General features: G+C 40.6%; 3 protein-coding genes and 1 long non-coding RNA gene across 12 annotated transcripts; 2 read left to right on the top strand and 2 right to left on the bottom strand.

The window, feature by feature from the left end:
* The first annotated feature begins 7405 nt into the window (after positions 1-7405).
* On the top strand, positions 7406-14049 carry LOC142367814 (uncharacterized). Its single transcript, XM_075449832.1, has 2 exons — positions 7406-7488; positions 10216-14049. The coding sequence occupies exon 2, from the start codon at positions 10255-10257 to the stop codon at positions 11707-11709; it is 1455 nt and encodes a 484-aa protein (XP_075305947.1). The 5' UTR covers positions 7406-7488; positions 10216-10254; the 3' UTR covers positions 11710-14049.
* Positions 14050-15981: 1932 nt separating this feature from the next.
* On the top strand, positions 15982-28953 carry tmem79a (transmembrane protein 79a). 3 transcript variants are annotated; one of them, XM_075449639.1, is made up of 5 exons: positions 15982-16367; positions 17161-17816; positions 21395-21589; positions 21684-21906; positions 26190-28953. In XM_075449639.1, the coding sequence occupies exons 2-5, from the start codon at positions 17204-17206 to the stop codon at positions 26380-26382; spliced, it is 1224 nt and encodes a 407-aa protein (XP_075305754.1). In that variant the 5' UTR covers positions 15982-16367; positions 17161-17203; the 3' UTR covers positions 26383-28953. The 3 variants fall into 3 exon arrangements, with proteins under 3 accessions (XP_075305754.1, XP_075305752.1, XP_075305753.1); XM_075449637.1 differs by having other exon boundaries at positions 15984-16367; positions 17080-17816; XM_075449638.1 differs by lacking the exon at positions 15982-16367 and adding an exon at positions 16413-16982 and having other exon boundaries at positions 17080-17816.
* A 2667-nt stretch (positions 28954-31620) lies between these two features.
* LOC142368083 (myocyte-specific enhancer factor 2D homolog) lies at positions 31621-61973 on the bottom strand. 7 transcript variants are annotated; one of them, XM_075450136.1, is made up of 13 exons: positions 61773-61973; positions 53816-54178; positions 49730-49933; positions 49136-49273; positions 47162-47378; positions 44809-44865; positions 44051-44232; positions 42566-42628; positions 39990-40119; positions 39656-39842; positions 38623-38691; positions 37384-37434; positions 31621-36881 (listed from the first exon to the last, which is right to left on the bottom strand). In XM_075450136.1, the coding sequence occupies exons 2-13, from the start codon at positions 53867-53869 to the stop codon at positions 36464-36466; spliced, it is 1770 nt and encodes a 589-aa protein (XP_075306251.1). In that variant the 5' UTR covers positions 53870-54178; positions 61773-61973; the 3' UTR covers positions 31621-36463. The 7 variants fall into 7 exon arrangements, with proteins under 7 accessions (XP_075306251.1, XP_075306252.1, XP_075306253.1 ...); XM_075450137.1 differs by having other exon boundaries at positions 42566-42595; XM_075450138.1 differs by lacking the exon at positions 37384-37434.
* A 1914-nt stretch (positions 61974-63887) lies between these two features.
* On the bottom strand, positions 63888-65397 carry LOC142367960 (uncharacterized). The gene is made up of 4 exons (XR_012767217.1): positions 65027-65397; positions 64676-64828; positions 64426-64518; positions 63888-63980 (listed from the first exon to the last, which is right to left on the bottom strand). It is a non-coding gene; the product is annotated as an uncharacterized LOC142367960 (long non-coding RNA).
* Positions 65398-67477: the final 2080 nt, after the last annotated feature.

Below are 67477 nucleotides of genomic sequence, written 5' to 3'. Positions count from 1 at the left end.
CCCTGCTCCGGTGCTCTGCAGTGTGAGGTAGTTGGTTGTATGGTTTCGCATAATAAACAGCCTGGAGATAACTGTACAACCTTCTAGCTTTCCTTGCGGAGTCACCCAGTCTTCACATAAATCCCGTCAGCCTCCCAGCTTTGATGTGGTAAGTATGATCAGGGCAGAAAGTTACTAAATGAACTCCATTTTGGTTGGAAGTCCCTGTAAAATACCAGATGCTTGGATTGTAGTTCAATTATACACCAATATAGTTTGATTTCATTTCAACCTCATAGAGCATTTTCCCTTTTTTGCGTTTTGACTCGTACATGGATTTTTTTTCACTCCTTTTTTACTCTCTCATGGTGTCTCTTACTACAGATCAGGTGGATATCTGTTTCTCTGAAGGGCAAAAGAGATTATGGTGACAGTCTTTGCCACACACATTGCATCCATTACCAGATCTAAAATTATTTTCATGTCCTCTCCAGCAAATTCAATTTCAAGCCAGTATTCATAATGACACAAAACAAGTTACAAAACAGTTTCAACGCTTACTTTGAACTTCATACATCTGAATTAGATTTAATTAGGTTTTGCTTTTGAGGTCCAGCTAATCCGGACGTCAATATAACCACCTTGCTCTGCAGTGCTGTTTGATTTGTTATTTGGTGCAGTCCGACAGGGTATGGTGTCAGCCATCTGTGGGGGTTTCTTTTTGTGCTTTGTTTGCATGTTGTGCAGAGGAGCACAGAATATCTCCTCCGATTATGTTGTGTTGGAATTTCGACTGAATATTTTAAAACCATAAAACAAGGACCGAGTATCTGTGAAAAAAGAGCATGTGAGTTTTGTTAATGTTGCACACCGGGTTTGGTTCAGGTGGTTCAGGGTTTGATTTGAATAATTTAGAAATATTAAATCTGAAGTGAGTACAGCCTCATATTAAATGATGAAATACAACAAACACATGAAGAATTTTCTGTCACAGCGTTTCGATTTTCACCGGTGGCAGAGAGCCGTGTCTGGAATCCACGATGTTTTCAGCGCATATCGGTTCAGTTAACGTGAAAATCTCCAAAATAAACTGTTTGTGTGAGCCTGCTGCTCTCTGTAGTCATGGTAGATAATGAGAGTGCATCCAGACGTTAGTATCAGTGTGTCCTGAAGCATGAGGATATATGTGAACTTGCTTACTGCCTCCGCCTCCCCCTCTTCCCTGCATCCCAAACCCCCCACCCCCTCCTCCATCACCCCCACCCGCTTCTGTCCCCCAGTGTGTCTGGCTAGTGGCTCAGACACCCAGTATCCGCATTGCGTTGCAGGGCTCCAACAAGGAAGAGAAAAAAGAGCGCATATCAGCAATCTCTGCCGAGCGCTGCTCTTTTCTGTACACACACAAAGAAACAACTCCCCGGCATGTTTCTAATTTAAGGGGCAATTCAGCCGTCACAACGGAGACTTTTCCCACCTATTTTATAAGAAGTGACTGCATTTTACATTTAATACTGTCATTTTATGCACGACTTCTTTATTTCACAGCAACAAAGCTCTTGTTTTCTTGTTTCTTAAGAGTTTACGTTGAGGGATATTTCTTTTATATGTCGTTCCTTTATATTGAAATTTGTGCCACTGCAGATTTTTGAGCCGAATGCACTTTTGGGAGATTCTTTGTGAGAATGGCAGAGATCAGAGTTGTCATTGTTCATCGTGTGGTTGTAAAAATTTGAAATTTTGGCCAAAGTAATTGAATACACGAATCGCAGAGTGGGAGAAGAGCAGCAGCGTTGTGATCAGAACGACTGGGAGGTTTATCACCTTTGCGCTTGCGGTGACTTTGATCCTCATACTGTGTAAAATCCACAGCTTTTGAGCTCCCTCCACTGCCTCTTTCCCACTCTTTCCCTCCCTTCCTACACACAGTCGCTCACACAAAAACACTTTCACATAGACGCACGTTTAGACAGCAGTGCACGAGGATAAATGTGCGCAAACACCTCTCACACACACACACACACGCCCCTCCCTCCGAACACGTTTAATTTCTCTCCTCCAGATGCAAGAGCAGCACCAGTCTGAACACACACACACACACACACACACACACACACACACGCAGCACAGCACAGCGATACACACCCAAACGCAGAGACGCATGGCATCATGTGAACATAGACTTTTTATTTTTTCTTTCTTTTCAGGCTAGACGGGACGTCACGCCTGAAAAAAGTGTAAGGGGTTAGAGAGTGAGGGAGAGACAAGAAGGGGAAGATGAAAACGAGGGAAAGGGCTGAGACTGAGCAGGAGGAGGCGGGGACAGACTGATAGCGGGTGTTCAGGCAAGAGAACAGAAAGAGCAATAGCTAGAGATACTGCATGCTTGCATAAGTGTCTGTGACTGTGTGTGCGTGATTGTGTTTGTGTGTGATGTATGCAGGTGACACGGATTTATAAAAGGAGGGGGTCACAGCGCTGTTGATAGCTGTTGGGGGTTGGGGGAAGTCGGGGTGTTGGTAGAACACCAGATAATGGAATCAATGCAATTGTGTGTGTGTGTGTGTGTGTGTGTGTGTGTAGTGTACCTGCCTCATAGACGTAGCCTGTTCGGACTTTAATCGCCTGGAGAATTAGTGATGTGACTTGGCAGAGGGAGACAGGCACAGAACAGAGCCAGGGACAAGCGCCTGAGAGAGGGATAGAAGAAGAGGACACACAAAAAGAGGAGAGTGAGAGATGGAGGGGTAGCGGGAGGGGAAAAGCTTTTCTGTTCGCCACTTCGTACTGCGCTCAGAGAAAAAGGAAGCCTGTGAAGATGGGGTAGGATAGGTTTTGTCAAACGCCGGTTTCTTAACAAATGGAATAATTGCATTTTTTATTTTTGTCTCTCAGAGGAAAAACGGATCAATAACGCATCGTAAGAGCGTGTTGTATTATTTGTGTGTGTGCGCGCGTACCTGTTCTTTGTACATGCACTTGTTATATGTATTTTCACACGGACATGATTACAAATGTGTGTGTGCTTTCATGTAAGGAAGAGCAGGCATAAGCTAATGGTGAGTTCAGAATGACTAAAACGAGCCGCTTAACAAATTGAGACAAGCGGCTTGACTGACCACGTCCGCCCGCCATCTTCCTTCATTTGTGTCCACCTTCATGTTCATCCTGTTTGATATAGATTATCCTCTACGTGAGGATATTCCTCTCGTTCTCCCTCCAGCCTCTGGTTCACATCCTCCGCTCTTTGTCTCTTGTGCGTTTGAGAGCAACAGCGGAACTCGTAAAACTGGGGCAGAGGAAAATATCTCAAAGCACAGAGACAAAGAGGAAACCGAAAGGCAGTGTAAATTCACACAGACGGCAATCAGCTTCATGTTCTGTGTACCTCTGTGGAGTCGCATGTTTGTCTGCATGTGTGTGCACCTGGACAGAGACCGTTTTTGTGAGTTCGGGACATGCTCTGGGTCGTTGGCAGATGATACAGCTGTCATCCGGACAGACTGATGTGAATGGCACTTTTCACTTGTGTAACAGTCATTTGAAGCTTAGCTCGTTTCGTGTGGCATCTGCAGTGTCAGACTTGTGTGACATGTATTTTGTCTGGGGAAGAGTAAATCAGTGTCACGCCCTCAAGGCTGAACATCTTTGTCATGGGGGAGTGATTGCATAATCCTGTGAGATCACAAGGCCTGTAGGAAATATAAGACGACAGTGTTATCTGCGGCTCCAGGCGCAGCTGTCTGTGGACGTTACACGCATGTGCACTTCGCACAAGCAAAGAGTCAACTGCATGTGTCTGTAAGAAATGTATGATTGGAGCTTAGCATACATTTATTCCATCCTCCAAACTCAGACGTGAAATTTGAGGATTATTCCTCGTTCATGTGCGTCGGTCTCCAAATGCTCGTCTACCTGTCTGCCAGCAGGGGGCATTTTGTTTGAACGTCCTACTCCACAAATCTGCACTGAAAACCAGGTGCTGCCTATGTCGGGAAGACAGACAGACTGAAAAGCGCTTCAATAGCGCCCTTTTGAACAGGTATGTCCATGTTTAGGAAGGAACTCTTAACTAAATTTTGTCTCTTTCAGCAGGATGTGATCCAATCCGGATTGTGCAGATGTGACGAGACTAAAACATTTCATGTCGGAGTGCGTCGATAACAGTAACCACCCCATGTGACGTATAAACCGTCTCTCATTTTAGAACAAATTTGTCTCATACTGTAAGAAGTTATGCGTCTGTTATCATTTACAATTTTATAAGTGGGAAAGTTTAATGTCAAGACTTAATCTTACCGACGCAGTCATACAGAAATACCCACTACTCATCAATAAAGTATAATATTCGCAGCCTCCTGTAAATTTCAAGTCCGTTTTGTTGGCTGGACGAGACTGACTGAACAGGTGATCGTCAGACGCTCCCTTTGGCTTGCTTCGTTGTCCCTGAGACCCTTAACCTGTGATGGTATGAAAGGTCACAGGTGAGGTCCTTGGGAACAAAGTTTCACGCATTTGCTTCCAGAGTTCCAGACCTTTTTCGTGGATCACTAGTTTAAAAATCACGTCATCCACAAGGATCAGAATGAGGTGTCTGGTCTGCATCTACTGAGCGGGAGAGAAACTTTCCACACATCATAGAAAAGCCAAGAAGGAACCATGTGCCTCACTGGAGGGGACAGCATCTTTTGGCTGTCTTTGTGCACGGAGTGCGTCCATGTTTTAATAAAAAAGACAGCCAAGGGTTTTGACCCCGATAATATGACTCACAGGGATTTTTAAATCCGTTTCCAGAGGCTGAAAACTGCATCACTTTTGACTCTACAGACAGGAAACATTTTGACAACAGTAAAGAATCCATTGCAGACATTTTAAAGCTACTGGAAATATTTGTTTAAACCCAAATAATCGCTCTAAAAATGTAACATGTCAATAAAAATGTTATTTTCTGTTTTCAAAAGGATTACTCGGATGTGTTTTTATATCGGTTTGTTGGTTTTGTACTACAGTTCAAATTTTAACCTTATAAATAACCCAAATGATTTAATAGTTATAATACTGAGTGATCATTAAACAGTTTGTGATGGATTAATGATGTGATTTTTATTATTTGAAAATAGCTCAATAAAATGTAGTAAAGAGTGTTGTTTCTGTTCAGAAATGAGGACACATTTAAAAAGTGTTATCTGTGTGTGATCATCATTTTGTTTGTTTTTTAGCCTCTCTGGTTTCTTGTGGCACATAAGCAGTGTGGGATACATTTTTTTTTCTCATCCACTCAGGAATGTAATACAAGATAAACACATCGGTACAGTTAAGATCAACATGCCCTATCTGTTTCACACGGCGAACACAAGTAAACCTTCTCAGGTGAATTAAATGAAAATAACGCGGTCGTCTCTCAGGCTCTTGGCCTGACATCCAGCCTGCGTGGCTCAGTGTTCCCTGGCTCTCTGCCCTCTGTGTATTTGTGCATCCCAGGACAGTTGACATTGATTGTGCAGGAGACAGACTGAGACACATTAGTACCCAACTCGCTCCTGCTGCTGAAAAACACATTAACTGGCTGCATTGGGAGCCCTGTCTGGTAACCATGGCAAAGCACACAGGCAGGGGGGGAGAGAGGGCTGAGACGGGGCAGCGGGTTCAGCTCGCAGTCTCTCCGGGGTTGTCTTTCTCAAACGCTCCTTTCCTTTCCTCCGGCCACGTCTGTCATTGTCTTTCAGCCTCTTTCCCTCCTTTGAACTGACAGCTTTTCTGTCTGTCCGACTCTCCCGTCCACACATATAAACACATTTGCATATTTGTTTTTCTTCTCTTACATTCTTCTTATTGACTCTGACCTCACCACTGTGACCTTACCTCATACTCCACCCCCTTATCCAACTACTCTTTGCAACATAATCTGCCTCTTTCTAGTTTGTCTTCGTTTTTTTCGAGCCTTTTCTCCCCGACACTGTTCTTCTCTGTCAACACGACTGCTGTTTGTGGAGAGGCCCAGTATTGACAAGAGGGACTCTGTAGTGAAGATGTGGAATAAACTCAGCAAAAAGGGACAAACCATCTGAAAGAAGACATTTAATATGGATGTTTGTAGTGTCTCATCTGTTTGTGCATATTACATGATAATCTTATAGATCCCATTTATTTACACCAACCCGCTTATTTGTGCCTTACATTTGCTGTACTTGTACTTTCTTTACGTGGAATCCTGTAAATAAAATGCTCTTTGAACTGAAATAAACTCTCGTATTATGTCATGCACACACGTGCACGCAGCTCACACCGACACCATACACTACAAGTGATGAGGCTGAGATACAGTCTGACACACTACAGATTGTCCTCTCCTTCAGCACCATTCTCCTTTTTTGATATAAGAGAATGAATCATAAATAGCTGGCATTTTACTTTGTAGCCCTTAAAACGTTGCGTAATGAGCAACAGCATTTAACAATGACTTCTCTCTCTCTCAAACCCAGGTGGGTTCCCACAGCATTTGTTGACATAACTGAACACAGCTGTGCACACACAGATCTTTGACTTTTAACTAATTCCTCTTCTCGTTTTGATTAATTTTGCTCTTAACAGGTTTTTTTTTTAATTGATAGCAATAATGATTTTATCATTTATATATGTTTGCCATCAACGATACGTAATATTAGTTTTAATCATTTGTAATTAAGTTGTTGTGGGAGATATTTATTTGCATAGAGAGGCTATATCGGTGTATTTCTAGAGTTATCTTCACTTAACTTGTGAATAAAGTCTAAGAGTAATTGACTCTTATTGAAATGGTCTAAAAGGAGGCAGAGCGTAGATAGATTCACAGTGTTTGGCTGAGGAAGTAGTATATTTACTCATGATAAATACCATCATTCTGTCTTTAATCTAAATTAGATAAATAATACATGCCAACTTTACTATGTGGAGATAAGTTACCATTTACTCCATTACTGTGTTCGTTAAATGTGTATTTTTTTCTCTCGCAGCTGTAAGTACAGCCCTCTCAGGTTTCAAACCAGTTACCACTGTCCTCTGTTGTTGCACCAGAACATTAAAATGTATTTTTCTTGCATGATTGCTGCTAATATAGAAGCTCTGCACTTTGTAGCAGCCACAGGCTTTAGAGGGATGCTGACGCTCACAGCAATACCAATTAATGCAACATAAACCACGTACGTTATAAGGAAATAAATTTATGTTTTATTGAACTAAGATCAAATCGAGATGACAAAATACAATTTCCAAAGGGCGTTTGGGGGAACGAAACCGGGTGAGGAAGGCAGTAAATTATGTTAGAAGATGGCGTTTTATAATACCTGAAAGAAAATGCGACAGAAAATACAACAAGTTACACAATTCAGAGCGCAGAGTGTGTGTCGCTCAGGTGGAACTGAAAGTCTGCGCTGTAGGTTCCTTCAGAGCCTCCAAAACATCACGGACGACCGGAAGCGGTCGCAAATTTGAACAGCCATCTCAGCAACAATAAACGCGCACTTTCACTTTACGGTACGTCTACTGAATCAATATTTTATGAAAAATTAAACAAAAATCTTACAGGGGGTTACTTTCAGGTGAGATACGCACGCTTTCGGTAGCGGTTATTTTTTTAAATCATCTTCACCTTGCTACTTACTCTATCCATCGCTGTCGAGTTTGAAGCTGACTATTACCTGGAGGACAATCTGGTTCATAGTCACGGCAATTATTTTAGGCCCTTAATATAAATAAGTGCATTATGATTCAGTTTCAAACAACAACGCATGAAGTCTTAAGGTTTTTTTTCAGACAAGCTGCTATTTTTTTTTTAAATTGAAAAGATGCCTCCTAAAGATATAAAATGTCTGAATATCTGATTTGCATTCAACGATGTTAATTGTGCTTGGTATTGATGTGACTCCTCAGCACTTGAATGTTGGTGCACTTTCCCGCCGTTGCAAGATTGTAGTCCAGAAAATAGACATAGCCGCTCGGTACCCGTCGGTACCCGTCTGTAGACAACGACTGGGAACTTGTCTTGTTGAGATTTTACGGGCCACCTTAAAAGTGTCGTTATGCCTGCAGAGGGCGTCGTTCAATCGTTTTCAGCTGGCTCATAAATAATAATTCAATCAATTCAGTTAACCATAACGCTGACTGAAACGATATGCTGTAAGATGCATCATAAAATCCGAGAAGTCTGTTTGTGCCTGTGATTCTACTAATGTAATTACAGATGGTCTATAACATCAACAGTTCACGGTAGCAGTTATTTCTTAAGCTGACATTGGTTGTTGTGAAGCATTTAGGCATTTCTGTTAAATGGATTTGGCTCTGCCCACTCAACATTTGATCCGTTGTATTTTATTCTCAAAACATTGTAGGTTCACCCTCCTAACTGCTCTGCCGTGTGCCACTGCCATTTCCCAGCACAGATGGTACAAAATGATGCATTTCTCATTTTTTGGGACTAAGCAGAGCTTATTCGGTTTGCTGCAACTCCTGCCGCAAACATTTACTTGAACGCGGGGAGACTTTGAACTTTAATACCCAGTTTGAATTGAAAAAATACAGCCTGTAAGTGCTTCCGGTCATAAGCTATATAACGGACTGTTAGTGTGTGTTCTGGTGACCTTTCAGCTTAATAAGCTAATGTAAAGTTTGCCAAGCTGCTGGGAAGATGGAGGATACTTGCCAGTAAAGCTGCTCTACGTAGCAGTGTTTTATTTTATATAATAAATGGTATAATAACAGCATTTCCCACCCATTTTTAATGCGTAGGCGGGTGGTCAAAATATATCTGCCAAACCACCAAGATACTTGCATTGATTTGATTCGGCTCCTTCCTGATTAATGCCAACAAACTGCATCAAGACTCACGCTTGCTACTGCAGCCAGTTAGATTTAGGACCTTTAAGCACTTTTTTTTTTTTTTTTTTTTTGCAAAAATGCCTCCAACGATTGTGAATATTATCTGTTTGTCGTGCTGCTCGTCTGCGTTAAACGCATAGAGACCTCATAGCCCTGCATCACCAACAAGAAATGAAGACTTAGATGTTGACTACTTTGACCGCAGTTTGTTCAGTGAGTGGCAGAACGAACCAGAACCGCACAGCAGCTGACGGGTATTCTGTTACAACGCAAATAACGGTGAATGAAAAACATTGACAAGCGAACAAGACGTTCCAAGATGTGTGTAATGTAGCTGGTAAACGTTACCACATCACACATGCTAGAGCTTTAACACTTCTGTCACATTAGTGACAACAGGCTCAAGTCCAAAACGACACATTTTCTGACCCGGCTTGTAGTTTGTAAAGTTTATGTGAGAAAGCAAAGTTTGGTTCTAATAATTCACTCTTCTTAATGGCTCCAGAAATCAGTTATCTTACCTGGGGAACGTTGGCGCATCCAAACATCCAAAATCTTCTCATGGACATATTTATATATATATTTATTTGTTCATCCTTTCTATAATTAGAAGAATCTTTTCTGTTCCGTATCTTTTATCTTCTTGTTTATGTGGGTGTTATACTTTGTGCGTCAGAGTCTGTTCTGTGTATAAATGGTTTAATAAGGATAAATAATGCGATAATTGGAGGCGTTAGGCTATTCCCTCTTAGGTTACATGATTGTTGGGATCAAACTGTGCTACTTTAAGTGGACTGGACACGACAATACAGACCTACATCTGACTTGAAGAAACTTGACAGCTGAAGTTATTTTTGTGAGACTGAAAACAAATTCACTGCATGACTAAATATTTCAAGAGTTATTCACACCGGAGGGGGTATCAGCCTGTGATCATACATTATCTCCAGTGCTGTTTCTGAAATTGATTAGACTTTAGGGTGTTAAAACGTTCATTAATGTTTCATGAATTTACGACCTTCCTACCTGTTTGAATTATTAATTCATGGGTCAGCTTGTAAATAACCAAACATTGCCCTCTACAGGTAGAAAGCCTTTTTTAAGGTGGACTTCATCAATCCCAATAAGAGGCTGTGAATTAAAGTGTTCAGCTATTAATATAAGAGAACAATATGGTAAATGTGTAGATTGTTTTTTATTAGATATTTAGAAATACTCGCGGGGCATTTGCTGTAATATAATATTTAATCTACTGTAATGAATATTCAAGAGAAGCAGCTCCAGTTATATGACACTGGATCTTAAGGAATGACATGTCAGCACTAACTGGCACATCTCTCCTTATTGATTAAAGTATTTTTTCACTTTTCTTTGATCAATGAACAGGTGCGAACTCACAGAGGGCTTCAAGCTGAAGGCAGCAGTATGGAGGAGGAAACTACGATGGCAGAGACAGAACAAGGAGATGCTGTGAACAATGAAGGAGAGACCAGCGCAGGCGAATCCAAAAACAGTCCAGTTAAAAGGGGAAGGGGGAGGCCGCAGGGCTCTAAGAAGCTGAAGGTTTGTGTCACAGACATTAAGCTGACAAAGCTGGTTTCAGCTAATTCCAACGGTGAGTCTGCGCAGCCCCGGAGGGGAAGAGGACGTCCGAGACTCTCGGACGCAAAACGCACAGAGCAGCAAGGGTCAGGAGACGACCCTGCTGATGGGTCTGCGCAAACTCATAGAGGTAGAGGAAGGCCCAAAGGGTCCAAGAGTCAGAGCAGCAATGAAGACAGTTCAACAACAGAAAACTCTCCTCGGAAAAGAGGCAGGCCAAAAAAATCTGTCCTGGTTAGGAAGGCTGCTTCTGAGGATTTACTGAACGGAGGCACCGATGCGCCCAAAAGAGGTCGTCCAAAAGGATCGACGAAGCGTAAGTCAGGAAGTTTAACAAGTGGAGAGGACGAAGAGGGCAGCTCAGTAACTCCTCGGAAAAGAGGTCGACCGAAGGGTTCTCTCAATAAGAAACCCAGGATGGACAGAGGGGTGAGAAGCGAGGGGGAGGCAGAAGCTGTTGAAGGCCAAAACTCACAGAGACGAGAAAGAAGCCGGGAGACGACTCAGGATGCATCGAACGGCACTCGGAGAGGAAGGGGAAGGCCTAGGAAAAGTATTGAACAGAGGAGCGGCGAACAACAAAAACTGACTGCAGATGGCTCCCAGCCGGTAAAGAGGGGAAGAGGTCGTCCGAAAGGCTCTTTGAATAAGAAGCCCCCTGCATATAAGGGGCACGGTAAGGTAGGACGGCCTCGGAAAGTACAGAGTCTCCCTGCAAATGGAAGGAAGCGCGGTCGACCACGACAACAACCAGCCAAGAGGGGAAGACCAAGGAAATACCCTCTGCCATCACCTGAGGAGCTGAAGAAGCCAAAAGTGTGGAAGCCGCTGGGAAGGCCCAGGAAATACCCTCGCGTTGAACCTCCAGAGGGAGCTCCTCCGGCGCCTCGCAGAGGCCGCGGTCGGCCCCGCAAGTCAGAGTCTAAAAAAGGCGCCCACTTACGCAAGAGTTTGCCAACCGCTCCATCCACAACACAAAACCCCAATGAGGAACCTCGGAGAAAGAGAGGCCGTCCCCCGAGTACTGTAAAAAGTGAAGCTGGCGCGCAGAGGAAAAGAGGCCGCCCCAAAGGCTCGGTCAACAAAAGCAAAGCCAGCAGCCAATCGCAGCTCGACAGCACGCCGCCCAACCACTCAAAAGCAGAGAGCGATTTCTCTGCTGCTGGGGCGGAAAGGGAGGCCGAACTGGCCGGGTCCATACCCATCAAGCACGGAGACGATACGGAAGAGACAGTCTTCGTTCAGGACGTAAGCTTTGATATCAGCGACCAGGATTGATGAACGATCCGGTTTGACCAAAAGAAAAAAAAAAAAAAAAAAAAAAATCTGTTGTAGTTATTGCTGTTAACAGAAATGCATTCATGTGAATGAAATAACATGTTTTTAATATTTTGTCAGATGGCTAGATACTCGGCACCTCCTCCGTTCTTCTGACTAACTTGTTCATCTTGTTTATTTTTCTCTTTTTACGCTTTATTTCCGTCATCAGAGGTAAGCAGAAGGTCCTTACAATCTTTAAAGCTTTCAGATGTAGTGTTGTGAGTTTAGTTGTTCCAGTAAAATATCTGAAGGAGAAACGAAGAAGAAAAATCCAAACACACGTCTGTGAAACTAAACTAAGCTTCTGTAGGCGAGTGCCATATTTCTTTTAGCTTTTCTGTTTTGTGGCTTCTGTAAGAAAAAAAATGTGTTTCTTTGGCTTTAGTTTCTGTTTTACGACAAACTGCCGTATGATTGCAGAGCGATGTGGGGCTCAACCCCTCCCACTACACCGTTTTTTTTTTTGGGTGTGATTTCACGGCTGGATGCAGTTCGTTCCCCCAAATCTCAGCTGATTTTGGATGCATCTGCTTATGAGTTATTAGAAATATTGTAACATTGCACAGGAGGGAAAGGAATTTTATATCGAGATGCTGAAAAATATTTTTTTAGACCCTATACTTGGCGTATAGTAGAAGCTGTTTGCCAGATATAGTAAATTTAATCGTGTCTTTAAGTTTCCACAAGATTAGAAAGAGACGGCCCCGAATAAATGTTGCTTTTTCTAACTGTTCTGCCAACAGTTTCACACTTTTTATAAGCTTAAAATGTGATGATCCAGATGGGGTGACGCCCCCACCCCCCCAGTCAAAGTATGCGTTCGCTCTGTTATGCCATGATTAGCAAAGGTCAGATCAAATCAATACAAAGTGGCCCCGAGTGCCATGTTTATCCCAGTTGAAGCTTTTTCATCCCGTTGGGAGGATGTATGGTGTGGGTCAGTGAATGGTTTAATAAGGACTAAAATGCTGGTGAATCACATCTTTTCTGGCGGTTCACCAGCGCTTCTAAAGCACTGTTTACACGGGTCAAAACACCCACTAACGTTTGGCTTTCGAGTGCAATGGGAGCATTTATTCGGGAGTTGGACTGTAGCAGCTGTGAGTTTTATCGGCTCTGACTTCTGTCGATTTTTAACTTTCTACATGACGGCTGGCAGCAGCACCTTCAGTCTCGCTGCGATGGCTGACTGCTGCGGTCCAGTCGTAGGTAATGAAGGAGCCCAGATGTCTCAGAAAGTCCCGATCGTCGGAGATGGTCCACGACAGTCTGTAGGAAACGGCGCAGTGCCACCCTTTGGGCTTACTCCAGATGTAACTCCAGGTCTGTGGCGTCAGCACAATGAGGGTAAAGTCACTATTATTGGCAGCGGTAAAGTATTCAGTCAGCTTGCTTTAGCTGCTATGTCCGTGTTTTAAAAAGTCTTTTTAAACGTGTTACTTTTGGTGTAAAAGATAAAAATCACTTTGTTGGTTTTTCCTTAATTTTCTCACCTCCCTGTGAGTGTTTCTGCTGCCCTAAAGTGGCCAAAAATATCTCATAGTAGGTTTTAGCAACGACTGTCTGCACACGGGGAGAAAAAGGCAACATTTAGCATCACATTCAGTGTTATTTTTTACAACTTTTTCCCAGTGTTTATATGATTTTAATACCTTTTTAAGATTTTATTTAAACTTTATTTAACCTCTGTGAGATTTAGAGTCTGTGTCTCGGGTGTCCGGACAGATCAGCTGTAAAGATGATGTTTGAGGATGACGTCTACGTGTTGTTTTCTCAGTGACATTTCGCAGTTGATCGTGGATTCATATTTGATTTGCCTTATTGCCAAAGCTTTGAATGTACCGCCCATGTTCGTAAAATGCATTCTGAAGAGGGCGAAGCGCTCTGTGTCGTCGTCCTGTCGCTCAACAGGAACATTTGCTCTGTGTACCATTTAGTTTCTGCTGTTGAAGTCATTTTACTGTTTTTCTCTAACTAGCTGTGAGGCCTTCTCTCTTTTTTTTTTCTTTTTAATGTTTCAGGAAATGTCATGAAATGAAAATCGAGCAGTGAGATCATATCACGGTTTTCTTTGTTTCGAGTACCTTGTATCGTGTGACTTGTACACCAATATTACTGATTATTGACAGCTTTGTGAGTCAGAGGAGGAGGTTTCAAACAGAAGTGACATTTGACCTGGCTTTGTGAACTAAATCATTTTAAGTGGATGTTTGTATTTTTGTGTGTTTAAAACAAGAGGCTGATGATTTGTGAGAGTACGGTTGAATTTAAATAAAATGCCCATCGTTTTATTTCCCAGTGTTTTGTACTTGTCTTTTTATTTATTTGAATATTTTATTCCTTTCTAATGTTCACTTCCGGTATAACTTGCTGATGTAGGCTCATACAAAAGCAGTGATTGGCTGTGATATCAGCTCACCAGTCCTGTTTGTGAGTTCACAGCTGGACTATGAACCTGAGTCATTGCTGGAGCAAAGGTGGTTTATTTGGGAGGATGAGTCACTCCAAATCATAAAGCCAAAATGAGTTGCATTCTATGAGGTGAGCCATTTTCCTGGGGCAGTTAGCACATTCAGATCTGTATAAAACAATGGGTGCTACATATCTTCTCTTTCGATCGTGGTCTCTTTATACGGAGAATGAAGAAGATATAAATTTTAGACCCTTGAATGGTGAGTACTATGTCCAGGTTTTAATAATAATGGGACCTTTTGTTGGGTAGCTGTGTTTCAGTGCTGAATAGAGTATAAACAGCATACTATACTTCAGACTAAGTAGCTCGCAGGTAGCCTATAGTTGATTAGGAGCTGCCATGTTTGTAATGTTGGTGTTGAAGAGTAAGAATGTGATGATTGGCACAATAAGTGCACAGACCGCTTACAAAGCAGCAATGTGAAACTGGAGGGGGACCTTCACAGTGACAACAGGGGACTTGGTGAAAGACTAGTTAGAAGAGCTGAATGGCCACATTTCTCAGAAATTAGTTGCTCATTGAATTAAGCATCCCAGGAGGAGATGACTGCCATGTTAGTGTCACGCCACCCAATGATATCGCCAGGTGAGGCAAACGTGCGGACAAACAACACATTTATCACTAGATCATGGTTTTTAAAGGCTGGTATAAATAAAGCTGAGATGAGTCATTTGGATACAAACAGCCAATAGACAGAAAGATCAATATAAATGTAAAGCTAGTCCTATTAGGCCCTGCCACGCTCGTTACATGCTGTGATTGGTTGAATGCAATTATCCGAGCTCAACACAAGTCTAGCCATTAAAATAACTCCATCCACTTCAAAAAATAGCTGAAATCTCACACTCGCATCATTATTTCCACACCATCTCCCACCTCTCATGACCCTTCTCCTGCTGTACTCTGATTCTGACTTTTACTATTCCACGGTCTGTATTTTGATTGGCTTCTATTGATATTAAAGCCACATATTTCACATATAGCAATTTAAACTTAGTAAAACTAAGATTTAACAGAAGAATGTTGTATTATTGCATTAGTTTGAGCTCACTGAAGTAGCAGCTATTTATTAATCAATCAAGTAACCCCTCTCACATTTTACTGGGTAAGGTTGCCTGTTTTGTTTTTATTAAGAGCCAAGTTGCCTGTTTTGTGCTTTTTAATGTATATATATCATCTTTTTGCTTATTTTTTTATGGAGGTTTCCCTCTAAATGACCATGACTGCCATTATGTAAGGCAGTGTCTGCTTTGTTACAGATCTGGGAGCCAAGTTGCTGCAGCTGAACTGAGTGCAACATGGTTCAACAGTTCAGAGCTTTGGAAATAAAGCTGTATGACCTAATTCCTGTTGTGTTTAACTCAGTGAGTCATCTGCTGTCTTTGTTGTGTTGAAGGCGGAACAACCTGTTCCACGAAGAAACGGTGGACTTGCAGCAGATTGAGGTTTATTCAAATTTTATGGGAAAGTTGTGACAAACAGTCCATGCTTTAACTTACCTCTCATGGCAATCGATCTTTTCATGCCGTCTCACTCTTGTGTGAAAGCCAGTTTAATATTTTTCAGGTTCAAGTAACCAGATCACTTCATTAAATGCAGGGCACCTCGGCCTGTCAATATGTAGGGACAGATTTTCTAAAATGTAATGAAATGTTTATTTTCATTCATTTTTTTCAGGGGTTTTTGATGACTTTTTGAGACACTGTGACTGATTAATATGGTTGTAGGTATCTTTGACTTACAATGTTCACTTGTTTTTTTCTTTAGATGGTGGTTAGCTTAGGTAGATATATACCAACATATTCTGAAAACTTCCTGATAACCTTTCACTTGTTAAATACTCTTCTCTGGCTCTCAAACAGTGGTTTCGTGAAACTTTGCGAAACGCTTTAGCTGGAGAGGACTACAACGAGACAATGACGTCAAATTCAAAGACGGGCCGGCTGGCATTTTTAAGCATGCCAAAAAAGCAGCGGAGTGATACCTCTGAGCTATGATTTCCTCTTTGGTTAAAGAATTTATTCATCCGCCCGCGTTCACCTGCCAGGTAATTTCTAACTTTAACTTTAACTTTAACTTGGGAAACGACTTCACCGACAGCGTAAACACAAAGTTGTGCAGTGTTTCGGTGGAGCAAAACCAGGTATGTGAACGTTTAATATCTTTACTACTCCTACTTTCACGTATGACAACTCGTCGTTTGTTGCTGAACAAGTTTTAACTTCCCCCTGAAACTACATTTCGTCCTGTCTGGCCAGCAGGCCTCGGTGGCTGAACAGCAATGTGTTTTCAGCGTGTCAACACGCTTTGTGAACACTTGAATGTTTCAAGAAAAACAACAACAACCATATTTTGAACCTTTGTTTGGTTAAAGTAGAAAGTGTTTGGAGACATTTTCCTCCCATATTTTCTGGACACATTGACTAATCTAATCGTAAACTTGTGGTTTTCAACCTTATCCATACAAAACGAGTCATTTTGGCCTTGGAGACCCCCGGGGAGCAGTTACAGCAATATTTTTGATGCTCACTATAAATCGGATGTATTCCTAAAGTTTTCATTCTGCTATCTCTGGATTTATTTGACCGCTTGTTTCTTCAGCATTTGACAGTTTGATCAAGTTACAGATGCTGTGTCTTCCAGCAGTCTTTAAAACAGGTTTCCCCGGACTTTCAGTCATAGAAATAAAAGTTGCAGAAACTCAAACATGCTGTATGAGCTGCGTTGGCCTGTGTGGGGACAGGACGAGCCCTATAGGGTAACACACCCATGATAAACAGTGAACTTTGAAGTTTTTTGTTAAGCTGAAGGCAAGGCAGGATGTTTTACTTGTAATGTTCTTTGCTTCTTCACAGGGAAAGTAAACCAGCGTGTTCAGAAATGGCTTCCAGCAGCTTGCAGAAAAGGTGTTAACAGTTTGGCTTTTGATTGTGCAGCAGCTACAGACGGGGGACAAAGACAAGATTTACAGAGTTGAGAATGTCTGGCCAAGGTGACTCAGATGTACCTGCTGGTGCTGTCGCAGAGCCACAAATAAAAGGAAGTAAAAAGCCGCAGGGCCGCAACAGTGTAGAGGAGAGAATGGAGATCACAGATGAAGAAGAAGAGGAAATGGCAAGTTCTGCTCACCTGGAGCCGAGCACGCTTCCGTGGCCCGGAGACCAAGGAAAGAGACACCTGTTGGACCAGAAGGATGACACTGGGATCAGCGTAGGCAGTCAGGACCTGTCAGAGGACCAGAGCCAGACAGAGAGCGGCATGAAAAGCAAAGCCAAATGGAGGGAGAGCATGCCCGAGGGCGAGAGGTGGAGGGATGATGAGATTGAGGTGCAGCGGTCTGATAAAGGGGACGGCTCGCTCGCAGACGATGAGCGGGAGGACGACGACGAGGAAGAAAGAGACGGAGAGTCGGTCTCGGAGAAACCTGCTTTCACCCCACAGGTCACGATTGTGAATCCATTCGGCGAAGATCTGGCCGAGGAGACGAGGTACCTCACAGAGAAGGAGAAGGGGGTGGAGGAGCATCTGCAGATGGACGCCGTCTCAGCTGTGCAGTTTTACCCCGAGTGGGAAGATGAGGACGACAAGTACTGTGAGTATTCAACATAAAGTGGGCCCATGTTTGTTGAGGCCCAGTTTATCAAATTACACTGAGCGGGAGCGACCTTTGGGTTCAAGTTTCTTAAAGATTACAGTTTAAAAAAAGTGTTTTTAAAAAAAAAAAAAATTATTTGTGTTAAATTTGAAACTTCCCCACAAAGACTTGACAAGAAATGGACTATAAAGATTTATCAAATATTGAATAAGCCTATAAATAGAATGAATTTGGATAAGAATTCATTAGTAGAGAAATAACTTAAAGGAGACGCCCTACAAATGAAGTAATGAAGAAAAAAAAATTCCTTATTTGCAGCCTTCAAAGAGAGAAAGAAAATGATCAAAGGTGTGTTGTTTGGAGCTGGGAGAAATCATGAGCTTTAGCATTAGCAGCTTAGCATCCAGTAAGTGTAAACCTCTCGCAGTCGGTGGGATGCAGATTGTGATGTTTTTAGATCTTAATCGTTGTTGTTCCAAAGTCTTCGATTTAGCCGCAGAAAGCGCCAAATGTATGTTGGATGTTTCTTTTTATTTATCTAGTCCTTAGATGGATAAACGAGGCTTTGAAAACAACCAAAAATCAATAAAAGTTTGAAGGCTGTGAAAAATCTAAATAGATTAATAAATCTCAATGATTCTTTATTTGATTTGATAAGAAAGCCTAATTGTTGCATTTCAGGGTCATTTAGGGCTGGTAATGAGGTTAAAAAGAGACATGTTTTTTTTTTCAAAAGGATGACGTCCACAGATGGTTATGACCACGATTTGGCACAAAAGCAGCACCAATGAAAGTTTTAGTTGTTAATGGGTGAAAACGAGCAGATCTGTGGGAAAACATGTCTTAAAAACAGTGTTTCCCAAAGAAAGATTGGAAGGGTTTCGAATATTTGTCCCACTACATTGGAGGACATCGTTGGAGCATTTAAGGGAGCTGAAAGAACGTCGGTGTGTAAAGGCTCGTGTATACTTCGCAGCAGTGTGTCGCAGTGAGCTTGTCGCAGACACGACGCAGTTATTTTTGATTTATGCCTACTTTTGAAGCGCTGTCTGCGCTATGTTAATCCCACGCCACAACGCAAGAGGGACAATCACGAACAAGCTAGGATTGTGGGTGTTACGGAGGTCATTCAACAACAATGGCGACTGGACGAATGCGCACTTTGATTGAGATGCAGCTGATCGATCTAGAAATAGAAGAAATATTGCTACTACTGGAGCTGGCAGAGAGGGAAACAATCGTCACGGTTAGCACGGTTAGCGTCTCCATGGAGGCTTATTTATGCTTCAGACGCAAAGCCTCTGACGCTCGGACGCAGAGCCTCTGCGAGCGTCAAAATCTTGACCACTCCCCCACGCAGAGGCTCTGCGCGCGTTCTCGTGCACCTCAAAAAAATCCTGACTACGCGACAGACGCACGCAGACCACCAACGGAAGTGCGCAGACAAAAGCAGCTGTGATTGGTCCTCGGTGTGAATTTCCGGTTGTCTGTGTGGCTTCCTCCTTTGCATTTTCGCCAACTCCAATAAAAGAAGCTGTTCTTCTTCGATGTCGAGCAACTCCAGATCCATATCTTGCATACACTTTTTTTTTATTTTTTTTTGAAAAATAAACACTTCCGCCGGCGCCGCCGAAGTTCTCGTCACCGCCCACCGAAATTCTCGCGAGTTGCACAGCTGTGCGTCCCTAGAAATTCCAGACCAAGGTTGCAGAACCATAACATGAAAAGTGGTTCGCGACCAGAGCAAAGCAACACGTCAAGACGATAGACGCAGAACTATAATCTGCCCTTTAGCCGGTTAGCAAACCGGAAATACGCATAGTGTAGAGTGGATGTAGAGTTGACCAATCAGAGGCCTCCTTTCTCTCCCCCCTGCGACGATATCTGCGACACTGTCTTCGGTGAGTTACAATTTTGAGGAGGTGCACCAGAGTGTCTGCGTTAACTGCGACACACACGCAGACGACCTGGTTTCCGACCATAAATCAGGCTTAAAGGAGAAGGGTGCCAGCCGAAGCTGGACACACAGGATCTCTGCACCGCATCAAGAACACAAATTACCAAAACACACAAGTGCCTCTGAAATGTTAACCTTGTCCAGAGGCGGCGTTGACTTCTCTGGGCTCCGAGGTCACCTGAGACGGACCATCACACACTGGCAATGTGGTCAGACCAGTCAGATCTCTTTTTAGGACATGTGCTCGGTACCAAAGATAAAACGGACCACCGAGACTTCCTGGCACTATGATGGTTTGGAGTTTCAGTGCTGTTGGCAAAGCTCATTAACTATTACATTACATTACATTACATTACATTAAGGTCATTTTGCAGACGCTTTTATCCAAAGTGACTTACAATAAATGTGTTCAACATCGGTAGGCAAAAGAACTTCAGGTCACAAGAAATCATAACTGCATTTCCTTCTAAAACCAAACAGCTAAGAGCATAACTAGTGCTAGAGTAAGTGCAATAAGTTAGGTACCTAGACAAATGGGGAAAAAAGACAATTTAGAAAACAAACTATTCTAAGATCACATCTTTTCCAGGGACGCTCATGTTTCTTTCTGTGCCAACTCTTTCTGATTTGGGTATGAAACATTGGACCAACTGCACCTCACTGAGCAGATATCCAAATGCAAAAAAACAGTATTTTCATGTCATTTTGGTTTTAAACCAAATCTATTCAGTAATTTAACAACTGGCAAAAGCTGATTTATTTCTTTTTTTTTTCCTTTCAGCCGAAGAAGTTAAATCCACAAATCTAAAATGAGGCAAAACTGAATTTTTAAGTCCAATAATTGCTATGAAGAATATTTATCAGCTAAAATGTTATAGAAATGACATCCCTTCTACTCTGCAGTTCAAATAAAAGTATTTCCTGACCACACATTTTAATTCAGGGCTGTAAAATTCTGCAAGTAAAAGATACAGAAATGCTCACTTTGTCACAAGATGTTTGTTCATCTTTAAACTGTTAAAGATCATTTTCCTGCAACTATTCAGAATATAAATGGGTTTTAGGACTGGAAGTGAAATATGTTGGATTCACTTGGCGTGACCCTAGCTTCTTTAAAATCCCTGTGTCGTTTTGTCATTTTGTCTCACATAAAATATTTTTTTTTATGTGAAATTTCTGTGTCAGATTTAGTTTTCTGCTGCCTTGTCGGCCAGGACTCCCCAGAAGAAGAGCTCTTGTCTCAATGGGTCCTTCCCACCTAAACAAAGGAGATAAATTTAGATCAAAGACTCACTGCTATCCATAACGGTGGTTCTTGCACATTTCAACTAATTAGAACAAATCAATCACACTAACTGCTGCTACTTAGAATTTTTAAACGTGCATTAAAGATTTCTTTATTGATTAGCCATCGTTTCAAACAGCCACTGGGTCATTCTGGTTATCTAAATACATTACACACCATATAAGGATCTTTTGTTCTCTCCTTTATTACTTATAGATGTCTTGTGATTAATCATATTTTGACTTCATGGTCACGTCTCTGTCTATTAAAGAGTTCTAATTGTGGAATTTCCACACGTTATAAAAACACATGGCATGGCTTTCTCTTCCCCAGACATATGTGAGGATCTGTGCAGCGAGAAACTGAGGCTGGCTTTAGCCATGGTGGCTGCAGGGCTCCTCTTCCCTCTCCTCGTGTGGGGAGGTTACGCCCTGCTTCCTTTTGACTCGCCGCTGCTGGATAGCGCCCCCCTCAGGGTGATGTACACACTGCGCTGCTCGTTTTTCGCCATCGTCCCCATCATGCTCGGTGAGAACTCATGTGTTGCACAGAAAGAAAGCCTTGATATGAAACGAAAAAAGGCAAAGACGGGGTGATAATGAGCCTTTTTTTCTTCATTCAGGTGTGGTGGTACAGGGCGTGGCCCGGCTGCGTTACAGTGCCCTGAAGCCCCTCTTTCAGGGTGAACTGGTGAACAAGGAAGTGATGGTGCACTGGCACTTTGTCAACGAATCACTGGCTCTGTTCCTCTTCTACTTCCTGCAGTTAGCTGTCATGGCAACCTACATCAGCCAGGACCTGCTTAAGCTGGTGCCGCTGCTCACCATCATATTTGTTTTTGGCAGGTATGTTTCGCTCGTTGTAGGCACCTCGTTGCTCTCAATGTTATGCACCTTTCATGTCAAAGGTTTTTTGAGTTACTTTGAAACAGTAATCCAACTACTGACTACTGATTACTTCTTTAAAAAGTAACTTAGTTAAGTTACTGACTACTTGCTTTCAAAAGTAACTAAGTTAGATTACTTTTAGTTACTTTCAGCCGAGGCTGATCCCCCGCCCCTATAACATGAAAATGACTACCAGTTCTGCCAATACTCACTTTATTGACATGTATTTTAACCGGAACATCAAAAATGACACTGGCATTTGCAAACTTTTTCTTGAAATAGGCTTACATGTTTTTTAAATAAAAAAAAATAAGACAGTCTTTCTTGACTTTACTTAAAATATAAAAAAACCTCTTACGTAAAAAAGTAATACATATTGAACATCCCTTGAACCTGTAGTTGTCTAACATTAGAGCAGCAAGAAGTGGTTTTATGAAACAAAAACAGTATAAAAAAATCAAAATACTCTTTCTTCACTTCATTTAACTGAAATACTTATTACAAATTAAATGCTTTTTTGACTTCATTAAATCTAACTTAAATACTTCTTATAAAAAATAAAGTAGCGTTTCTTGACTCAATTTAACATAAACACTTCTTTTAAAAAAAAAAATACAATAGACATTCTTGACTCCATGCATTTAACTCTGATTGCATCTATCTATGAATTACGGTAACACTTAAGTTATATTGAACATGTAGTTGTCCCGCATTAGAGCAGCAAGGAGTGGTTTTACAAAACAAATCAGAACAAAACCCGTATCTGTATTTATGACTTGGCTTTTAGTTGCATTTATGCGAGAAACTGTGGAGTAACCAGTGATTCAGTGACCATCAGTCATTCACTCGCAGCGATGCAGACAAACGGACGGTCATAACACGTAACCTGCTGATAATTATTGGCCCAAGCCAGTATGACAGTCAAGTTTTTGACCGAAAAATGTCACGTTTATCCACTCGTTGACCAATAAAAGTTTAAACAAACCTGATTGATCGTCAGACCCGTCGCTTTGCAGAAATGTTTGTATGCTAGTCGCCCACAACTGCAGCTGTTACTGGATTACCCAAAGCTACACCTGACGAAGTATACATAGATAAACACCCGTACACTCATTCAGATATCATAGAGGATGTAATACAGTACAAAGACGTTAACAAGTCATCTTTGAGTCATCAATTGCGACCAGGTAAGATAAACAGCTAGCTAGCCCTCTCCATAGCACTGCCTGAAACGTAGGCTATATGTTATAAAGTTAGCACGAATAGCTAAACCTATCAACTGTCGTCTGTGACAGGCACTGATGAAAACTGTGGTTTAGATTGGTGTATTTATTTAAAATGATTAGGGAAAGTGAGTAAAATGTAACAAATGATATCGCTGGTGTTTAACATTTTAGTGGGACAGATCAGTTTTACTGGGTAGGTAGATGTAAAATAACGAGTGACTTCAGGCGAACCCCGCTCCCGTCGCGGACACTGATATAACTCATAAGAAAACGAAATTATCCCAAATTATTTCAATACAAATGTATGGTTGTAATAATCGTGAATATATGTTGACAAAAGCCAAATATATGTTCCCCTGAAATGCAGAAATAGTAACGCACGATGTTTTAGATAAGTAACTTCAATCTGACTACTATTTTTGAAATAGTAGTTGCGTTAGACTACTCGTTACTGTAAAAAGTAGTCCGACTACAGTAACGCGTTACTAATTAACGCGTTACCGGCATCACTGTTCAACACACACACACACACACACACACACACACTTGATGCTGCCTCTCGAAAGCTTCTGGAAGCAAGTGGGCTTATATGGAGGGTGGACTTCAAGAGATGCTAGCTTACAACATTTGTTTCAGACAGTGGATGAGCGGGGGGGACTGCGTAAAGGGCCAGTATAAAATATATTTATTCCAACTGTTAATTGTCAGAGCTACTCTTATTGAGTCTCAGTGTAGATGTATATTACTTTAAAGTGGGACAACTGTTCAGTTACAGCTCTAGTTTGTAACAACTTTATGATATTTAGTCGAGAAAGTTGGAGACGGCAGACGTCCCAGATGCGGTTTACGCACTGTCTAGCATGAAATTTCATCTATATCAGTAAGCTAAATTACCTGCCCAGGAGAAAATGAACCACTTTGGCGGCACTCTGTAGATCTCCGCTCATCGTCAGTGATTTCCACTCGTGAAAAAGCACACCATTGTTTACTCTGGTTTTCTGCCTTCGCCTCATTTTGCGTATTGACGAGGTCCATTACTGCGGCGTCATGTGTAGTGAATTACAGGAGTCTCGGCAGGAGAAGACGAAAAGCTTGCATAACCTTCAGTAAGTGAGCTGTTGAATTAAAAGTGCCAGATTTGAGGTTCAAACAGCATATTTGACTTGAGCATCAAAATCAAGGTTAGAAATGAAATATTACTCTCAGGTTGAAGGACTGCCAGGATTAGAACCAGCAGGACTTGAAGTATTTAGGGGACCTCGTCATCATTGAGGTTCAGGAAATTTAGCTTTTACTGAATTGTGCCACTTTAGGCTTGAAAGGAAGCGTTCAAACATCAGCAGATACATGCACATGTTGATTCAGCTCTTAATGGGTCAATACACGAGTCCACTTTCCTCTTTTGATTCTAGACCCGAGTGATCTACTTTTAATGAAACAACTAGATGTTGTTTAACAGCTACTAATGTAGTTCTGCAGTGACGGCAGGATGCATTTAGGATTAAGATTAAAGAGAGTTTAACACGTACAACATGCGGTAACACCAGTCTCTCCTTACACTGTGCAAAAACGGGTTTTGACAACAAAACAAGAAGAAATAAAAAGCTTGACTCACACTAGAAATATACAGAAAAATGTTAATATTCTTGAAATCTATACTGAAAATATACTAAACAACGTCAGCCGATGTAAGTCTGGTTGTACAGTGTAACAGATGAGCAGCAGCGGCATAAGAATGAGGTCAAATTGGTGAAGTGACGTGTCCTAAAATCATCATCTTCAAAATTAAAGAAAAAGTTGATGCAAGACTATTAGTTAAAATTTCTGTTTGACTTTAACTAGACCACAGAGAGTGTATTTAATTTGAATTAAAAGTAAAAAAAAAAAAAAAACTTGTTAAACAGATCTTTAAGTCTATGAAAGTGAATTAATCGCTGCTTGGTGTCGGTTTTGTTTGCGGCTGTAATTGCCAAGAAGGAAGTGAACAGTGGCTTTTCTTTTCTCTGAACAGATAAGGGTCATGTTAGACAAACAAATCAGTTTCAGTAATAGATCCAGCCTTGTTTTCAGCAGTCAGTTAGATGAATCAGTCGTGGCTTAAAAATGTCCATTTACACACTTTTCCCACCGTAAAGAATTTTCTTACATCAAACAAAAACCCTCCAGTCTTACAGACATCTAATTTCAGCTTGATTAGCAGTGAATTTCTGTTATTAACGCACTTCTTCCTTTCAAGAACAATGCGTGAAATATTTAAACAAGAGTTGGGCTCTGAACACTGAGAAATCTGAAAGAAAATCATTTACAGTTGACAGGAATGAAGATGTAGGTAAATGTTTAACTTCTCTAATCAATTCAGTTGTAACTTTGATCCATAGCAACTGCTGTTCTCATCTATATCTGTTCCTCATACCTCGGTTAAAGTAGAGATCTATATCTGTTCCTCATACCTCGGTTAAAGTAGAGATTTGATTAAAACGTGTCTGATCCTTTTGTACAGCTCCATGTTCACTTGACAGTTTAGCATTTTCACAAGATTGCACTTGGGGGGGGGGGGGGGGGGGGGCACCTTTTGATTTTAAAAGTGATCAACATCACATCTTATTTATCACTTACTCGATCAATAACTGCGAGAGAATGAAAAACTCAAGCATTCAATTATCTGCTGAGAAACAACCAAGCGTTTGATCTATGGGACTCGTGATGGGCTTTTTGAATATCGGCATCAAGTTTGTTGCTGTGATCGCTGTGAGCTGCGAACGACTGAGGCAGAATCAAACGCACGAGGACAACTTAAGCTATTAATGCTGCTTTGACTCATCAAGCACTTCAAAAACTGATTAAAGGCATAGAGGAGCTGAGCACTCTAATGGTTCTGCTGAAAAGCAGTAGTGGGTGTTCAGACTGTGCGATTGTGATCAGATCTTCAGTCATTATTTAAATGCAGCTGATTGTAAATGTACAAAGAATAGAAAGGAGTCTCATTTGCCTCTTTGTGTGTGTTCTGTGCTGCAGGCTCATCTACTGGCTCTGCCTCTCTCTGGGCAGCACCATCCGGGCCTTCGGCTACGGCTTCTCCTTCTTCCCAATATTTGTCATGCTGGGCGTCAACCTCTACTACGTGTGCTCATCGGTCGGGCAGGGGTCAGTTTTCGACGTGGAAACGCCTACGGCAGCTCCTCCACCCAAACTACGCTGGTGGGGTTAAAAGGTGACGTCCAAATGGCGGTGAGGAGCTGCTGAAACACCACGTCCTGACACATCATGACTCCCGTACATAACTCGCATCGTTCGTTGTTTTTTTTTTTGTGTGTTGTAATACTCTAGATTTCAGTCCTGGTTGATTTGGAGACCTTTGCAGTTACTACGGTGACAGCCAGCGAAGGTCATTATGAGCTACTTCAGCAGCTCCTCGATGAGAAATGTCGAAGAAGAGCAGCCAGTGTAGCAATTTTTAAAGTGCAACCAAACAAGCTCAGGTTTTAATAAAGAACTTAGGGGGTGTTCACACTTGTATTTCATCTTGGACCGGATTAGTTCTGGTTTGCTTTTCCATTCACACTGGCATATGGATGAGGTCACAACCTTTTTGAACGTATATATTTTATTGACGGAAGAGAAATTTAGAAAACGAGGCTGGATGTATGTATGGATAAATGCCAATCAGATGCCCACGTGGCTTCTATGATTAAAAGATCAAGGTGAGCATTAAATCTAACAATCAAGAACTGCATGTTCTTTGTGCTGCACTGAGTTCATTTGGTAACGGGCCGAGACCCACCTTTTCGATCGAACTAAACCTGTCGAGTGTGAACACACCCTCAGTCCAAACTGCAATAATTACCTGATTTATCAGGCATTGTAAATATGTACACTTCAGGTCCCTCTGGATTACACGTTGTTTGTGGAAATCAACATGAATGGGTTTTCTTGAGATGAACACCGCCACTGCCAATAAAAACGTCAGATTGTAAATACGTTCAATGTTGACCATAAATGAGTCCGATTTCATTCAAATGGAAGGGATTATAAGTTTTAGTCTTCTTCTAGTTTGTTTCTTTGCCCTTTGTTTACAATGTAGTCAACTATATGAACCATGTTGTGGGTGAAGTCGAAGCTTGGGTCTTACAAGCTGTAAAAAGCAGCGCAGAAGTCGAAGTTTAAAGTGTCTGACAGTTTACGTGGTCTAAATAAATAAATGAATAAATAAAAATCTTACCTGCATGTTCTTTTGTGCCATTTATCTCCCATTAAACACTCTTAACTTTGAGTGCAGGCTTTGAGGCTGGAGAGCTTCAGTGAGCACATGCAGCTAGTAAAGAGAAGAGTGACACATGAAACCAAACCTGAGTGCTCTCAGATATGAATATGAATTCAAACTTTTAATGTTGAATCCTGTCATGGAAAAATCTTCCCTTGCTTCCTAATACCTCTGATGAGAAATGAAATATAGAGATCTTTGTCGTTTTTGCCGACCGGCCATGTGTTTATTTTTCTTCTGGCAGAAGGGTCAGTCAACACCAGTCAGCGTTCATGGTGAAGAGAGACCCAGGACAAAGGAAATCAGATGCATTTATACAGGAAGAAGGGTTCTGTCTTTTCAGATGCGTATTCTTCAACCGTCACCTTACCCCCCCCGGGGACGGTCTCGCACTTTGGGGAGATGCAGAATCTGGTAACAATGGTCATTCAAATGATTATTGTCTCTGTGTTAATCAACAGACACATGGTCTGCAGACATTGGGTCTACAACAAGGTGTCATTTAAAAGACAAGTGGTTAGCAGACATCGAATTTACCATAACAATCCACTCATTTGTTTTTATGTCCTGGAAAATGGTTCAAAAGAACTGATGACTACTTGTTTGTTGCACTTTGGATTTTATGCTCGAGACAAAAGAAGGAAGTGATATAATGTAGCCTGAATCTGGGTTTGGGATGTTTGTGTTGCTGTTAAAAAGCTTGCAGCCAACATGCTGGGGCAATTGTGATACCCAATTCCTGGATATTAGCGTATGTGTGTGTGTGTGTGTGTGTGTGTGTGTGTGTGTGTGTGTGTGTGTGTGTGTGTGTGTGCGTGCGCGCGCGCACTTGGTTATTAATCACCCTGGAAACGTGCCACAATAAGTCTTCATTTGGCTGATCAGATTTAAGCTTGTACAAGAAAGCTTAAGTATAGCATTGCCTTGGATACAGAGAGATCGTGTTCAGCAAACCCAGGAGGCAGGAATGACAACATTTCAGATGTTCTCCTTTAATAGAAAAGTAGTTCAGTCTGTGAGGTTATGAAGAGTTGAGTCAAACTTTGGTAACAGCTCAAGCTGTGCATGTAACTGGACTACGGTCCTTGTCCCACTTTACATGCACAAGAGCAGAATTAAGTCAAATTCCTGATGTATGTTCAACGCTCTGGCACTGTGGACCAGGTGGCAGATCCTGGTATATGTACGTACAGCCAAATTCACTGCACAGATGTTGTGTTGAAGTTACTTGAATAGTGATTTTTGTCAGATGATGCAGCAGTTATAAAATCAGGATTTTATTAGACCGTCTCGAAATGCTGACACAGTCTTAAAGGGCTGATTTTCTGTCACAGTTTCTGAGGAGTGTGTGGGACTGTCTGACAAGAGAAACAGAAAAAATCCTATTTGTTAGGAATTCAGCTGTATTGATGTACATTTCCGCTTTGTTTTTTTGCAAAAAGATGGTACTTTGGAGCACTTTGGTACATCATTAGGATTGTCTGTAAAGGGCTGTATAAATAAAATACATTTACATTGGCCCGTTTGTGTCTACTTGAGTTTATACATGCAAGAGGGATTCAATTCCAGCTGCTTGGTCCAGTTTTGAAAGCTTCAATTTAAGTCAGACGAACATGTTTACATGCTTTTTTAAAGTCTGATTTTGGTTGAAAAGACCAATAATTGTATTTTTTAAACTTTTGGTGCAGAACAAAACTGAATATTTTAATAAGCCTAAAGGTTTTTTTTTTTTACTGCATTATTATCACAAAGATTCCTGTAACACAGATTTCACTTTATTTTTAAAATCGGAATCAGTCTTTGGCCTTTTTTTCCTTATTTTTGACTAAAGCATAAAATCAAACGTGTGACAAATGAGTTGTTTTTTTCACTTTATTTATTCTAATTTTCCTTCTTTGGATTTTCAGTAAAGCGTGAAAAAAAAAAAAAGATACATTAATTAAATTTGTGTTTATATGAAAGCTTGAATATTTGGCATTAAGATGTTTCTGTGAATTCCTGCTGCTGTAAGTGGAACTGCAGTTGAATGCATCTTTGTTTTATTGATCAAAGCTTTTTCTTTGTTTACAGTAGCATAAACTGCGGGGCTATTTTTGTGGAATCTTTTCTCTCTGTTGAAGGATATAAATATATATTGCAGTCTTCGACTGATGAGTAAAGCAGATACGATCAATATTTGGGGCCTCCCTTGAGCGAGTTCAATAAAGCTTTATGAAACACGATGCCGAACAGGGTGCAGCAGCCGATGATTCAGATTTAAATGACTTGGAGGGGTGTGTGTTTCCCCCTCACTGATTCTCTGTCCAGTGCAGAGAGAGTAGATGGGGAAAATAAATCCAGAGTTCATGAGGTGAGTTATGAACAAGGCAAGTTTCAACAACATCGAGTTCAGAGCCAGAAAAAGCAACCCGTCTTTAAAGAGCAACACACACCTGAGTGAGGTCGATAAACACAGACATGAAGCTTTAAAATGACGATCCAAGTTGAAACTTAGGTTGCAAAGTTGAATTTTATCTCGATGATTCAACAAAACAACTTCAGGCCGTAAAACGACGCCAGCAAATGCTCGATTACTCATTTTCCCACATTAATCATATTTGTTTGCTTCTGTTACTCCATAGCTCAGCCCTCACCCTTTGTATTCTCTTCATGCAACCCACAGGAGTCAACCCCCAGTTTGAGCAGCGCTGTTTGTTTCCTCGCCGTCGGTTAGTGCGCCTCGTACGTTGACATTTAACCACTCACAGTTTCCCTCCAGGGACCCTGTGCTGACACAGACCTTACTGAAACACACCAGAAGACTGAGCGTGTCAGAAATATATGCTGCTCTTTTTCTTTCTTTTTTTTTTTTTTTTTTTTACCTGCAGCAGTCGCTTGGCTTGTCACAGAAATCATCCACATGTCACCACTGAAATGGAGCTGCTACAACAATGTCATGTGAAATATTTGTGCTCATTCTCCATGACTTTGGAACGCTGGTTCATGTAACTCAGAGGCGGCCTCTCTTCTTGGTAGGGCCAGCAGTTGATGCCAAATAATGTTACTGGTTAAAATATCAGCAAATCGGTGTGTATATCATGAATTCTATGGGTGCTTGTGAAAGTTTACATGGCTGACTTCTATTTCACGCGCCAGTCAAAATATAGTTCCAGAAGTTGTTGGAACGGTACAAAATGTGCCATTAATCTCATAAGAGACAAATGTTTAGACACTCCTACCAAAGTGTACCCGCACTGATTGTGTGCGCGTACACCCGTCGCTTTCAAACGTTTCCACCACAAGGCCTGTTGTGACCTGAGTAAGAATTCCATCACACCACACCTCAACCAAAGCTGCTCTGAGATGGCAAATTTCAAACAAACAAGTTTGGAGCGTCGACCTAAAACCTCCTGTTCTGTGTTTCATCCTCCGATCGTACCTGCAACACTCTTATAACACAGAAGTACAACTCAGAGCACAGTTTCTGTGTTAAACACTGAAGGTACGATGAAGATAAGCATTGAAAGAAAAAGGGACTCGCAACACATGTTGCCCGTCTTTAAATCGCCTGATGGCAACGAGAAAAGAAATCTTTAAAATAAGAAGATCTTATTCTCGATGTTTCACGTTTTAGCTCGATATTTGAGTTTCTTCTCGTGATCGTTTAGTAAATTAAATAAAATTTTACAAATGAAAATCCAACCAATTATTTTGAAAAGGTCAATTTGACAACTATTTAACTAAATAGTAATCATTTATCATTAATAATATTAAAGAGTGCCAATCTTTCTCAACATATTAATCATTTGCCCGACATTTGCTGTGACAAAATAGTTTTGAAAAACGTCCAATACCCTGTTTCTTCGGACCCATTTTCATTTAAAAATATGGTTAAAAATGTAAAAGCCATCACTTCTGGAACAATTCAAACCATTTTTGATTACTCTTGAATGAAAATTACTATTATTATCTATTTTTCAGCAGCTTTCATAGCCACCCGTTTTATTTCAGCTGTTGGTGCTGCTTTCACCCTCCCCCGAAAAAAAATTAAAAAATAAATAAATAAATAAAAATCAGCTGCCTTAAGCTGCCTAAGTTCTCACCGGAGGCGTGAACTGAAGCTTCGCGGCACTCCACATGTCGCTGTGACAATGAGCTGAGGACGAAGTTCGTCACTAACCAGAAAAAAAAAAGCACAGATTCAGATTCATTTCACTCAGTTTGTCTATTTAATATATAAAATACGGTAAAACATACGCAAAAAGGATAAGGTTTCAAGGGACTTGGATACTTTGGTACAACAAACACTTTTTTGTAAAAGCGGTATAGAATTTCAATAACATATCAGTGCATACTTTGTATATGAAAATATACACAAATTGTATATCATTCTCAAAAAGAAAACAAACAAAAAGATTCTTTTTTTTTTTTTTTTTTTTTACAATAAAACCCAAAGCAGACCAGCTCGACACAATATATTAGCTATAAATTTCATCTTTAGTATTTCATATGCTACATTATTCTGAGCCGTTTTAAAACCCATGTTTGTGACGCATGTCCTTATCATTACGCTACGTAATGTAAGCCTCGTTATTACCTGTATCCCATGCATTTGCGGTTCAAATTTCACGATTTTTTACTAATTTCAGTTGTTTCCCCTTTTTTTAAATTTTTTTTTATAAATATATTCTATATCTTAATTAAAATTGCAGCATTTAACTGGTATGTCCTTCGTTGCGTTTGCTAATACCACAAGATCTGATCGTGCAATTGTCAGCAAGTTGTTTTTAAAAGAAAAAAAAAGGAAACCAGCACTGTATGTTTTATGATAAAGAAGATAAAAAGAAGAGAGAAAATAAAAGCAGTTGGCTATCCTACACAAAAAAATAGCAATAAAATAAGAAGCTCCATAATAATATCATCGTTATAATAATAGACAATGGAACTGTCACCAGCACAAATGAATCCAAAAATAGTGAGAATCTAAAAAACATTGTACACAACAAGTAACGGGTGCAGGTTTTCTCATGTTGCTCATATAGATTGTCTCATGACTACACGGCTAGATTGGACAGAGAGCCTTTTTGTACATGGACAAAGCTAATCGGTGTGGTGTCACATTTCAGTCGACCATCAGCGCCCACAAAAAGAGTTGCCATGGAAACTTAAGCTTTGTAAAGGGAGAAAAAACAAAACAATGGCGTCAAAATCCTTCCCTCCGTCTGTGGACTGATGCCAGATCTCGTTTTCTTGCTGAGAAGTTTGCTCGAGTGTGAACAATAAATATAAAAAACTGAGGCAGATTAGATTGGTTTAGCATTGAAACTGGAAACATGGCGAAACGGCCAAACAGCAGCTCTGTCCAGAGCAACAAAAACCCGAACACCGCAAACTGTGAAGCTGCAGCGGACGTTTAAATCATTCAAACCTGAAGCGTCAAAACGAGCATTTATGATGTGAAGAAAGCTACCTCTACCTCGCCTTTTCCCAAACAAGACAACCCCTTAAGTGAATCGGCTAATATTTAACCCGCGTCTGAACACGCGATCGGTCGCTTTCGTCTCTGAAAAGGAAAAATAAGGAAATCGCAACACATCCAAACAGAATAAAGTCACAAAGCCACTTTTTTTCCTTTGAATATGACTCGGATTTATTCCCTCAAACCGAGTGGAGACGAGCCAGATGAACATTTTCTGTTAAGCAACATGTTAAAAGTTTCCATCAAATTCACTGAGCAGTCACATAGAAACAGTTCTTTTAAATGAGCTCCATTAATCCTAAGTGCACCATTATTGGCTTTTTATTGTGGTTTGCTTGTTCTTCCTGTCGCTAAGCAGAGATCACTTTGGGAAATTCATATGTGTAAATGTCTTTTATACCAAAAAAAAAGAACCACAAATACAAATGGTGAAAATTGAGGGAATAAAAGTGGAAATATTATCATCCGTCAACTTGTTCTGATCTTTGCCGACATACTTTATTTTAGCTTTCGAGCTGCCTCAAATTTTTCGAGATGCACTATTTTAATTTTCAAAGAATATTGATAAATACGGGGGCAGAGATTTACAAGAAAAAGCGCTTCGAGTTTCTTCAGAGGTTGAGAATTACAAAGTCTTAGGGCAGAGTTTTAAGTGTTCTCAGGTTTTAGAAGGCTGTTTTTAAACCAAGCCTTCGGTTTGAAAGGGCTCCAGAGGCAGATGAAAACTTCAGTCTTTGTTCTGCTTCTGTGATTTCGTTGGGCAAAATGTTCCATAAGATGGGGGCTCTGAATGGAAAAGGCTCCATCTCCCTTTATAACAAACTGATCTGGGAGCAGTTAGCATGGTGGTATCTGTGGAACCCAACGGTCAGGATATATTTTGGGGCTGTTTATGGCTCTGAAGGTGAGCGGTAAGCTCACTCAACATTTAAAGTCAAAATCCTTTTGCATAACAGGGAACCTTCACACATCGCCGACGACTTATGTAGCGATTTTCGATCTAATCACGCGCACAGGTCCTGACAGATTCTTTCAATCTTTATAACTCTCTCCGATGGGTCGGCTCAGGAATTGATTAGAAGAGTTTTCTTATTAAACTGAGTTTGATTTCCCAACCTTAGTGCTGGTATGTGCTGTGGCCCTTAACAGAACAGAATGAGGCGTTTCCTCCAAAAGGTAACCACATGCTGTCTAAAGCTTCACGTTCACCACACAAATACAAGTAAAGAGTCGGAGTCCCGCCATCCGACTCTGGATAAGAAGGCAAATAAGCTTCTAATATTGCGACAACTCGTTTAAGGGTCATAGTTCCTCCAACGTGAGTTTGTTGGACGTCGAATCGTTTAGCACGGCTGACTTGAAGAAGACTAACTTGGAGTGAAACGTCTTCCACCTCCATTTGATCGTGGCAAATGACGCTGCCATTAAAACATGCCAGTCTCCTGACTAAAGTCCCACAGCTCGAGGCTGCTTCTGGCTGCACCTCTAAATAAGCAGCCGTCTCGACTACACCGACTCAAAAGTGTTTAAATAGATTTCCCCGAGCAGGAGCTGCCACACTAGTCTGCGCTCTCAGTGTCGCCTCAAGGGGAAAAAAAAAAAAAGGTCAAGTAATCGAGAGAAATTCAGTAAGAACCTTGGGTCACAAACTCGTACACCAACGTGAAATGGTTCAGACACAACTAATTTGCTCAGGAAAAGTCACAATTAAACAAACTTAATTTCAAAGAGTGACAACGGGCATTATCTGTGTCTGCTTAACGTGGAGAAGATTTTACACGACACACTCAATCAAAGTGTATTTCATCTCTATATAACTACACTGTGAGTGAATGGCAGTGTCCTAATAATAATAGTCATAATATTCATAATAATGAGTTTACATCACCGTGTACAATTTACCTTCAATTGTGGGGTTTTAAAAAAGTGTGGCAAGAGAATATGATGACACCACAACCAAGCAGGCCTCTGTGAGTGAGACAAAGTGCACACACCATCAACACTAGAATAAAATAGGATTACTGAAACGAGTCCGATCCGCCGGCACCTACAGAGTGCGGCAGGACTCCTGCACCGTAGCTCGAAACATATCAAATTCACACTCATATATGCAAACAGATCCACTGAGAAGTAACACATTGCTTGATTTTAGGGATACCTAGCAAAGTCTATGCAAATATATTCATATGTACATACACGTCGTTGAAGCTGAAAAGCTATTTAACTTTGTCGCCAACTTGAAGCGGTAGAAATATAGAAAATGTCTTTTCCTTTCACTTTTGGAAACACGGCAAAGAGCTAAAGTGGGAGATATAGAGCTGAATAGGACATCAAAGCTTTTGTATAAGGAGTGACTTTTTTTTTACAAGGTCAGAATTGTTACTTCTGGACGACTAACGGACCGTCAAAACTGATTTTAGATCAAGAACACTTGGACTGAAAGACTTGAATACTTCCCAATTTAAAAAACAAACAAAAAACAATAAGAGAGGAGGCTCATAAAACTTCCTATGCATTTAACTGGATGGCATCTACTTCCTGGTGATGAGGTGAGCGGCGGGCTGGATATCTGTTGCAACGATTTCCGTCCAATTTCCAGAAAAGATGAGGTGAGAGGGCGGGAGGAGCTCCCAGCCTGTGAACAAGGTGACACGAAGCCTCAAGTCACTTTCTAGTTTGCAACATTTCCGTGTCAGGGCGACGGATTGTGTGTCATAGTGTCCCTGCACCGTGTGTGTGAGAGGCATTTGGCATTATTATTATTTTTTTTTAAATGTTGAAGATTGGCACGCTGCTCGACTCCACGGCCGCAGAGTGCCACCTGAGGGCCGGGGCCAGCCTGGATGCATGAGGTCGGGGACGGCGGCAGCACTATTCATACCTACAAAGACTCGTTGTCTTGTCTGTGCCAGGCAGCTGCTCAGTCCTCAAACTCGTCCAGTGATTTCCATTAGTGCAGTTTGGAAGTGACTTAGGGGAAGAATGGACAGCACGCAATCTGAATGGCGCTTGGGTTGTAGAGAGAAAAGTGGCGAGTCATGCAGCAGGTGTCCCATAAGGTCGACGAGCCACCGATCACATTGTGAACAACGTAAGCGCTCCATGTAAATACGAGAATATGATGCGGAAACCACGTGAAAGAAATGTTCTCATGGTTTCATCGGATTGCAAAAATAAAAAGGTTGAACACCTCATTCCTACCAAAAGAAAAATCACAATACACAGGTCCATTCAAGCAAGAAGGCTTTAAAAATCTACCGTCCCTCTATTCAAGGGCCTACGCGGGACGTAAATCCAGCTGAGCTGCAAGCCACCCTCCCCTCACTCTCACTCAGAGCACGATCCCCGGAGGAGCTTTTTTTCGTGTCTTTTTATGGTTTTTTTTGGCAAAGCCTCGTATGTCTGGGTGTCGCAGCTGAGGAGTATAATTCTGGACAGAGGCAGATGTGTGATGATAGTGTCACATGGCAGTGGGGTGGGGACGGTGTGGGGCTAACAATGACTGTGGTTGTGTGTTGTAAGTGTTTAAGAGTCACCGAACTTCACTGTGGGTGCAGCGAGGTGGTGCCTCTATGTGACCCAGGCGTCCAATCTCATGCGCTTTATGTTCCCTCCCTCCTGTTCTGGCTCATTCGACGCCCTGAGGAGCTCAGCGCCACCGCCGCCTCCACCAGCGGCTCCGCCGCCGCCGCCGCCGCCTGCAGCACTGGTGTCATCACGATCACTGCCTTCGAAGGAGCTGGCGTTGCTGCTTACGCTGTCTGCAGGCGAGCGGCCGGTCGGGGGCTCCAGACACAGCAGCGAGCCGGGGTACTGAGGCGGAGCGGTCAGGATGGCTCCTCCTGCGGTCGAGGTGGGCGTGGAGGAAGGAGGAGGAGGACAGGGGGTGCTGCGGTCCCGGCCAGGTGAGACAGGCTCTGACTTGATGCTCACGCCGGAGTTTGTGTTGACCGTTAGCATAGCGCCTTGATGTATGTTGGTCACCGGCCTGAGAACAGGGTCACAGGAAGAAAATGGAAGAAAGATGAGGGGTAGAACAAAGAGGAAAAGGCAAAAATACACAAATTATTGATATGAATTGTTCGACCACTTGACAAAAGCGTACGATTAAAAGAAGGCCACTCATATCAAGACAAAACCCAACATTACAGAGCACAGCACCGACAGGAAAAAAGCCACACTTGATTATTCAATATCAATCTTTTCGGAGCCTTTTAAAAGCAGAAGTAACACCCCAACTGCTCCCAAAAGATCAACAGAACATCTGAGGAAGCATGAAATGGTCTGTGTGTGACAGGGTGATTTGCAGTGAATCAGATATGATGTGAAGAAATTACAAAAGAAAAACAAAATAATCTGGGGTTAGAGAACATGGCGGAAACCGGAAATACGCCTCTTTCCTGTTTGACTGCAGACAGCAGCGGACATGCTTAGAAGGAGGCAGCCAAAAGCACACAGACACACAGGAAAAAGGAAGTGTGATACAGTACCGGCCCAACCACTCATCTCTACCCAAGAGCAGGTTGGACGGAGAGCCAACGCTGTGGGAAGAAAACAAAACGTTGGAGCCCACACCAAAGGGAACAGGTGGATTAGAAGGCATGTGTGGAGAAAGGTGTGAATTTTTAATCGCAGTTTGTTTCTGTTTTTCCCCTCAAACGACAGCATTCTTTGCATCAGAAACACAATTTTTGCTTGCAGCACACCATAAATCAGACATGACAAGACTGTTTTCTGATGTACAGACGCAGTGTGTGGAGCATTTACACAGGTATAAATGTGTTCATTAGGACAGTGAGTGAGTACGGTGGCCCTTAAGATCCAAAATATGTATGAAAGTCAGTGCAAAAAGGCTTTTTTTCCCTCCTTCCTATGTTGTAAGAGTGTAAATGGAAAAACATACATGCATATAAATCATGCAGTGTGTGTTCTTGAATCATTTGAAAATGCGCAACATTTTATAATCCTGAGTCTCTTTGGTTTATGTTTCAGAGCTGCCACAGAAAGTCTTTTTTTTGAAGTCTTAATCTTTTTTCCACTGTTCGTTAACTCTCCGCTCAGAGGGCTAACTTATCCAGGGGACAAGCCCGTAATCATATTAAGGTATGACATTACACCATTTTGCAGCTTCTGAAAGCGAGACACTCAGATAATTAGGCGAGTTTGGTATTTTTATTGGGCCCACAAAGATCTGCCCTTTACATCAGAGCTGAAAGTGAGCTGCCGGCTCTGGTTCAGACGGTCAAAATCCGTCACTCTGTACACAAGAAGTCAGCTTCAGAGCCTTGTAAACATAAACTGGTACAGATGCAGTGAGGACGTCACAACTGTTCAAATCACTTGGATATAAAGCCACATTTAAAATGAATTAAGTTATATTAAATTAAAGCAACGACGCTGAAATTTACCATTATGCAGTTATATATATGGAGCAAACCAAATATTTTAGTCGGATAAAACTACGTGTCTTATTTTAAAAAGATCACTTGATCCTTATAAAGCTTTTTTTCTTTTACCAAATCCACTCTTCTAGTCTTTGTTTACAACAAACATATGTATACATAATCCCAGATGTTTGCTGTGTCTGAAAATAAATGCAACAATCTAAAGCCTTTAATGCAAAACATGTAGAATATTTGTGTTGCATTAGAGGCAGAACCCCCCCACCCCCACCGTACAGACAAGGCCATGACATTTCACACACGCACACACTAGCAGTGGCTGTTCACCTCAGATTGGCAGCCAGACTGGACACCTGGCTAGACAGCTCGCTGCTCTGTTTGTCCACACCCCACATGCTGTGGACGAGAGGAGAGAACACACTTCAAGGATCTGGTGTTCATGTCAAAGCCAGCCCGAACCCTCGAAGCTCTGAATACACGATGATGTTTTAAGAAATGAAAATAAAAAAAAGGGCCAACAAATCTAACACAGACACTTCTCAGTGTTCTTTATCTAATGCTGGTGAAGAGGGAGGAAAAAGGGAAAAATTCTGCTGGGCTTTAATAAGAACTCTTAAATCACATCACATTTGCTCAATACTCTCATTTCTAGATGATATCTACATTTAATGACATTCAAAATAAGCAGAAGTATTTCAGAGGGCCTGCAGAAGTTTTCACTTCTCCAAAGGAAAGCTTCATTCTGACTGAGTGTAATCCTGATGGTGTTTTAAGACCAGAACAAAGTTGTGAGGACCTGGGAAATGTTATACTAACACACACACTGGAATTCTTAAGAACATATCAAATAAAAAAATAAAAAAATCTTAGTACATGAGGCCCAGCCGTGAGTATTTTGTCTTTGTTATCCGGCATGACGTAACGGTTTAAGTCCACCAATACTGCCACCGACTCCCAGGACAGGGAACACAACCGAGCCACGGGTCCTTCGAAGCTGTTAAGTGGTGTAAGTAAACCTGATCCTGCGATCAGCATGTGATATCACAGCGGAAACAAACCACTTCTTCCCTCCCAACAATGTCTCATACTGCTTACTCAATCGACGGCAGAGGAAACTGTTACTGATGTTATGAAAAGGCTGAGATGGTGAGATGCTGGTGAGGGACTGTTTCACTAAAAAGAGGATATGAATTGCTTGCATTTAAGGTCATGATATGGATATCATGCAAGCAACTGGGAAGGTCAGTATGTCAGCATTGGAAATGTCATCAGGAGACTGAAAGCTGTTAGACGAGGCTGTTAGGACCATCATCCCTCACGCTGCATTGCTGAAGATAAAACGACTTAGAACAAGACTTACACCAAGTTGCTGAGCGATGCTAGGTTAAGTTGTTGCTGCTGTTGTGTTTGCTGCTGCTGCTGCTGTTGCAGCGGTTGCTGGGAAACAGCCTGCTGCTGTTGCCATGTGGACACGCTGGTGGGCAACAAGCCGCCAGGCGATGCCAGAGCGTGTAAAGCAGTGATGTCTGCACTGGTCAGCTGGTACTCTGAGAGAGGAAAAATGACACAAAAGTCATAACAAAATTAGTATTTGAGCAGAGTTCCATTTAGTTGCATTTTACCAAAACCATGATGGTAAAACAAGACATCGTCTGTTTCCTTCTTTTCGCTCCCCGAGTTCTCGTTCACTTCACCTGTGTTGTACGCTGTGGGCATGGCAGAGAAGGGCAGCCCCTGTGCCAGGAGACTGGGTGTGGCTACAGAGACCACCGGCGTGGTGAGGGTTTGGGCCACCTGGGCTCCAGCTGCCAGCCGCTGGGCGTTCTGCCGGAGAGGAACACAACATGTTATTAGAAACCAGGAACCAGCATCTAAATGTGAGCCAAAGTTGAGACTTATTTCTGGAACGTTCATTTCGACATGCTGGGAATGACAATGTGCACATGGCTGGATTCAAAATGACGTCGCACATCAAGTTCATCTCCAGACGTTCTTGAAGACATGCATCAAAAACGGCTGTCTCTTCTCGAGCGAGACACATGTAGAAGAATTTCATCAAAGGCAATTTATTCATCCCTCAGAACTGTGGAAAAGGAAGAACTGACTTAAAAAAAAAAAAAAAGCTGCATCGGATTCAAGTTAAGCTTACAGAAATCCTATTAATTGATGCTGAAGCTGCGCAGCACTTTGAAGGAAATTAACAGACCCATAAAAGAAGATAAAATCACAGACTGGTTGATAAAATAATAATGATTTTCACTGCATTGACTAAGTGAGAAACATCACTGTGGAGGAGCCTTGATGTAACCTAATACATCATTTTACTGCTAAAGCAAGACAAACGAAGCATAATTTAATGAACATGGGGGAGGGGTGGAGCACTGCAACAGAGAAATTGATTGAATTTTGCTCTAGATCTGTATTACTTGATCTAAAACTTCAAAATAGGCAGAGGAGGACGCACTCGAAAGGTCTTCTTAGTTTTATAATGCCACTAAAATTTAGCAAACGACTGCATCTCACCTGTTGTTTAAAAGCAGTAAGCATTATTTATGGTAGTAAATAAGATAATGAAAAGTGTCAGTTAATGAGTCTTCTACTGGCATCAACTACTCACCATTAGTAGTATCTATTATTTTTATACTTTTTCCCTTCATTTAAGAAGCCAAACTGGATTATTTTTGCCTCATCATTTTGTTTTTTTCTTAAATAGACACAAAATGCAGCATCTATATTTAATATGCATTAATCTGCATGAAATTGCATTTTATTTTCCTGCAAAGTTAATGTTTTATCAATTAGTATTGACAAGTAACTGTTTGAACAGTTCCAGGTCGATGTTACAAGCCGCTTTCCGATTAAACTCTCTGATGTCACTGCAGTAAATTACAACAGTTAAGTTATTCCTGTAAAATCATCACTGAGAATAATCTTTTATGACAATGGTCTCGTTTTACTTTATCACATCTCATCCAACATAAATATATTCAGTGTTTCCTCAACTCAGATGTGACAGACGTGCTGCTAATGAGTAAAACTGAATTAAAGTTGAATTATATCACAGATGGAAAAAAATGTAGAAAAGATCTGCTACAAAAGCCCAAAGACATTTTAATTCTGGTCTGGAATAACTCTTGTGTGAGAGGAGAGATTCAGCCAGAGCTGTGAAAACACTAAATTCAGAGAGGGAGAGGAGACGGACCGCAAAGAGAAGACAGATTCAATTATCTGCCTCTGAAGAAGTGAGGAGGGGCGACGGGGTGAAAGTGATGAAAATTAATCACCATCCTCTGGAAAATGAGAACCTTGCCTGTCAACTATGAGAGGAATTGTGGAAGAGGGGCGAGAAAGGCAAATGCCATCAGCAAAGAGCAGCCGCCATCATTTAAATGATTCTTAAATCTAAAACAGGTAATTCTCCAAGATAACAAGCTCCCCCTCGTCATGTTGTTGTTGTCGATTGCAGTTTAATCATTTTCTGAAACCATCGTTCTAAAGGATTCTTGTTAAACTGTCAATAAACTTCACAAATGCTGAATATAGAAACTGACTCAGAGATGCAGTTTATTCTTTTAAATGGCAGTAAAACCAAATCATTCTGCTAAGGAGCATTTCTAAGTGCTCGATTTAATCTTTCAACGTCTCAATTAATTAACTGTGGAATCGTTTCAGCACGAAGTGCAACTAAAAACTAGTTAAATAATTACATGCAAATACTCTGTGGGTAAATAAATATGAATGCAACCGAGGAAAAAACGTTGAAGTTAAATGCCTTTAATGTAATTCTGGTTAGTTTTTAAAAGTCTCTGATTAACACATCTTCTGGTGGATGGTGGAAATGAGTGTGTGTGGTTGTCAGTGAACAGGAAACATGCTCTGCGGTGCTCTGCACCACGATGCCAAGTGATAAAACACCCATGCTTTCAGTGGCATCATACGTTACGATGAAGTAAATGGGCCTGGTTCAAACCTGAAGGGATCACTCACAGACAGTTCATCTAAAGCATCGTTAAGTGATTCATTTGGAGATCCAAATTGGACATTTTCATGAACCTGAGGCTAAAGAAATACTGGAACAACACATCCATGAGCCCTGAACCACATGCAGCTGGGTGGAAAGCACAAACGGAAGACCATCCCAAGAAATGTCAGTGGAGCAAGAACGAAACAATAAAACTCCTTCAGAGCTGCATCCATGCTAATAATGTGTGGACAGTCGAGTGTCATCGACTCATGCGAGTGACTGACGTGGAGGAAAAAAAAAAATCACCTCGTTTACCAATTCCAGCTCATCCTCTGTCTGCAAAGGGTGGTAACAAAAAGGGTTACAACTCTGGAGGAAGTAGGCAAAAACACAGAACAATAAAATAAGAGCTGCAAAGGCTAAATGTAGTTCATCGATGTTACCAATTTGCTCCCTGAATAATAAGATATTTCTGTACAGGCTGATTAAAAACGCTGTTTCAGCTCTGGAGCTTTTAATGACATCACGCAATCTTCATTAGAGATTTTCACTTTTTCCAAGGTTAATATTTAACATTTAATCCCATTTTAAGAGCCAACAATGAGGAGAAAGCTTACACTTGTGTTACACCTGTAGTTGGAGACAGTGAAGCAGGCTGTAAACACAGCACAGTCACATGATCAACCTTTAAACTGTGGCTACTGACAATTATCGATTCTGATTTTTCATATGCGGATCAACTTTTATTGCTTATAGTTTAACTAAATGCTTGGCACACACACAGGAGCATTTTCCCATTATAAAGTCCCGTGTCTGAGTTAAATCTTAGTTTAAGAGCCTTGCCTCAGCCAAAGATATAGGAGCTGCAGTGATTTGCATAAACACTCTAAAAACTTCCAAAAAATGATTAGAAATGTCTTCTGATTGAGAAACACACAGATGTAACTTTAAATGTGTGTCATTAAGTAAATCTCAAGGTACAAGCTGAGGAAAAGGGACTAAGACTGAGGACCTCCATAATGTCAGCAATAATGAAGCTGATGGAGAGCTGTTATTGTCTCTCCTGCATCCTGTCTCTCTTTATGTGCTGAAGTGGCTCGTTCAGCTGAAATCTTTATATCAAATTTCAATATGATCCTTTTGTGTGCTTGATGTGTGCTTCGCCCCATACTTCACCTGTGCCTCCTTGCTATAAAAAGGTTTGTTTCAAACATTGTTAGGGTTTCAAAACTCCTGACCAAGCCTTGTGGTACCCTTTTGGATTGCCTCAATACTATCATTTATAAACAATGAACTCATCATCTGCTCTAATGGTTAAATGCTGAATAAGCAAATTCAGAAGCAGAGAAATCACAGCTGAATGTCAGTGGGAGTTGGCTGATTCAGAGACTTTTCCAACTCTGCCAGAGTAAATAATGACATGTTGGACCTCAAGTGCAAAAAAAAAGGTTCTTACAAGGAGCACTAAAATGATGGCAAACAGCCCTGTAACAGACTGTTTATCTTTTCATTCAATACTTCCATATACATCCCCATTGTTTTTGTGTAACCTTTCATTCCAGTTGCTGGAAAGAGACGGAATATTTTCCTGAGAGAAAATGAAAAAAACCCTCCTATCTTCTAATTTTCCGGAGCTACAATAATAGGTTTCAACTGTATCTTCGCTTTCTGGTACTTTCTGCCATCTAAGGTTACTGGGATGAGAATAACTATTCTATAAACTGACTTTAAAGGATCAAAACGTTAACCAAACGGACCCAGACAACCCAAGTTCGGCTTAGTAGATCTCACCATCTGCATAAGGCTCTTTCCGCCCTGTGAGGTGATGACTCGGAGGTCTGGCTTGCGGCTGTTGACCATCTGGGGGCTGGGTGGTGGGGGTGGAGACTTTGCCGGAACTACTTTCCCCAGACTGTTGCCGTTGGAAACGGTGAGGAGACCTGGGGAGGCCCTGGCACTGGTGTATCCGTTAGCTGCAGGGAGATGGAGGTGCGAATGGAAGGAAATCAATAAGAAAATCAAACAGGTGTGTGCAGACAGCGTGCAGGTTGTGTTTCCCTTTGAAACTGTTCCTCTTTCTCTTCTCAGAGGTGATAGTTTAAAGATGTGTTAATGTCAGGAGAATTAAGGAGTTTCTACATGCTGCGTGGACGAAATGCTGAGAACGATTCGATTTAATGTCAACAAACATTTATTCCTTTATTTTAATGTTATGCTGTCTTTTTTGTGATAACCGTGTCCTCAATAATACACAGAATTTTGGAAGTATGAATACGTTGTTCTGTACAAACATATGAGATAAAGAACAAAGACATGCAATAATGTCAAATTGTGACCAATGTTCCAGAGGAAATGCTGAGAATCCCGTGTATTTGTGTTGGCATTACTACTGGCATGGCCACATCGATGTGAGGGACATTCACAGATTGTGCAGAGGAGGAATAAATACATCAATACTGATCAGATGACAGAAGAATACTTGCCAGTGGAAAAGAAGAGCCAACTAAAAGGATAAAGCTTGGATTTTGAACAAATATAGAAGTACTCACGGACTGGACTTGGACATCCTCCGTTTGAATTATTCAGGTCGCCTCCAAGAAGAGCGCCTAGTGATGAAAGATTAAAAGGAAAGAGATGCTGCGACTTAAAAGTTCTTCTGACAGACATTGATTCATAAAAAATGCGTTTCGTGTTCTTTTTTTCTTGGTATAATAATCACTAGAGGCTTTAAGCTCTACTCTTTTGCTTATCTGGTTGCATTTACTTGCTCGTTATCCAGGTTTTGATCACATCTGTGGTTCACATGGAACATAAAAACATAAGCTTGTTCACGTCCAGTGTACACAGTCATTGAAGCATGAAGTATTTCTAATTGTCCGTCTACTTTGGTTAAGGTGGAATATCCAGGTTACTAAAAACTAGATACTGCAAAGTCCCCATCATTACCAGTGTATTGGTGCTTATGATAATGCAGAAACTGAGGATACGGATATCACTTAATATGCTGATAAGCAGCACCTCAACCCTACCATGTCTACTTGTAGAGCACTCCCGCAGCTTCTAGCAGCCCAAATTTGGCCAGCTTCATGAAATAATACAACCCCAGTCTACAGTATTGCTTTTGTAAATCCCAGTGCGCATAAGTAAAACAAACATAAGTTTCTGTTTTAATGGACCAGAAGAAAAGATCCGCAGCTGGAGCGAACTTCATAACACCGAGGTGCTCTGAGTACTAAACTCATCACAATCAACTCATTTGTGTGGATTAAAAATATATTGAGAAGTTTTGATTGTTAGATTAGTAATGTGACAAATTTTCGTCAGCAGGACGTTGTTTTCCCTTTGCCCGTCCCTCTTCTGCTCTATCCATGTGTGTCTGTTCCACCGCCACACACACGCACACACACGCACACACACACACACACACACACACACACACAGAGAAATAGAAACAGAGGACGAGCACAGTTGAGTCGTACTATGTTTACAGCTGCCAGTTAACTGGACCACGTCCTCGTCCCAGTACATTTGCACTGGAGTGGAATCCAGTTTTTGACTTAAGTATGTATGAAATATGTGAATGAGAGCAGCTTTTACTGGGAATTCAACCGTATTAATATTGATCTGAATATAAAAATATGCAAAAAGATGGATCTTTGAAGCATAAATGGCACCGAGGCCAAATCGACTCTAGTTCCGAGTATACAAGCAGGGATAAATCAAGCTACAACTGCATTATGTGGGTGTGAGAGTCTGGCAGAAGTTCCAGTTTGTATCATTTTCATTGTACTAACATATTTACATGCATTGCATTACATGCAAGTCCTGTTTTGGTCAGAAGAAACATTCACACTGTCAGATTAGCCCCATGATGCAAGTTGAGAGGATTTGCTTCTTAGGTTTGTTATAAACAAAGTCGTAGATATTTGAATCGATGTGTTTTTGTACCACTGTTAGTAAACTGCAGTCGCTTACTACAGCCATTCATGGAGTTCAGTGCTTATCTTACCTATGATTGCCTTCCAGTAAATGCACCTTACAGTTTTGTTGACAAGGTTAAAATCTTATGTTTAGAAATGGGAAAGCCCCTTGTGTGTTTAACACTATCCCAGTTTGCAAATAGTAAATCAGTCATCAGTTACTGAATGAGTGGTTAAGACACAACCTCGGTGAGCTCTACCCATTTCAAGTTTAAAACAACTGATAGAGGCACAAAAAATTCTTAAAACCCATTCGGTTTGAATCATTGAACTCAAATTCAGTGTAGAGAAGACGAGACGGATCCTTTTTGCATGTGTGAGTACAGATCAAAGATTAAAATGATCATTCTTCTATCTTCTGTCATTCAGGGATTATTCTAGCCACCTGGACCAGGCCGGTTAGCTTTGGCTTTGAACAGAAATGTTTCCGAACCATTCAGTCATCGCATATCTAATCACTCTCAGAAAACAGCCTGATGGAACAAAACTGTTTTGCTCTGCTCCATTAAAATATAATCTCTGCAGTGAATACATCCTACTTATACATCGTTCTTATGTGTACCGTGCAAATAAAAACTTGGAATCTTAGAAGAAAGAAATATGAAAAAATATGAACTCTGCTTCTTCCATTCATTATGAAAATGTCACAGAGAACAAATTAGTCCAGAACAGAATAACAAGCATGACTCCCTGAGGACCTAAAGAGCTTATTATACATAATGTTATGGAGCCACATACAGGCAGCATGAAGCTTAGTGTGTGATGATCAGATAACGATGGACACAAACATAATCGTGTCTTTGAGGTGAACGTGCAGATTTTAAAGAAGAAACCTTTAAGTAACAAGAAAAATTCCAGCACTGAAGATCACTTGTTTGTTTCTGCGAGGCCACAGATGACTTGAGTCGCGTCACTTCCTCACCTGCACTGGCTGGTCGCTGTGGTAACCCAGGAGACACCGTATTTCTCTGAAGAGCTGGTTGCTGTGGCGACAGGAGGTGGCTATCCGTGAGCGATGATGATGTGACATAGGAGGTAGTTACCAGTGCGCTGCCAGGATTACTGAACTGCAGTGTGCTCTGATTGGACGCCTGGACAGTGACCGGCATGGTAAACGTTTGGGGCGGAGCCGCCGACTGCTGCAGGATTACAAGAGAAGTTCATCTTTAGTCCGACAAACTACTCTGTAACACTTAAAACCAAAACATGTCTTTTTCATAAAGTTTACAGTAAACTTTTTCTTTCTTTCTTATGTTTAGATCTGAGTGAAGCATCAGGAAGAACCTGGTTATAATTACTCTTCCAGTTACAACTAACCACGACCAGACCACTCATGCTGATGCCAAAATACATGTCTAATTTCACAATATCCCAACAGGAAACTACATGGTGAAATTTTTCTCATTACATGCCAACACAGCAATAACTACACGGGAGATTTTAGGCCTTTATCGTAATGTGAGGACCTACCACCACTCTGACTCCGTAGTGAAAATATATTATTTTAAATGCAAATGATGATACTGAAAAAGATACCGATGCAACACTGAAAAAAAACAAGAAAACTGACTGTTTTCTGGTGGATAAATACGAAATGGTGAACTTTGTCCTTTGTAGCAAGGTTGCAATCAGCTGATAATATCCAAGTTGACGCATTTCATTTTTCATGATATCGGAGTGAAATAGATTTTGAAATGTATCTATTTTAAATTCTTTCCACTTATCTATTTCATCATTACTTGCTTTCTTGAAACTGTGCCCTTCCTTTTTGTGCACCCTCGCATTTACATCCGATGTTTTTCAGCCTTCTTATTGTTGCCATTATATTTATTTATTTTATTCTATTCTATTCTACTTGCTTGTTTTTACTATTTTAATTGTTTTCATATCTTTACTGTATGCTGCTGCAACAAAACAATTTCCCAAATTGGGATTAATAAAGTATTTATCTATCTATCCATCTATCTAATGAGTTTTATGAAATGAGAGCAAATCATACAGTCAGCTAACAGCTACGAGCTATTCAACTTTTGCGTGTGTAGGGTCTAGGTTGTAGTGAGCGATACCCACTCAGGTATCGTTTCATTATGCGTTTTCCAAATGCAAGGAGGGAGTCTTTCCAAGCCAAAGAAGGACACAACCTGGAAGGTTTCATCCTACTAAGGAAGCATCTTTGACTTTCAGAAGCATGAACCTGCTGATAGGGGAGCTCAGCAAAGAGCTACTCAGAATGAGACCATAGAAAAGACAAATTTTCACTGTCTGAAACAACTTAAATCATTTCTATAGTGGTTTAAAATCACTATATATAGTGATTCATTCTTACATTTTGTCAATTTTGCCTCAGACATTTACTTTGTCTATAATTAACTGGAATAATCATAGTTGAACAAGGTTCTCACTCATAAAAGGGATTATGTGTCTCTCAGAAAGTCTGATTTAACTGGGAGATATTTGTGAGTATTGCCAGCAAACAAGTGAAAATTAAACTTGAATACACTTAAAAACAAGCGCAGTCCACAACTGGTCCAAGAGTGAAAAAACTTTGTCGTCTGACCAAGAAAGCTGTGGTTGTTGAGGCTGCAGCAAAACACCCTGATGTGTCAGAGGTATCAGTTCATCACTATGAATCATCTGGAGGTAGCACATGAGCAGGACTTGAGTTAGATCCTCTTTAAATTGTTACAGCGTCTCCCAAACTGTGAGAGCTTAAGGTCAGACGTAGATGAAAAAACTCAGATGATGAAAATTAGGAAGAACTTCAACCCAGAAGCGGTTTCCTGTGGGCACTTGCAGCAAAACAGAATCATAACTGACAAAAGTTTGACCAAAAAGTCAAGAGGGAAGCAGAACAGAGTTTGTTGAGAAATTACTGTGTCAAGTTTAAGGTACTTACTCCGTAGCGTTTGAAAAGAACATCAAGGTCCTCTGTGGTCTTACGAAATTTGTCGTCGTTAAGAGGACTTTGGTCGATCGAGTCTTCGCCATCTGGCTCTGGACTGTCACAGCCGTTGAAACCTTTCTTTCTCAAAGTCTGTGAATGTAAACAAGAAGGCAGCGATAAATAATCAGGGTAGTTTTAGATACGACAGTATGTAAAAGTATATATTTCCTGTTTGGACACTGCAGTCACAGGACAGCTCATGAGCTTCATAAAGGTTTCAAACCATGAGATATGATGTATTCATCATTTATGACCGCTTTTGCTATTGAGAATAAAATTCAGTGTTTTGATTAACTACTTCCATATGAAAATGATACCTCTAATCACAAAGAATTATGGATTGCCATAAACTGTGAAGCCGTTTTAGTAAATTTAGTTAAGTTCTTTGTTGCACTAAAAAGTTGAGGATTTATATTATTATTATTTGGCTTCTCAACAAAAAGCAAAGCAAAGACAAAAGGTTTTACCATTACCTAAAAAATTTATTTATTTAAATCAAGCCAAACTCTCCCTTGTGCACCAACCCGGGTGGTGTGTCGGCTTTACCTCAATTATGTCCGCATTAGTCCGGCTCTCGTGTGGCTCGTTGTACTCTGTGTATTTGAGCAAGACCTTGTCCATGTCAGTGCTGGCATACTGAAACAGCTTGTTCGCATGGTTGAAGATGATGAGGGCAATCTCGCAGTCGCACAGCACACTCAGCTCGTAGGCTTTCTTCATCAAGCCAAACTTTCGTTTTGTAAATGTCACCTGAGATAAAACAGAGGGAGTTGTAACAAAAAATGTATTTATTCTTACTCTTTATGTCTTTTTTCAATGGATCAAGTTAACCGATATTTTTTTCCTTCTGCAATGATAAGAATAATACAGCCATAAAAGAAACAAAGCAGAGGGCTCAGTTTTCAGGTCCAGTATCGAGACATCCTTCATTTTGGGGTCCTTTGAGAGTCATAATTATTAGCATTACAATGAAGCAACAACCTTTTCCCTTCCTCAACCCTTTAAAAGGGCACCCACTTGGAAATTTAAAGTTTCAACCCTTGAGTGTATTTGGGGGCTATTAGAAGACAAATCTCCTTTTTTTTTATTTTTTTTTTTATACATCTGATTGTTTTTTTTACTAAGAGGAAGTTTAACCGCTTCAGGTCCATTCCTGATAGGTCAAAGCCTGTGACTTCATCTCCTGCGAAGTAGTCTGATGGAGACCATTTCTGATGAGGCTATAGTGAACAGTAGATGGATCCAGATGTATCTCTCAGGTCCTGTGTCCAGTCTTTGCTGGATTCTTTTTATTATTTCTTAGGGACTACACTTTCAGACACTGTTCATCTGCTGTAGATATTTTTTTGAAGGCACTTTTGTCCTCCACTTGTTTCTGTTTCCCATTGCACACGAAAAAGAGATATGCCAAATTTTCAGCTAAAAGCTGTTGGAAATGACCTTGTTGGTGCAACAATCCAATTTCATGACTGTAAATCTGATTTTGGGCATTTTTTTGTTGATACAACTAAAGAAATGCGAACAAATTATGCCTTTGTGACAGGCTGCTGTCTCAACACTGGTTCATTCCTTGAGTTATGTGCCTTTTTTAGAGTTGAATGTTTCAAAGGTCAAAGTTAATTAGCGAACGAATAAAACACATTCTTTAGAAAATGGTCCGGTTCAAGAACTCGACTGAAAATGAGTGAAAAAGCGGCCAAAGAAAAACTTGGAAAGTTCTCTTAGATCACTTTAAAAGACAGAAGTCTGCGCACCATATCTTCACACAAATTTGCAGAGATTAGACTTCTGAGTCATTTCCTACAACTTTCCAGTGACCGAATCAACCAAAATATACTGCACACAAGTTCCTCTGGATGCTTGATGTCTAAACAAGTTGACTGAAGTGTCTCAGTGATCACCATCACGATGGTCTAAATGGAAGATTTATTGAGCAGGATCCATTTCTGTGTGAAGACGTGAAACCGGAAACAAAACATTTCTTGGTGATTGCCAAAAAACTATTAAAAACAGGAGTAGAAAACACACCCCCGAGCAGAGCTTCTGGTGGTTGCAAAACAGAAACAATCAATGCAGCCGTCTATGATTTTGGACAGTCTGCGGAATGTTTAAGAGAGAGCCGGTCATGGAAAAAATGATTGTGCCTTAAGAATGCTGATAGGAAAAAAAGACTTGGGAGGACTGAGAGCCCGAGACAAAACATTTGGTGGTGTGATGAAAACATAATTGAACTTTACGGCTGTGCTACAAAGCCCTTTGGCAGAGTTCGGACTCATCTCTCCTCCAGCACCATCATGACTGCGTAGTGGGGTGGCAGCTTCGTGTGGTGAACACTTATGATGAGAAATGGGAAACAACAAATAGAGCTGAAAAGGCCTGAGACCTTTTAAAACAGCAATGATGGATATTTGAGTGGGACAATAATATGATCATTGAGCTTTTTCAAGACCATGTAAACTAACTGTGCGTCATTATCATTGGAACATCATTTCTTTTGTTAATCCATCGGTCAATTAGTTGACTGTTGTAGAAGGATGACTTAATTCTGAACTCTTCAACAAACATGGCTGAGATGTCCTTAAAGTGCTCATTAAAAGTCATTTCTACATTAAATTCAGGCACGCTGCTTCTGCTGAATGTTTATTACTCCTATTCAAACGACTATGAATAATGTGTGTAGGAATTGCTCATTTATCCATCGAATCTGTTTCCATTTTGTCATATTAAGGTCATGTCAATAAAGCAAGACGACAAGGAGTTAAAGCCCTTTTCAGATATAAGCTGCATAACATTAATGGCTGTATCGTTCTGTTAAAAAAAACAAAAAAAAACAGCATTCAGTGGTACATTGATGGCTTCAGACATGAACATATGTATGTCTTAAAGGAAAATGTTGGCAAAAACAGAATGTGAAAAGGAAACACACTGTGTTGTTTCATTTGTTCATAATCTGAGGAATAATCTGGGAAAAAAAACTAAAGTCTAAGAGAAGGAATATATTCCCAATCTGATTCAAGGCAATTACCAGAGAATAACAAAAGCTCTCAGATGATTAAATGACAGATAATCACTGTGAATCTAAATTCATCTGCATCAAGGTGCTCTCCTGTTTACTGGATGTTTAGCATCTTCACACTTTAAGTGGGACCTTTTAATAAAGATATGTCACAAAGCGAGTTATTAGCTCTTTTCACACATCAGCTGTGGCTTACTGGTGCGAAAAAGACGCATCATCGTTAACCCGCCACTCTTCCTTTTAGGTAATTAACACGTGCCGAAGAAAGCCGCACATCAATGCGTCCTTCCACATGTCGACCTGGCCTCACCGATTCAGCTGAGTGATGACAGCGTTGTTTGTTAACCTGGCGAGCTTCACGACGCTGGCTTAATGTGTGAAAGCACACAGCGATGCGGGCCCATTTCGCCTCCTACAGCGGATCAACTCTGACCCTTCATCCCAAATGCGTAACGCACCAGTCCCAGCTTGAAAAGGCACATGTGAAAAGGCCTACAGACTAAAGTCCATTTTACACTGGTCTAAAAAAACCCACAAACACCCACATGAAAGGGTTTCATTGGCATTCAGCCCTGCATCAAAAGACAAATATATCATTTTCACTGCAGATGCTGCAGTCAGGGCTACAAAGATGGGCACAGCTCACTTTTTCTTTACAGAGACAAATTGAGGCTGAGACTGACAGCAACGACCTGCAAACAGAAAGAGACGAGATCCATCAATTTTACCGTCTGTCGACAGCTGGGATCTCACTCCAAGTCTCTCTGTGTGGGGCTGACATCCACGGCTCCAGTAAAAATAATAAAACTAACTTAATTAGAAAAGGGAATTGTCAGAAACTGTAGCCTTAAACTGTTTATATAAAAAATATAAGTACAGAAATTCACCAACTGTTCCGTTGCACCACTCAAAATCCCAGGATGAATTACCCAACATCCCTTGCTGCTGTTCACACATGTATTTCACGGCTTAAGATTCTTTGTTGAAGATACATTCTCATAGCAGGAAATACCCCGAAAAGTGTAACCGCAGCTCATGGTGCAATATGCTTGCAACAAAAACTTTGTTTTACTAAATCTGAGTCGAACCTGAGTGCTGTTTTGTTCTTGTAAAACAGGTGAGAGCTCCACTGACTATAAGCTGAAGCTGTGCTCTTTGAATGTTGGTGACGATGACATGGATATCATTACTGAAAAACATACAGAAAAGAGCGTGAAGCTGCTCTTATCAGCACACACACTTGCAGGCGGTAAATGCGCCTGAACACTTGCTGCTCTATTGTCACATAATCTCATTTACTCATTTTCTGCACGTATTACAACTTTAGGTAGTTGGCTGAGAGAATGTTGCGGATATTTACGTTCTCTCATCCTACGCCACCTGAACATGTCCAGAAAATCTCAGGTCCATGTCTGAAAAAAAAAGCTTGCGATTTCCTTAAAATGATCCATCTCTATAATAAAAGCAAATCTGACTCTGTCCCCAGTGTCAGTCTCTGACGTTGCATAAAAATTACTCCCAAAGACATCGTGATTTGAATCTTTTAAGCAGATTAACCAAAGGAATAAACAGCACAACGATTAAAGAAAACCCTCTGTTGTATAATACTGACTCACCTGCTTGTTTCTTTCGTCCGTGATCCTTTGGATCTGAATCTTTTTCCTACCCATGATGCTTTGCAGTTGTGAAGACAAATGTTGGGAGTCAGTCAAGTGGAAAATGGCCTCTCTGAAGATGAGAGTGGAAGTGCAGTCCAAAAACACTCAGACACAGTCATGCATCCTGAGGACAGGGGCGCACACACATTTCTCTGTCCACGTGTGGTGAGGCAACGCGGTCGACTCTTTTCACTGAAGAGCAGCAGGAGTGAAGAGCAGAGATGTGTGATGTGGAGCAGTGGAAGAGGTCCTTAGTTCATCGTTACACAACGGCAACTCGTGTGACAAATTTCCCTGCAGTTCCAAGACGTCGCTCCTCTCCTGCGTGGCAGAAAGGTACAAAAACTTAACTCCAAATTTCACCTGTAAGAATAACTTCATCACAAGCTGGAAAAGGGGAATAATCGCTGTGTTTACAGGGATCATGCATTCATAAAGCTTAATTATCATTATCATATTCTTGTGTGAAAAACTGAAAATGATTGGACCATGTGACTAATTTTCAGACAAAACAACCTGAGGACAATGACAACGGTGCTGCTTGATCATGAGAGCAGGGATCACAAATTGAGTCTTTGGTTAAATTCCCCGACTGTGACCCAAGCTGTGGAGCAGTGGACCACAGTGGAGCATCACCTTCTCAACATGTCTTCTGCTTAAAAAGCACCGTTTGTCTTGGATTCTTTTTCTCTTCTTCTTCTTAACAATCAGGTACCCAGGAATGACTGGAGCTTCATTTGTGACACTAAAACATTTAAGTTCATCCTGTAGATCCTCAGAACTGGTACTATAATGTGATGAAGCCTTAGAAAGAAAGGTTGATGTGCTGCACACATATACATCCAGCTTACAGGGTTTGTTACAGTAAACAGAGCGGCGTCCAGTGTTTCAGAGTCCTCTTCAAAATTCTGCAGAGCCTGAAGGAGCAAACGGGAACATCAAGTCCAGGCTGCTTTACACCTTTTTCCTAATAGCTCAAAATCAATAACATTTTGTAAAGTTGGACTAAGCATTGTTACCAGGAAATATAAAAACTCATTTGTAGGCTTTACTGAACGACTACATAGCAGAAGGGCTCATCATCTTTGTGTGCACTCTGAATCAACGTTAGTATTCTTTATATTTACCACAATTTATAATTGCTTGTATGAAGGTCTGAAAACTAGAAATCATTATAGAACTGGTGAATAAAAGCATTGGAAAACTCTGCCGTAGTTCTAATATACCAGAAATAGCATCAACTTGTCATTAAAACTAGGTGCAAGGCTGATTGTTTTGTATTTAATATGTCTTGTTTGCTGCATTAAATCAAGCGGAGAGGAAGAGTTACTGTCAGCTAATTAGTCAAAATTCACACGTGAGAAATTGGTTTCGACTAAACAAGGAATTGTTTTTGTGTATTTTATTTATTTCAATTAAAAACAGCAATATAACCAACGGTTGATCATTAAAACAGAAAATTGACATGCACAGTCAGATGAGAATCTACGTGCACCAACATCTTCTTCCGCTCTGATTGTAAAGTTAATATAGGTACAAATCTTAGATATTTAAGTGTTCAGGTTCTTATGTTTAAAATTGATCTCATTACGGCGTGAAAGAATGACTTCACGACTGTTATTTCACATGGAGGCACAGGGAAACTGTCCTTGATGGTGCGGGACTGAAAGGAGGAAGGAAGAAACAAAATATGTAAAAGAGGTAGCATGCAAACCAGTAAAACACAGCTCCGACTGCAACAAGACCAACCAACTACTGCGGCAGCAACTGAAACAACTTTAAACTACAAACACCTGCAAACAAACACATGACAATTAGAAACGAATACAGAAAGCAAACCAACCACTGAAACTAAAGCAACAATTCCTACAAAACAGAGCAACTAAAGCAACCACCGGGGCTTACAGAGACAACCGACATATGCACCTACAACCAAACTTATGTCTTATAAAATTTAGGATTACAGAATACAATAAAAAAGGTTTTTGTGATTTTCTGGAATGAAAAATATAAGAACTAATTAAATTCACAATATATTCATCACTTTTAAACAACCTCTAAACACTGAAACGGGTTACAGGACCCCCTACCTGTGTTCTTAAGCTTTTCATTATTCAAATCTTTTTATGATATTTACACACACACGTATTGTTTTGTGTACTGTGTGTGCATGTATTGCCTTGTCCAGAACTCTTGAACACTCTTTTCTTGGAAAACAGATCTCAAAATATTTACCATGTCCAGTTTAAATGAAAAAAAAAATAAATCCAGCTGATAGTCAAATGCCAAAAAAGAAGTTTAGTGTTTTTCAAACTTAAGGTGTACAACTTCTAGGCCGATAAAGGGTTAGCATCGCCCTCTCATCAGTGTTCAAAATCTTTAAGTTATTCCAGATGACAGACTGCATACCTGCCTTTTACAACAGTTGCTGCTTGTCATAGACCGTTTGCCACAGGCTGTAAAAAGTGGTCGGACGCAGCCACAATGATGCCACCCACTGGTTTTTGGATTCACATCTTGCATTGTCCATCTTGGTCTTCTGAAACTGAACTCAGAAATGAGTTGTAGAGTTAACTGAGAACTGCAGAAGGTTAGGGCTCCCACTGGATAGGGGTTGTCAATCCCAATGTAGCCCACCCCCGAACCCTAAAGCCTACTCCACTTTACTTTATTTAACTCCAAGTGGCTCCATAACTCAAACATGGACATCGTGCTTCATTAAATAAGATGTGAAACAGGCAATGAGGACCATCCACTGTCAGGAAAATGTTTATTAAGATCAGAAATCAGTCATATTTTCCATCGATGTCGAAACAAACTGACTTCTTATTTAGACCACTGTTTGACCACTGCTGGCTATTAAACAGAATGCAGGTTTAAGTCATCTCTGTATTGGCCTTACTTTATAGAAGAGAGGTTATGCACATGTTTTTTTTTTTTAACAAAGTCTCAGTGCTGGTAATGAGACTTGGATGAGAGCTATGGCACACAAAGTTTAAACATCTGAGAATGACTTCTGATAACTCATGCTGTTGTAGAGAGAACACTGTTGAATTACAATTTCTTATTTCATGGGATTTTGAACAAAGGAAAGCATTCGAGTGCTGATATCGCTGTCGATTACCATAGTAACAGGCAAAGCATCAAAGCACACATGTCCGTTCCTGGAAAAAAAAGTCTCCAAATCAGTTTTTCCTCCAACCGAAAACTTCTCAACAAGTCACCTATGAAACCCATTCATCCACATGAGCTCAGCAGCCGTGTGGCATTTTTCTTACATTTTCCCTCCAGTCTTAACCCTCCCTGTCCCTGCTTTCCTGTGGGTTTGTTGTCAGGCCAGACGGAAAAAATGAAAGCTCCACTGGATGTGGCCTCCACAGCCCACGTTTCAGCTCATGTCCAGCTTGAGAATTAATCAGCAAAAAAAAAAAAAAAAAAAAAAAAAAAAGGCACATGAAGTTTTCATCAAACGGTGGCTGGGATGAATCTGAGGCTGCACGTGTAAATTAATGTCCGACATATTGATCTAATCAAAGTTCAGGCTGGTTTTCTTTTAACTTTCTTCAGCAGAGTTTGCATTATTAATCCCACCTGTGCAGACCACAGACTTCTCTGCTTCCAACTACAATTTTCTCCAGAGATGATTCACTGGATCCGCATCATCACCAACACGAATCTCACTGAAGGGATCAGGTGTCAGCTATATTTCACCATAACATACATTTACTCAGTGACTGCAGCACAGTTTTTAGCTCCCAGCCACTCCTGTACACACGATGACTCAGAAGCAGCATGGTTACACTCATTTGTACCCTACATGCCAATCACTGATCCCCGGGACAACCCTACACACTATTACACCAGGAAGGGTTGAAATTAGACTTATCTACAGGCTGTAGTGGACCTCCATTTCTCATAAGTATGACTTGCTGAGAATATGATAAGTTTATTATTTCTGGCTGGGCCACAGCACTCAGCCCTATACGGCCGGAGAGAACATGTCCAGCTGCTGTGCAGACTGGTGAACTGGATCCACTGCTACTGATTTAATCTGCTGACTGGTGCTCTTGTGAGTTTTAGAATCTACACGAGAGACACTTCAGTGGGTAAAGGTGCGTTTCTAAAACTTATTTTGGAGCTGTGTTCTCTGTTGAAGCCCTGCAGAATATTTGGATGTCGCAACTGGCTCAGGTTTCAAGGCGAGTGAAGAAGCTTCTGTGGGGATCGTGTTACCATGAAGGGCTTTAACTACAGCTAAAATGGAGCTGATTAATCGGTCAACAGAAAATGAACTTAATTCATAAGAAATCAGCGCATCAGTTTTCTGGTTTGGTTCTCTTTGTCACACTGATCAGTAAATAAAGAAAAGCTTTGGTTTAGACTAAACTAGACAACGACAATTTGGTTTTCCACAATGGATTTTTTTATTTTATTTCATACATCAAATAATAAATTCTGTCACAAATTAAATATCTGGCACTTTTCTAAAGATCGATGTGACATCTTTAAATGTCATTCTTTGTTCAAATATCAAAGATATTTCACTTGCAGCAACCAAAACAATAAAATTCCCACTTTTCTCAAGCTGGATGAAATAAAGTTCTTTATTTCTGGATTTATACCTTTTGTTATTGTTGGAAATGACCGTATATTGACTGATTCATAACTACAGTAGCAACATTTTAAGCTATTGTTACTGACACAGCTGGAAATCTGTGCTCTTAGTAAAGTATTTCTATTCTATCTATGTCATGCTAAAAAATTCCTTGTAATCTCCATTATTGAACATTAGATGGAGACTTTTAAAAGCAGATTTGTAATTAATCAAATAGCCATTAACCCTGTGATTGTTCTCCATACGTACAGTAATGCTTGTGGTCTGCGGGTTGAGCTGTGCTGAAGTGGATCCTCTCATATGTGTGCTGACAGCAGCACACATTATTCTCAGATTGTTCTCTGACTGTAGGGTGCAGTCACTAAACAATTACCACAACTCGTAAAAATATCCCACTGCTGGAGGGGGAAATCATTTTAAAAAAGTGTCTTCCCTCCTGACTGCTCCGTTTGCCACTGACGGGCAACAATATTATCTTTGTCTAGTTGTGAACTGACTAGAATGGGGCTACACTGCAAGATTTCTGCCTGGCCTCCCCCTCAACTGGACAGCCCTCTGCATGGCTGCCCCCTCATTACTGTAATTGACACGTCAGCGCCCCCCCCCCTCAAGGCGCTGATGGCTCAATTAAGAGCTGGCTGGAGGACTGATTGGACACCAAGATAACGAGGTCGCTGCTCGGCGAACACGGAGCCCTGCGTCCAGCCAAACCAACCTCGCACAGTAGCATACACGAAACCCAGGAGGCAGAAAAGAAATGGTTAATAAGTCAACTGATCCATATGTGGTAAGATAAGAGTATACATATAAACGTATACATTTTGGTAGGACTTAAGGAGGGAGCACTCAATCTCTGCAGAAAATGAGACGGGGACATAAAATTCCGATCATCTTTCGGGTTATGCATCTCCTAAATATTCTTCTGAGGAGAAAAGGCGCAGTGAAGCTTGGGGTAGGCATCCGTCTGTTTTGGAGTAGTGTAATTAGTGGCACTGACCTTTTGCAGATTATGCACTAGCCTATGAAATGTACCACAGCCCTGAGACAAATGGTCAGTGCTGTGAGGTTCGCCCGTCCGGAGCTCTCAGACCAGGGTTTGAGACAAACCGTAACGTCTTCATGTCCACATGGAGAACGTTGATTCGTACAAAAATGATCCTGTAAATTTGCATCATGCTGACAAGAAAAAGCAGCCAACTCCATTGTTGCTTATCAATATGCTGACTATTTGTGCCTGTATTGAATAGGAAAATAGAGAAGAAACTGTCAATGAAATTTTGCATATAACTTATTCAAATATCTATCTAAAATCCAAAGGTATTCAGATTACTAACATACATGACAACGAAAAGAAGCAAATCCTCACATTTGTGAAGCTAATGCAAGTGTTTGGCATCTTTGCTTTGGAAATATCAGTGTTCAGAATCATCTGTCAACCTTCTCTTCAGTTAATAAACAAATATTTCAAGAGCTACGTGCCAATTAAGAAAAATCCGATTGTTCTTTGAACCAGTGACCTTACAAGACTCCCAATTGGAAGAAGATGTGTTTCAGATCAATAACTGTAAACATGTAGCTTTAAATATTGAAAATATTAAATACGAATAAAACAGACCATGTCAAAGCATAATACGCCAGTTAAAATACCCTATTTTCCTGTCTCAGTCTTCATTTAATTGATTCTCCATGGGTTTTTCTATTAAATTAGGACTTTAAAAAATTTTCAATAAATTACCAGAGAAAAACACAACTTGTGACGTTAATTAAGTAACTTGCTGAACTATTTTTAATAAAAAATTTACCAACTGCTGAGACTGAATGGGAACAAATAAATGCAGTTGAATGAAAGCTCTTTAATCCACACCAAAGCCAAAATGCTCCCTCTTAAGGTACTTTTTATATCTATACCCTTCTAGGTACCTTGTTTTTTTCAAAAGAAAAACCACACACAAATGAGCATCTCTTATGCCATTTATATATGATTCATTCAATGTGCCTATTTTCAATCATATCAATCCGTGCGCCTGAGTGATCAAATATCCTGACATAAGGGACTAAAGTCCAAATGATGCCAACATCTTAGATCCCAAGACCTGAATGTCATCTTGACCAATTTTTGCTGCTGAATACTTTCTTGGAAACCATTGCCAGCACCAATCATTCTATCATCGCTGTTTAAAGCATTCAATAACAGAGTTTTTCACTCTCACACAGTGCAATATACAGACTGGTGGTGAAGTCCATGCTGTTGATCTCTGGGGCTGCACAAGCTACAGATGGTGAGATGAATCCATCTGCAGGGACGCCTCACAGCAGTGGATTCTAGCCCAGCAGCTTTGGTATCTACCCTGGGAGGGCAGAGGAAAATCATACCTGCACAGGCCAGCCACTTATTTCATACAGTCCCCCATAATCAGTGCCCGATTTTGTCTAAGACTCCAGGTGCACCGTTAGACAACAGTTAGCCCTACAGTAAATAAGGCCATGCAAATGTCAATATCACCTTGACCCCAACAGCTTGTTTAATACTGAAGTGCATTTCCCTCTATAACCCAAGCTACTTCAAAATCTCTTCACACACTTGAAGCAGAAGCAGGGCATTATAATTCCCCCCTGGCTATTTTTTTTTAATTTTTATTTTTTATAAAAGTGAGTCTCTATGGGCTTGTTTGAACAGCTTCGAACAACAGCTCTCTTATAAATGCAGCAAGTCTGTTTTCTCCTTAACGTTATTAAAGTAATGACCATGTCAGATCTGGTATGTGGAGCCCACATGAGGTTAAAATGACATTTTCTTTAAGCAAAGTGGGATCAGGGCTCCTGGTTGTATCCTACACGCAGAATGACAGATGGAGTCTGGAGAATGAGCAGGCCCACTGACGGCAGACAGGTACCCTTCATGATCTAATCTGACATGTTGGAGGCTAATTCAGTCAGATTGCGTGTCCTGATTTAAACTAATTAAATACACTGTTTCTAGACGACGTAACCGGGGTCGATTTATAGTGCAAAAGAGGAGCTAATGGTATTGTACACAGGCCTTTTCACAATTTTCTAGTTACGAGTCCGACCGACAGCCATTACCTTCCTTACTCTCCCCCGTGTAACTCGGTAAGACGAACTGGAGTACGCACTACTTTTAATCACATTATGAATATCCAGTCTGAAAATGTGGACTGTGTACGTATATATTATTAACCACAAGAATGTTGCTTATTACTTTGTAATATTTAAATAATAAAGCGAGTCTGCACCCGTGAGGAAAAAAGACGCAGGAAGGAAATGTATCACTCCACTTACCCTCAAATATTGCTGATAAACACCGAAATTAGGCCTGCCACCACCCGCTCCAGAGGTGTCCTGTGTTAATCAAGAAGCTGTAATTAAATGCGTTGAATCGGCGTCTCTATTTACATAAATCCGCGGCATTTTATTCCACTTAATGTTGATGTAACTATACTGTCCACCCGGGCGACACAGCGTACCCAGTGTACGATCGACGTCATTGACTTTAGCCCATGATTGACCCATTGGCAATCCAATAAGAAGCTGACATGCAGTCATTTTGTCCAATCACAGACCAGAAACGCCTGAGGGGGCAGGACTGCGAGAGAGGACATGACGGAGGTGACGGCCATGTTCTGCAATAGTGTTTGTATCCATCCGCCTCAGTATTTACCTTTTGCATGATTTTGCATGTGGGGAAAATGTCACTTTTGCCCCGCTGTACCCTGCCTGCTTTCCATAAGAGAAGCCACTAGGCCGTTTGTTTTTCTCGACTGTAACCACCACACTACTGTCAGCGACAAATAATCCCATGTGAAGGCACTTGAGGGTTTGCTGAGAGGGAAATGTTGAGTATGGAGAGATATTTATGTCTGAACTGTTCTCTTAGACCGCTATGCCTCCATAATACTAATCTTTTTATTTTGCAGCCTGTCACGATGTATACATTTGCATATGCAGAACACGTTAAATTACCGATTAATAGTCTATAAAAGTGTGTTAAATAAATTGCAGTTAATTTATACACTAAATTATACTCGTTTTATGGAAATAAATTAAACGTGAAATACAGCTTAATATCCTTTTATTGTCATGCGAAAGTGTACTTTGACAATACATACCCTCAGTCCAATTTACGTTTTTTCTACATGCTCATGGTGTCATGTCCATGGGGTCTATAAGGATGTGAATATCATGAGCCAACAGCCCCATGGCACCGATTTGTAAAAAGGCCCCTATACCCTCATACAGATGCATAAAACTAGGTGATACAAAGGCAGATGTATACAGCCTTATCATGAGATGTACGAAATTTCTAGGGCATTGTTTCGTTTGTAAATCTCATAATTGCGAAATTTAAGTCTTTAATCAATCATATGCATATGCAAACGCTGTTTGCACTACAAGTTATTGGAGATGGCAATGAAAATAACTGCAAGGATGCAGTACAAAGTTGAGACTTTTCTGCTGAGTTTAGAAAAGGAAATGTGTGTAATTGGTGGCCTCCGCTCTGAGTCAACCTCAACAAAATCTACTGTATGTAAGAAAGCAGCTGAGGCTATTAATTGTGCAAGTTCAGAACAAAAAAAAATGGATATGTCCTACCACAAAAGCGTAAAAAATGCTCTCAAACAATCCAAGAGCAGTGACCACTTCGCACAACTAAAGCCATAAGTGTTATCCAAAGCTGACAAAAATGATGCATGATAACATTTAGTAAACAACCAATTCTTTACAGTTCAGTTTGAGAACGTGTGAAGTCTGTGTGGGTCGGTGAGAGAAAAGCCTGCTTTGAGGAATTGGTTGTTTTGTTTTATGTAAAATTTTGTCTTGCCTTATTTTTCATTTCCAATTCTCAATATCAGGCTCAACTTCCTCTTAGAAATCTCTGTATGTGTAGTCTGAAGTATACATGATGTCAGCGGTCCAAAGGACCAAAGGAGGCTCAATTTTGGTGATGAACTACATATGGATCACTGGCCAGGTTGCTGCTACACTGTAAACCCGGATAAGTTGATTGTACTTAAACCATTTGTGTCAAGTGATTGCCTCAAATGGTTTAAGTTATTGACAGTAGAGAAACTTAATCTGTTTAAGTATAGTCAACTTAAATGTAAAATAGTTTTTTAAAGTTACATACACTTAAATGGTTTAAGTAATCACAATAGAAAAGTACAGTGGAGTCTACTTAAAAGTACAATGGTCAAAACTTAATATTATAAGTCAAATACACTTAGAATTCTAGTTTTATTAAATCTATGACTATATAAAATTTTTAAATATTATATATGGAATAATAAATTCCAATTAAATTATTCTTTTGTCAATGACCACACAATGCAGTACATTTTATTTATTTTATTTAAACACACATCAAAGCAACAAATATGTATTAACAATGATGCTGTGCGAAATAGTTGTGGCGATGCTGGGCTTGCAGCGCTGGTGTCCTCATAGCAGAGGATTCCCACAGTAATGTCCAGAGTCTCCCTCATTAAGATTCTATAGTGCAAGAAACAAGACAAAAGGAGAATATTCAGGTTAACAGCAATTTGTCTGCAATCAGCTGTGTGGTCTTCATAAATATTATGATTTTCATAATTCACAGTGGATTTATTTTAGATAATGTTGTTTAAACAAGCTATTAGAGGCATTTTTTGTGTGTTCATGTATAGGTGTCTGTTGTGGTGTAGATCCCATGTTTTGACAATAGGTGGTATATTGGACAATGTGATATGTGATAGAGAAATAGAGAATAGAGAAAGGTTTAATTACTCTTCAAGTGTGCTGCTGACCAGGGAGAAGCACACAGTTTTTTTAGTATTAGTGGCCTAATTTGAGCCTTTTAGTTTATTCTCCATTCAAGTTTTTATTGGGATAAGTGTGTGTAGATCATTAAAGGCAATATTAGAAATACACAAATCACTAATCAAAACACTTTACTCACCGAACTGCTCTTAAAGAACATAGACGCATCATCCCCAAGAATCACTGGCAGTCCTCTCAGGACAAGGCATCTGATGGCTGTTGGCTCAGTGCTCTGCAAAGAGATATAACACAAGAAATATATCTTATATCAGTTCATTTGTTCATATAGAGAAATACCACAAGGGGAGGTGGGAGAAGTATTAGTTTTTGTAATATGTATGAACTAACCATCAATATCATTAGAAGAAAAAACAGAAATATCAACCCACCGTTGTCTGTTGTAACAGGTCAGCTAACTGCTTGCCTATCTGACTTGTCTTCCTCTTGAAGATTTCCATCAAGCTTGGACACAAACCATCAAGAACACCAAATAACTCTTCTTTAAGATTCCTACCAACAACCTTGTTAAACTCCAAGTACACCTGAAAAATATGAAAATGAAATTTTGACATTCAGGCAAAGTTACTTATAACACAGGGTTCAAGAAATTCACAGTTGCAATTGTCCAACGCTCAAAATTTACCTAAGCCATCCTCAAATTTACACACATTCAAATGTACACATTTCAAACTAACAATGTTCCAGCAGTTTCTAAAACTAGAACAGAGAAAACAACTTACCTCATTCAGACAGAAATTATATACTCTTGACGGCAGGCAAATGTCCTTTAAAAGCGTCCAAACTTGCTTAAAACAGAAAAATGCAGGCCTGTATTGTCCAAGGAACAAGCAAAGTGCAAAGACCTTAAATTGCTCTGTATAAATTAGAAAATGGAGCAACTTTCTCTGTAGCCGTCAACGGACAAGCACAGACTTGTCTTGAGTTTTGAGCCAATCACAACAGGGCAGCATGTGGTGTGAGGTAAAACTTGATAGTTTAAGTTTGTTAAACTTACAAAAATGAGTACACCTATTGACTGTCTCATACACTCTTCATATACTCATACTGTTTAAGTAATGCAATAAAACTAACCTTTAAAAGTGGTATTCACTCAAACTGTTTGCATAGAATGAACTTTCGGGTTAACAGTGTACATGATTTTAAACAACCACACTGTGTTCGATGTGCCATTTAACAATATTGACAACAGCATTGTCCTCCAAACCTACCCTGATATCAGTGAAAAAAATCAATAAAGTTTTTACTTGATATCAGGGCTCTCAAGTTTTCAAGTTTGCTTGGAGTGAGATTTGGGCGGGGCAGGGGCCGGGCCATGTGCGTGGGGGGGTTTCTTTCGGTTTTTTTGGGGGGGGAGTCCCTTGCAGCATCCCATCGCCATAAACTAGCTACTTAAAGAACAAAGAAATTGTTTTATTTATACCAAAATCACAAATCTTCACTTTTACACTAAATTCTGCTATATTTTAAAATAAATTGTTTTAGGTATGCAAAGTCTTAACAAACAAAAAAACAGACAAATTAAATTAAGAAAAACAAACATAACCCCAAATGGGCCCCTTGAGCAGTCCCTCTCTGTATGTGTTTGTTTATGAGTGTTGTAAGTGTTTGTGGCAGATTTTGATGCTTGATGACTGATATTGGGGGCTCCCATTTAAAGCACTGTGGCTCAATGTCAGCCATTTTCACAGTCATGATGGATGACAGAGTTCCATTCAGAGCCAACGTGTTCCTGGTCTTGGTTTTATTGAGCCCCACCATGGAAAAAACCCTCTCTGCATCAGCATTTCAGTGTGGCAGAACTAATACCAGTTTGGCAATTGTAGATAGCCTTATTGGGAATCTGTTTATACCAGTCACCTTTGAAAAAAATTAACCACGGAAGCCTAATTACACTCCTACATATTTTTCATTTTTCATTAAGTTGCTCATGTCAAAGGGTGCTGAATATTTAGGTCTACTACTCCAACGAACACTTTAATCGGCAGGTATTGGTCTTTTACAAGGAGTAGGAAAACTATAGTAACTAATAAAAGATTCAAATAAATGAAGATATGACCTGCTGATGATCCTGACGGTTCTCTTCCACCTCCAGCTCGTCTACAACTTCTGCACGCATTCAGAGCATAATAGGTTATGTCCGCTGTGCATTCATGGGACGCGTGCTTGCAGCTGAAAGCTATTTCAGACCTCACCCGGCAACAAGAAATTCTGTTTTCTGATTGGCTGAGAAATTCTATTTTGTGATTTGCCGATGGGTTGCTAAATCAAGACAGCTGTACCAGAGCTATAGTTCTGAGCTGTACGAGCGCACAGTAACCTGCCATTGACTCGTTTATAGTATCGGCCATTAGAATTTCTGTGCGACGAAGTTGATCATTTCTCAGCGTGAGAAATGGCATGTGTGGCGTGTGAGCATGTGAACTTGTTGAAATGCGTGTGTCTCACGCTCATTGCGTGAGACTTGAGAGCCCTGCTTGATATCATCTACTCCTTTATTGTGATGCTAAAGATAAGCCAACATGCTAACAACTGGAGGAAATTACATTTTGCTAATGTATGATGTAGTTTTACTGTTACTATGAGATATTTTTACTGCTAAATTCTCTCAATTTCCCGGCCAATCAGCAGTGAAGCCAAAACCTTGATTTTTGGTCCCATACAAGGTATCCATATTCTTCCTTTATGGACCCAGTTTGGAATGTTTTTTATGCATGCTTGCTGGACTGAAAGAGACACAAAAAGACCATTAATGACATGAATATCCTTTGATTCACCTTGTCGTTGTGCATCTTGGTAGTAATTTTCAGTCTCTGCATCTGCCTTTGTGTTCACATTCAGTTTTTTTTTTTTATATATATAATTTTGCATCTCTTGAGATCTTTTGTTGTTGGTTTTCATCTCTCTGGTTATTTCTGTTAACTTTTTTGTTAATTCAAGGGTATTTGTTGATGTATTTCTTCATATCCGTAATTTTTTTCTTTGAGCTGGTTTAATTCACAAACAAGAAATGTTAGCCATCTTCCAACAGAAGCTCTACACCAGGAGTTCCCTAATTTACTTCGTAGGCCTGTTCAGTAATGCTTTCATGTATCTATGCAGGCTTACTTAAAATCCAAGTTCAAATATGACACGAGAGGGCCTCCAGTTCCAGAACCACTGCCCACCTTCAG

Source organism: Odontesthes bonariensis, chromosome 18 (genome assembly GCF_027942865.1).
Source record: "Odontesthes bonariensis isolate fOdoBon6 chromosome 18, fOdoBon6.hap1, whole genome shotgun sequence".
NCBI classification, from domain to species: domain Eukaryota; kingdom Metazoa; phylum Chordata; class Actinopteri; order Atheriniformes; family Atherinopsidae; genus Odontesthes; species Odontesthes bonariensis.
Note: the sequence above shows the minus strand (reverse complement) of the source record. Positions and strands in the feature narration are given on the sequence as shown.

Excerpts from the sequence above, each read along its gene's own strand:
- LOC142367814 (XM_075449832.1), top strand. The coding sequence starts at position 10,255 with ATGGAGGAGGAAACTACGATGGCAGAGACAGAACAAGGAGATGCTGTG.
- tmem79a (XM_075449639.1), top strand. The coding sequence starts at position 17,204 with ATGTCTGGCCAAGGTGACTCAGATGTACCTGCTGGTGCTGTCGCAGAG. Across the intron at positions 17,817-21,394 it reads AGATGAGGACGACAAGTACT|ACATATGTGAGGATCTGTGC; the intron begins GTGAGTATTCAA and ends TCTCTTCCCCAG. Across the intron at positions 21,907-26,189 it reads ATCATATTTGTTTTTGGCAG|GCTCATCTACTGGCTCTGCC; the intron begins GTATGTTTCGCT and ends TCTGTGCTGCAG.
- LOC142368083 (XM_075450136.1), bottom strand. The coding sequence starts at position 53,869 with ATGGGTAGGAAAAAGATTCAGATCCAAAGGATCACGGACGAAAGAAAC. Across the intron at positions 47,379-49,135 it reads TTCTTTTCAAACGCTACGGA|CAGTCGGCGGCTCCGCCCCA; the intron begins GTAAGTACCTTA and ends GTAATCCTGCAG. Across the intron at positions 39,843-39,989 it reads GCCCACAGCGTACAACACAG|AGTACCAGCTGACCAGTGCA; the intron begins GTGAAGTGAACG and ends TTCCTCTCTCAG.